Source organism: Aegilops tauschii, chromosome 1 (assembly GCF_002575655.3).
Source record: "Aegilops tauschii subsp. strangulata cultivar AL8/78 chromosome 1, Aet v6.0, whole genome shotgun sequence".
Classification (NCBI taxonomy): Eukaryota; Viridiplantae; Streptophyta; class Magnoliopsida; order Poales; family Poaceae; genus Aegilops; species Aegilops tauschii.
The window spans coordinates 375,124,265-375,196,197 of record NC_053035.3 but is presented as its reverse complement, the minus strand read 5'-3'; the positions used below and the strand labels follow the sequence as shown (position 1 = coordinate 375,196,197).

Sequence of the window (71,933 nt, the reverse complement as noted above, 5' to 3'; positions counted from 1 at the left end):
AGTAGTTGTTCACGTTTCATAGTCGTACGCACTTCGTAAATGTTCAGGGTCATGGCAAGGAACTTGATGTCCACCGGGTCTTCGCGGATCGACGGTAGTGGTACACGTTTCGTAGAGGAACTTGGCGTATCCAGGGTACTTGACGGGTCCGAGGTCTCCGGCCGTAGTGGTACTAGCTGTTACATGTAGCAGAACTTGAGGTGCTCCTGGCGTCGGACTTGCGGCGTTTGATAGAACCATGGCGAGGAGGTCCACGCGAGGCCGGCAGGGACATGAAGCGGGGCTCCCGGCGGGAGAGACTTGAGGCGCAGTGGTGGCGTGCTCGAGCAAAACCGACGGGGACAGGGCACCGGAGGAGGAACATCGACGGCTTGGCGAGGCGAAGCAGAGGGCCGCGGGTGCTGGGATTTGGCGATGCAGAAGACCACGGCAGCGGCGGCTATTGGCGCGGTGACGAGGAACATAAGGCGGCAGCGACGAGAGGAGGCAGGCGCAGCGACGGGGACATAGGGGAGGTGCTGGTCGCGGAGGTCGATGGAGAGGGGCTTGGCGCGGCGGGGACGAACTCGCTCCGGCGAGGGTGCAGAGGTCCAAGGCACGGCTTTCGTCGACGTGGACGAGGCGAGGAGGAGCTGCTGCCGTTGTCCCGGCGCTCGACAGGATGACGCAGGTGGGAATTGGCGGCGGGGGCTCGGCAGCAGGGAGGCGCGGCCAAGGCAGGGCCCACGGATCCGGACGGGGGCGGCGCTTGCCGGCGGAAGGCGACGCGAGGCAAAGGAGGAGCGGCAGCGGGGTCGCGAGGGGAGGAGGCTGCTGCGGGCGGCCGGTGCTCGAGGAACTCCTCTCCTCGGGCGCTCGGCGACAGGGGGTCTCGCTCCTCTCCTCTCTCTGGGTGGCGGTGCAAGGGAGAGGACGAGAGGAAGAGGGTGAGGGGATCGGGAGGATGAGACAGGGGAGGCTGGCGGCGCTGCAGGGGAGATGAGGGAGAGATCGAGAGGAGGAAGTGGCGGCGTAAGGGAGGAGAGCACGGTGCGGGCTAGGGTTAGAGCTGGTGGGGGCGCCGGCTGGGCTTTGGGCTTAGAGGCCAGCCCAGTGAAGAGGGAGGCTGTTGGGCTCTCCACTCCCTCTCTTCTTCAAAACTCTTCTAAAAACAGAAAAAGCAAAGAAAGAAAAGGAGAGAAAAGGAAAGAGTGGACAAGAATTTGGGCATGGGGATTATTTTCCCGGACTCACAAGAAAGTGCTTGTTCCGAGAAAATAGAAAAGGCCATGATTGAAAGATTTAAATTCAAACTCATTTGATTTAAATTCAAATGATTTGAATAGGAAGTGAGGGTAGGGAAGGTCCAAAATGTTCGGATTTTTGGTGGAGCTCCGGAATATGATGAAAGGATATATGGCAAGGTTGGAGACCAAGAATTAAGATAACAACGGCGTTGGGATAATTTGCAAGTGTGTTATGGTTAATTCCAAACTAATGGAATATTTATAATAGCTCCATAAATATTAGGAGGATATGTTATAAAGAGAAATCACCATGTGAATTCCCTCGATTTAAATAGATCAAAAGATCTATACAATTTATTTAGTTTAGTTGAGATGCAAAGATTAATGACATGATGGCATGATGACATGATGCAATGCAAAAATAAAAGAGCAAGCACCAAAAGAAACACGCGGCGATCAGGAAAAATAAGGAAGTCTTCTGAAGCGACGGTCTCGGGGCGTTACAGAAGGTGACTTCTTTCCTCTTCTGAACCGCCATTCTGCCCAGTTCCTTATTGGGTCCATCTGAGAACTCGGTGCGACGGTTTAAGTGAAAGAAATCCCTAAACAGTTCGACTGTAGGTTCCTCTTGCAGATAAACTTCACAGAATACTTGGAAGTGGCAGATGTTGGTAAAAGAGTTGGGACCGATGTCTTGAGGGCGCAGCTAAAAATTGGCTAGCACATCTCGGAAATATTTTGAACCGGGAGGGCTAAAACCTCGTCCGAGATGATCAGCAAACACGACTAGCTCTCCATCCTTGGGTGTAGGAGGATTTTCCGGGCCAGGGACCCTCAAGTGGATGACATCTTTCTTGGCTAAAGTGCCCATTTTAACGAGGTTGTTTAACTGCTCCTCGGTTACTCGAGAGGGAGCCCAATTGCACTCATAGACTTGTTTAGCCATGACAAGGAAAATCTGAAAAAGGATTATTACCGGTTTAAGATTTACAGTGGACAACTATACAGCGGTATGAGGATACAAGCATATTGGTAAACCGGATTTGGTTATTCGTAAACCAGAGTCTGACAATGGAACGGTATAATGCATTGACGGTTCAACAGGGGACTAATGGTATCTACCGGGTCATCATTTTTCTGTGAAGTTAAACCGGCCAATCTGGTATTCAAAGTGTGTAAGTGAAGGAAGAAACAAGTTTCACATCTTTCTATGGTAATTTCAGATCTACCGCGCGTAGGAAAACAAAATATATTCTAACCTAAATTCCAGCGTACTAAAAGTTCACCAAGTTCATATGAGTTGGATATCAAACAGGTGCTGAAACTACTACCGCGCGAGATCTATGTGGCTTAAACTACTACCACGCGAGATCTACGTGGTTTTTGGATCTAATCCATGGATATAAATAAGGAAAAAGAAGGGCGGCGATGAACACTGATGAACGACACAAACCCTAAAGTGCAGATCTATGGTAAGAGAAAGGGGAGACTTACGGATGCTGTTGAACAGCGGCGGCGCGTGGAGGAGCTCTGGTACGTTCAGGTTGATGCAGCGGCCAAGGTTGGTGCAGTAGTCGAAGGTTAATGGCGGCGGCCAAGGTCGAAGGGTCGGGCATCGCGAGGATGAAGATGAAGCGAACAGGCATGAGGGGGAAAATGGAAAGACCCCCTGGCCCTATTTATAAGGGAGATAAACGACAGATGCGAAAATCGAGGAGCCGGATTTTTTGATCTGAGGTGATGCTGTCGCCTCGATTATCGGAGGCTCGTTAATGACAGGTGACGTCACGGCGGTTTACCATGATCCTAGAAAATGATGTCATGGCGGTTTACAAGATTGTGTGAAGATGTTGAAGAAGAAATTTTCTTAAGTATTGAGGATTGACATGAACCAGTTCAAATCAATCTGGGGCCTAATGTTGGGGATATTACCACTGGGTGTAAACCGTCCAGGAGAGGCCGGGTTAACTTCATAAGTAGTTCATCTGTATCTGAAGCCCATGAAGACAGACGGTGACGCTTCATGAAGGCCCGGGGCCCAAAGCCGGTTTAAGGCCTGTAGGCACAAACCGGCATTGAGATGTAAACTTGTGTTGTAAGATAGAAGTAGCAGGGACCGAGCCGGACACGATTATGAGCCAGCCTCAGAGTTTGTAAACCGACGGGCGTCAACCCATGTATAAAAGGGGACGACCCGGCGGCGGTTCAAGGACAACAGACAACAACTCGAGACTCGGGAAAAGCGTATTCGCTCTCTGGTCATCGAAACCCCATCAATTCCATCACAACTAGATGTAGGCTTTTACCTTCATCGTAAGGGGCCGAACTAGTATAAAACTCTCTTGCGTCCCTTGTCCGCTTTAACCCCTTTAAGCTAACCCGTAGCGATGGCTCCACGACTAAGTCCTTTCTCTAGGACATCTGCCGTGACAAAACCACGACACTAGGCATGATGATTTCAATGATGCTCACATAAAAGATAAGAATTGAAACATAAAGAGAGCATCATGAAGAATATGGCTCGCGCATTTAAGTCTAACCCACTTCCTATGCATAGGGATTTTGTGAGCAAACAACTTATGGAAACAATAGTCAACTAGCATAGGAAGGCAAAACAAGCATAACTTCAACATTTTAAGCACATAGAGAGGAAGCTTGATATTATTGCAATTCCTACAAGCATATATTCCTCCCTCATAATAATTTTCAGTAGCACCATGAATGAATTCAACAATATAACCAGTACCTAAAGCATTCTTTTCATGATCTACAAGCATAGAAAATTTACTACTCTCCACATAAGCAAAATTCTTCTCATTCTGAATAGTGGGAGTATCATAAGAAACTCGAATACTATAAATTGTTTCCACATTAAAAGAGTAATGTTCAGAAAAAGGGTAATCATAATCATGACAAGTTTTATAAATATAATCATCACTACTTTTTATAGCATAAGTATTATCACAATAATCATCATAAGTAGCAACTTTGTTCTCATCATAATCAATTGAAACCTCTTCCGAAATAGTGGATTCATCACTAAATAAAGTCATGACCTCTCCAAATCCACTTTCATAATTATCACAATAAGATTCAACATCCTCCAAAATAGTGGGATCATTACTTCCTAAAGTTGACACTCTTCCAAACCCACTTTCATCAATATAATCATCATAAGTAGGAGGCATGCTATCATAACAAATTTGCATATCAAAACTTGGGAGGCTAATAACATCATCTTCATTAAACATAGCATCCCCAAGCTTGGGACAAACATTAATTTCAGCAAATATATTCTCAAACTTATCATTCTCATTAAACATAGCATCCCCAAGCTTGGGCCTTTTCATATCATAAGCATAATCACTCTCATCATTAATAGTATGGATAGCACCAATAGTATAGCAATTATCATCATCACAAAGAGTAATAGGAGCAACATCTTTTGGGAGGGATACCTTTCTACCTTTGCTTCTCCGTCTTTTCTTTTTCTTCTTCACCTCATGTGTGGGTTTAACCCTCTTTTTTGAGCTCCTTATTGATGAGATTGGTTGGATAGAGGGCTCCTCCTCGTTACCTGATTCATCATAAGAAATAATAGGAGGATATTGGGAAGCCTCTTCCCTTTCATTAGTATTCTCTTCATCCTCTATTTGTATTCTTTTATTTATGTAATTGGCAATATAAGGATTTTCAATGCAATTCACCGCACAATACATATAAATTTCCTCTAGATCAAAATCAAGAAGTTTATCATGGGCAAATTCTGGAAGATGCTTAGTTATACGTTTCATTTCTTCATAACCCATAAGCAACCTAAGTTCATTATGATGTGCAAGGGAAATCAAGTCATCACAATTTTTGGACACGATTAGATCATGAAACAATTTGCATCGGATAGTTAAATGACCACGTTCATTGCAAAGTTCACAAGTACGGCTAAGAAAATTTAAATTTTCAGCACAAACATCTAGCCTTTCTTGCAACCATTTAGTTTCCAAATACTTATGCCTCTTGCAAAATCTACCTTCCCTGTTTGGTATGTACTTGCAAGCTCTATGCACTCCACAAAAATCGACATGCTTATAAGAGATATTTTCATCATGACTAGTGCAATCATCATTAGTACTATGGATATTCAAAGAATTCATACTAACAACATTGCAATCATGCTCATCATACAAAGATTTAGTGCCAAACATTTTATAGATTTCTTCTTCTAGTACTTGAGCACAATTTTCCTTTCCATCATACTCACGAAAGATATTAAAAAGATGAAGCGTATGAGGCAGACTCAATTCCATTCTTTTTGTAGTTTTCATTTATAAACTAAACTAGTGATAAAACAAGAAACTAAAAGATTCGATTGCAAGATCTAAAGATATACCTTCAAGCACTAACCTCCCCGGCAACGGCGCCAGAAAAGAGCTTGATGTCTATTACGCAACCTTCTTCTTGTAGACGTTGTTGGGCCTCCAAGTGCAGAGGTTTGTAGGACAGTAGCAAATTTCCCTCAAGTGGATGACCTAAGGTTTATCAATCCGTGGGAGGCGTAGGTTGAAGATGGTCTCTCTCAAACAACCCTGCAACCAAATAACAAAAAGTCTCTTGTGTCCCCAACACATCCAATACAATGGTAAATTGTATAGGTGCACTAGTTCGGCGAAGAGATGGTGATACGAGTGCAATATGGATGGTAGATATAGGTTTTTGTAATCTGATAATATAAAAACAGCAAGGTAACAAGTGGTGAAAGTGAGCGTAAACGGTATTGCAATGCTAAGAAACAAGGCCTAGGGTTCATACTTTCACTAGTGCAAGTTCTCTCAACAATAATAACATAATTGGATCGTATAACTATCCCTCAACATGCAACAGAGAGTCACTCCAAAGTCACTAATAGCGGAGAACAAATGAAGAGATTATTGTAGGGTACGAAACCACCTCAAAGTTATTCTTTCTGATCGATCTATTCAAGAGTCCATAGTAAAATAACACGGAGCTATTCTTTCCGTTCGATCTATCATAGAGTTCGTACTAGAATAACACCTTAAGACACAAATCAACCAAAACCCTAATGTCACCTAGATACTCCAATGTCACCTCAAGTATCCGTGGGTATGATTATACGATATGCATCACACAATCTCAGATTCATCTATTCAAACCAACACAAAGTACTTCAAAGAGTGCCCCAAAGTTTCTACCGGAGAGTCAAGACGAAAACGTGTGCCAACCCCTATGCATAAGTTCACAAACGGAACCCGCAAGTTGATCACCAAAACATACATCAAGTAGATCACGTGAATATCCCATTGTCACCACAGATAAGCACATGCAAGACATACATCAAGTGTTCTCAAATCCTTAAAGACTCAATCCGATAAGATAACCTCAAAGGGAAAACTCAATCCATTACAAGAGACTAGAGGGGGAGAAACATCATAAGATCCAACTATAATAGCAAAGCTCGCGATACATCAAGATCGTGCCAAATCAAGAACACGAGAGAGAGAGAGAGAGAGAGAGAGAGAGAGAGAGAGAGAGAGATCAAACACATAGCTACTGGTACATACCCTCAGCCCCGAGGGCGAACTACTCCCTCCTCGTCATGGAGAGCGCCGGGATGATGAAGATGGCCACCGGTGAGGGATCCCCCCTCCGGCAAGGTGCGGAACAGGGTCCCGATTGGGTTTTTGTGGCTACAGAAGCTTGCGGCGGCGGAACTCCCGATCTATTCTGTTCCCCGATGTTTTTAGGGTATATGGATATATATATAGGCGAAAGAAGTCTGTCAGGGGAGCCACGAGGGGCCCACGAGGCTGGGGGTGCGCCCAGGGGGGCAGGTGCGCCTCCCTGCCTCGTGGCCACCTCGAAGCTTCCTTGACTTCAACTCCAAGTCTCCTGGATCACGTTCGTTCCAAAAATCACGCTCCCGAAGGTTTCATTCCGTTTGGACTCCGTTTGATATTCCTTTTTTGCGAAACACTGAAACAAGGGAAAAACAGAAACTGGCACTGGGCTCTGGGTTAATAGGTTAGTGCCAAAAATAATATAAAAGTGTTTAATAAAGCCCATAAACATCCAGAACAGATAATATAATAGCATGAATACTTCATAAATTATAGATACGTTGGAGACGTATCAAATATGTAGGAACCAATATGAGCATCCAGGTTCCGCTATTGGTTATAGACCGGAGAGGTGTCTCGGTCATGTCTACATAGTTCTCGAACCCGTAGGGTCCGCACGCTTAACGTTCGATGACGATTGGTATTATGAGTTTCTATGATTTGATGTACCGAAGGTTGTTCGGAGTCCCGGATGAGATCACGGACATGATGAGGAGTCTCGAAATGGTCGATACATGAAGATTGATATATTGGAAGGTTATATTCGGACACCGGAAGGGTTCCGAACTGTATCGGATATTTTTCGGAGTACCGGGAGGTTACCGGAACCTCCGGGGAGTCAATGGGCCTTAATGGGCCCTAGTGGAGATAGGAGGCAGCGGGCAAGTGGTGGGGCGCGCCCCCCTAGGCAAATTGGTTTAGGGTTTGGCGGGGGCGGCCCCCCTTTCCTTCTTCTCTCCTCCTCCTTCCTCCTTCTCCTAATAGGAATAGGAAAGGCGGAAGCCAAACCTACTTGGAGTAGGACTCCCCCCTTGGGCGCGCCACCCCTTTTCGGGCCTCCTCCTCCCTCCCTCCTTCATATATGTGGGAGGGGGGCGCCCCAAAGACACACAAGTTGATTGTTTAGCCGTGTGCGGTGCCCCCTCCACAGATTTCCACCTCGGTCATATCGATGTAGTGCTTAGACGAATCCCCGCGTCGGTAACTTCATCATCACCGTCATCATGCCGTCGTGCTGACAAAACTCTCCCTCAACCTCAGCTGGATCTAGAGTTCGTGGGACGTCACCGAGCTGAACATGTGCAGATCGCGGAGGTGCCGTATCTTCGTGCTAGGATCGGTCGGATCGTGGAGACGTACGACTACATCACCGCGTTGTCATAACGCTTCCACTTTTGGTCTACGAGGGTACGTAGACAACACTCTCCCCTCTCGTTGCTATGCATCACCTAGATAGATCTTGCGTGATCGTAGGAATTTTTTGGAAATTACTGCGTTCCCCAACAGTGGCATCCGAGCCAGGTCTATGCGTAGATGTTATATGCACGAGTAGAACACAAAGGGTTGTGGGCGATAATAGTCATACTGCTTACTAGCATGTCATACTTTGATTCGGCGGTATTGTTGGATGAAGCGGCCCAAACCGACATTACGCGTACGCTTACGCGAGACTAGTTCTATCGACGTGCTTCGCACACAGGTGGCTAGTGGGTGTCTGTTTCTCCAGCTTTAGTTGAATCGAGTGTTGCTACGCCTGGTCCTTGTTGAAGGTTAAAACAGCACACTTGACGAAAAATCGTTGTGGTTTTTGATGCGTAGGTAAGAACGGTTCTTGTTAAGCCCGTAGCCAGCCACGTAAAATTTGCAACAACAAAGTAGAGGACGTCTAACTTGTTTTGCAGGGCATGTTGTGATGTGATATGGTCAAGACGTGATGATATATAAATTGTTGTATGAGATGATCATGTTTTGTAACTGTTATCGACAACTGGCAGGAGCCATATGGTTGTCGCTTTATTGTATGAAATGCAATCGCCATGTAATTGCTTTACTTTATCACTAAGCGGTAGCGATAGTCGTAGAAGCAATAGTTGGCGAGATGACAACGATGCTTCGATGGAGATCAAGGTGTCAAGCCGGTGACGATGGTGATCATGACGGTGCTTTGGAGATGGAGATCAAAGGCACAAGATGGTGATGGCCATATCATATCACTTATATTGATTGCATGTGATGTTTATCCTTTATGCATCTTATTTTGCTTAGTTCGGCGGTAGCATTATAAGATGATCTCTCACTAAATTCCAAGGTATAAGTGGTCTCCCTGAGTATGCACCGTTGCGACAGTTCATCGTGCCGAGACACCACGTGATGATCGGGTGTGATAAGCTCTACGTTCACATACAACGGGTGCAAGCCAGTTTCGCACACGCAGAATACTCGGGTTAAACTTGACGAGCCTAGCATATGCAGATATGGCCTCGGAACACTGAGACCGAAAGGTCGAGCGTGAATCATATAGTAGATATGATCAACATAGTGATGTTCACCATTGAAAACTACTCCATCTCACGTGATGATCGGACATGGTTTAGTTGATTTGGATCACGTGATCACTTAGATGATTAGAGGGATGTCTATATAAGTGGGAGTTCTTAAGTAATATGATTAATTGAACTTTAATTTATCATGAACTTAGTCCTGGTAGTATTGGCATATCTATGTTGTAGATCAATAGCTCGCGATGTAGCTCCCCATTTATTTTTTATATGTTCCTAGAGAAATATGAGTTGAAAGATGATAGTAGCAAATGATGCGGACATGGTCCATGATCTGAGGATTTTCCTCATTGCTGCACAGAAGAATTATGTCCTTGATGCACCGCTAGGTGACAGACCTATTGCAGGAGCAGATGCAGACGTTATGAACGTTTTGACAAAAGCTCGGTATGATGACTACTTGATAGTTTAGTGCACCATGCTTTACGGCTTAGAACCGGGACTTCAAAAATGTTTTGAACGCCATAGAGCATATAAGATGTTCCAAGAGTTGAAATTGGTATTTCATACTCATGCCCATATCAAGAGGTATGAAACCTCTGACATTACTTTGCCTACAAGATGGAGGAGAATAGCTCAACCAGTGAGCATGTGCTCAGATTGTCTGGGTACTACAATTGCTTGAATCAAGTGGAAGTTAATCTTCCAGATAAGATAGTAATTGACAAAGTTCTCTAGTCACTATCTCCAAGTTACTAGAACTTCGTAATGAACTATAATATGCAAGGGATGACGAAAGTAATTCCCGAGCTCTTCGCGATACTGAAATCAACGAAGTTAGAAATCAAGAAAGAGCATCAAGTGTTGATGGTTAACAAGACCGCTAGTTTCAAGAAAAGGGCAAAGGGATAGAAGGGGAACTTCAAGAAGAACGGCAAGCAAGTTGCTACTCAAGTGAAGAAGCCCAAGTCTGGACCTAAGCCTGAGACTGAGTGCTTCTACTGCAATGGAAATGGTCACTGGAAGTGGAACTGCCTTAGATACTTGGCGGATAAGAAGGATGGCAAAGTGAACAAAGGTATATTTGATATACATGTTATTTATGTGTACTTTACTAGTGTTTATAGCAACCCGTTAGTATTTGATATTGGTTCAGTTGCTAAGAGTAGTAACACGAAAACGGGAGTTGCAAAATGAACAGAGACTAGTTAAGGGTGAAGTGACGATGTGTGTTGGAAGTGGTTCCAAGATTGATATGATCATCATCGCACACTCCCTATACTTTCGGGATTAGTGTTGAACCTAAATAAATGTTATTTGGCATTTGCGTTGAGCATGAATATGATTTGATCATGTTTATTGCAATACGATTATTCATTTAAAATCAGAGAATAATTGTTGTTCTGTTTACATGAATAAAACCTTCGATGGTCATACACCCAATGAAAATAGTTTGTTGGATCTCGATCGTAGTGATACATATATTCATAATATTGAAGCCAAAAGATGCAAAGTTAATAATGATAGTGCAACTTATTTGTGGCACTGCCGTTTAGATCATATCGGTATAAAGCGCATGAAGAAACTCCATGCTGATGGGCTTTTTGAATCACTTGATTATGAATCACTTGGTGCTTGCGAACCGTGCCTCATGGGCAAGATGACTAAAACTCCGTTCTTCGGAACAATGGAACGAGCTACTGACTTATTGGAAATAATACATATCGATGTATGTGGTCCAATGAGTATTGAGGCTCGTGGCGGGTATCGTTATTTTCTTACCTTCACAGATGATTCGAGCAAATATGGTTATATCTACTTAATGAAGCATAAGTTTGAAACATTTTAAAAGTTCAAAGAATTTCAGAGTGAAGTGGAAAATCATCATAACAAGAAAATAAAGTTTCTACGATCTGATCGTGCAGGTGAATATTTGAGTTACGAGTTTGGTCTTCATTTGAAACAATGTGGTATAGTTTCACAACTCACGCCACCTGGAACACCACAGCATAATTGTGTGTCTGAATGTCGTAACCGTACTTTATTGGATATGGTGCGATCTATGATGTCTCTTACCGATTTACCATTATCGTTTTTGGGGTTATGCATTAGAGACAACTGCATTCACGTTAAATAGGGCACCATCTAAATCCGTTGAGACGACACCGTATGAACTGTGGTTTGGCAAGAAACCTAAGCTGTCGTTTCTTAAAGTTTGGGGTTGTGATGCTTATGTGAAAAAGTTTCAACCTGATAAGCTCAAACCCAAATCAGAGAAATGCGTCTTCATAGGATACCCAAAGGAAAGTGTTGGGTACACCTTCTATCACAGATCCGAAGGCAAGATATTCGTTGCTAAGAATGGATCCTTTCTAGAGAAGAAGTTTCTATCGAAAGAAGTGAGTGGGAGGAATGTAGAACTTGATGAGGTAATTGTACCTTCTCCCGAATTGGAAAGTAGCTGATCACTGAAATTAGTTCCAGTGATGTCTACACGAATTAGTGAGGAAGTTAATGATGATGATCATGAAACTTCAGATCAAGTTACTACCGAACCTCGTAGGTCAACCAGAGTACGATCCACACCAGAGTGATACGGTAATCCTATTATGGAAGTCATGTTAATAGACCATGATGAACCTACGAACTATGAGGAAGCGATGATGAGCCCAGATTCCGCGAAATGGCTTGAGGCCATGGAATCTGAGATGGGATCCATGTATGAGAATAAAGTATGGACTTGGGTTGACTTGCCCGATGATCGGCAAGCAAAAGAGAATAAATGGATCTTCAAGAGGAAGAAGGACGCTGATAGTAGTGTTACTATCTACAAAGCTCGAATTGTCGCAAAAATGTTTTTGACAAGTTCAAGGTGTTGACTACGATGCGATTTTCTCACTTGTATCGATGCTTAAAAGTCTGTCCGAATCATGTTAGCAATTGCCGCATTTTATGAAATTTGGCAAATGAATGTCAAACCTGCATTCCTTAATGGATTTCTTAAAGAAGTGTTGTATGTGATGCAACTAGAAGGTTTTGTCGATCCTAAAGGTGCTGACAAAGTGTGCAAAGCTCCAGCGATCCATCTATGGACTGGTGCAAGCATCTCGGAGTTGGAATATACGTTTTGATAGTGTGATCAAAGCATATAGTTTTATGCAGACTTGCGGTGAAGCCTGTATTTACAAGAAAGTGAGTGGGAGCACTGCAGCCTTTCTGATAAGTATATGTGAGTGACATGTTGTTGATCAGAAATGATGTAGAATTTTCTGGAAAGCATAAAGGAGTGTTTGGAAGGAGTTTCTCAAAGAAAGACCTCGGTGAAGCTGCTTACACATTGAGCATCAAGATCTGTAGAGATAGATCAAGACGCTTGATAAGATTTTTCAATGAGTACATACCTTGACAAGATTTTGAAGTAGTTCAAAATGGAACAGTCAAAGAAGTTGTTCTTTCCTGTGTTGCAAGGAGTGAAGTTGAGTAAGACTCAAAACCCGACCACAGCAGAAAATAGAAAGAGAATGAAAAGTCATTCCCTATGCCTCAGTCATAGGTTCTATAAAGTATGCTATGCTGTGTACCAGACATATTGTGTACCTCGCCATGAGTTTGGCAAGAAGGTACAATAGTGATCCAGGAGTGGATCACTAGACATCGGTCAAAATTATCCTTAGTGGACTAAGGAAATGTTTCTCGGTCATGGAGGTGACAAAGAGTTCGTCGTAAAGAGTTACGTCAATGCAAGCTTTGACACCGATCTGGATGACTCTAAGTCTCGATCTAGATGCATATTGAAAGTGGGAGCAATTAGCTAGAGTAGCTCCATGCAGAGTATTGTAGACATAGAAATTTGCAAAAGACATACGGATCTGAATGTTGCAGACCCGTAGACTAAAAATTTCTCTCACAAGCAAAACATGATCATACCTTATTACTCTTGGGTGTTAATCACATACCGATGTGAACTAGATTATTGACTCTAGTAAACCTTTTGAGTGTTGGTCACATGGCGATGTGAACTATGGGTGTTAATCACATAAAGATGTGAACTATTGGTGTTAAATCACATGGCGATGTGAACTAGATTATTGACACTAGTGCAAGTGGGAGACTGAAGGAAATATGCCCTAGAGGCAATAATAAAGTTATTATTTATTTCCTTATTTCATGATAAATGTTTATTATTCATGCTAGAATTGTATTAACTGGAAACTTAGTACATGTGTGAATACATAGACAAACAGAGTGTCCCTAGTATGCCTCTACTTGACTAGCTCGTTAATCAAAGATAGTTAAGTTTCCTAGCCATAGACATGTGTTGTCATTTGATGAACGGGATCACATCATTAGAGAATGATGTGATGGACAAGACCCATTCGTTAGCTTAGCACTATGATTGTTTAGTTTGTTGCTATTGCTTTCTTCATAACTTATACATGTTCCTATGACTATGAGATTATGCAACTCCCGAATACCGGAGGAACACTTAGTGTGCTATCAAATGTCACAACGTAACTGGGTGATTATAAAGATGCTCTACAGGTGTTTCCGATGGTGTTTGTTGAGTTGGCATAGATCGAGATTAGGATTTGTCACTCCGTGTTTCGGAGAGGTATCTCTAGGCCCTCTCGGTAATGCACATCACTATAAGCCTTGCAAGCAATGTGACTAATGAGTTAATCACGGGATGATGCATTACAGAACGAGTAAAGAGACTTGCCGGTAACAAGATTGAACTAGGTATTGAGATACCGACGATCGAATCTCGGGCAAGTAACATACTGATGACAAAAGGAACAATGTATGTTGTTATGCGGTTTCACCGATAGAGATCTTCGTAGAATATGTAGGAACCAATATAAGCATCCAGTTTCCGCTATTGGTTATTGACCGGAGAGGTGCCTCGGTCATGTCTACATATTTCTCGAACCCGTAGGGTCCGCATGCTTAACATTTGATGACGATTGGTATTATGAGTTTATGTGATTTGATGTACCGAAGGTTTGTTCGGAGTCCCGGATGAGATCACGGACATGACGAGGAGTCTCGAAATGGTCGAGACATGAAGATTGATATATTGGAAGGTTATATTCGGACACCGGAAGGGTTCCGAACTGTATCGGATATTTTTCGGAGTACCGGGAGGTTACTGGAACCCCCCGGGGAGTCAATGGGACTTAATGGACCCTAGTGGAGATAGGAGGCAGCGGGCAAGTGGTGGCCCCCCCAGGCCCAAACCGAATTGGTTTAGGGTTTGGGGGGCCGGCCCCCCTTTCCTTCTTCTCTCCTCCTCCTTCCTCCTTCTCCTAATAGGAATAGGAAAGGGGGGAGCCAAACCTACTTGGAGTAGGACTCCCCCCCCCTTGGGCGCGCCACCCCTTGGCCGGCCTCCTCCTCCCTCCCTCCTTTATATACGTGGGAGGGGGCACCCCAAAGACACACAAGTTGATTGTTTAGCCGTGTGCGGTGCCCCCCTCCACAGATTTCCACCTCGGTCATATCGATGTAGTGCTTAGGCGAAGCCCTGCGTCGGTAACTTCATCATCACCGTCATCACGCCGTCGTGCTGACGAAACTCTCCCTCGACCTCAGGTGGATCTAGAGTTCGTGGGACGAAACTGAGCTGAACATGTGCAGATCACGAAGGTGCCGTATCTTCGGTGCTGGGATCGGTCGGATCGTGAAGACGTACGACTACATCAACCGCGTTGTCATAACGCTTCCGCTTTCGGTCTAGGAGGGTATATAGACAACACTCTCCCCTCTCGTTGCTATGCATCACCTAGATAGATCTATAATGATCGTAGGATTTTTTTTTGAAATTACTACGTTCCCCAACAACGTCTCCGTCGTATCTATAATTTTTTATTGTTTCATGCCAATATTATTCAACTTTTACATACTTTTGGCAACTTTTTATATGATTTATTGGACTAACCTATTGATCCAGTGCCAAGTGCCAGTCCCTGTTTTCTGCATGTTTTTTGTATCGCAGAGTATCCATATCAAACGAAGTCCAAAAGCAATAAAATTTCACGGAGAATTATTTTGGAATATATGTGATTTTTGGGAGTTGGAATCACCGCAAACGGAGGCCCACACAGCCCACAAGACACCAGGGCGCGCTAGAGGCCCCTGGCGTGCGGTGGTGGGTTGTGCCCACCTCGTACGTCGGCTGGAGCTCTACTTCGGGCGCAAGGAACCTTATATTTGGAAAAAAAATCGTGTTAAAATCTCAGCGCAATCGGAGTTACGGATCTCCGGGAATAAAAGAAACAGTTTTCGGCCAGATCTGGAGAGCGGGAAACAGAAGAGAACAGAGAGGGAGATCCAATCTCGGAGGGGCTCTTGCCCCTCCCATGCGATGGAAGCCAAGGACCAGAGGGGAAACCCTCCTCCCATCTAGGGGGGAGGCCAAGAAAGAAGAAGGAGGGGGGCTCTCTCCCCCTCGCTTCCGGTGGCGCCGGAGTGCCGCCGGGGGCAACGATCGGGACGGCGATCTACATCAACAATCTTGCTACCGTCAACACCGACTCTCTTCCCCTCTTTGCAGCGGTGTAACACCCCTTCTCCCCGCTGTAATATCTACTTAAACATGGTGCTCAACTCCATATATTATTTCCCAATGATCTATGGTTATCCTATGATGTTTGAGTAGATCATTTTTGTCCTGTGGGTTAATCATGATCTTGGTTGGTATGATTTTATATTTTATTTATGGTGTTGTCCTACGGTGCCCTCCATTCTCGCGGAAACGTGAGGGGGCCCCGCTGTAGGGTGTTGCAATATGTTCATGGTTCGCTTACGGTGGGTTGCGAGAGTGACAGAAACTTAAACCCGAATAGGTGGGGTATGACGTATGGGAGTAAAGAGGACTTGATACTTAATGTTATGATTGGGTTTCACGACCTTAATGATCTTTAGTAGTTGCAGATGCTTGCTAGAGTTCCAATCATAGGTGCATATGATCCAAGTAGAGAAAGTATGTTAGCTCAAGCCTCTCCCTCATATAAAATTACAAGAATGATTACCGGCACTTGTTATCGATTGCCTAGGGACAAATAACTTTCTTGTTGACAAAAGCTCTCTACTAAAATTAATTTAGTTGTGTCTTTAGCTAAACAGCCCCTAGATTTTGTTTACGTGCTCTTTATTATCTTGCAAACCTATCCTATCACACCTACAAAGAACTTCTAGTTTCATACTTGTTCTAGGTAAAGCGAACGTTAAGCGTACGTAGAGTTGTATCGGTGGTCGATAGAACTTGAGGGAATATTTGTTCTACCTTTAGCTCCTCGTTGGGTTCGACACTTATTTATCGAAGAAGGCTACAAACAATCCTCTATACTTGTGGGTTATCAAGACCTTTTTCTGGCACCGTTGCCGGGGAGCAATAGTGTGGGGTGAATATTCTCGTGTGTGCTTGTTTGCTTTATCACTAAGTAGTTTTTATTTCCTGTTCTAAGTTGTTCTCTATCTTTAGTTATGGATATGGAACACGAAACACCAAAAAAAATAGCGGTACCTGCTACTCATGGAGATGGGGAACCTCCTGAAACCCTCGATGCTCGTTATGTGAAAGATATTATGCACTACTTTGATAATCCTGAGAAAACCCCATTCAATTATATAATGGGAGTAACGTTGGATCAACGTGAATACTTTAGGGATTATCGCTTGACACAAAAAGGGAAACTTTTATGGGATCAAATTTCTATGTTGCATTGGTATGCTTGGGACTTATGCCAGAGATATGATTATACTTGTTGCTCTAGGATGAATGCTCCACATCTTCCCTTTTCATGTGAATTTAATGGTAATGAAACCTTAGCTTCTTATGCTAATGGTATATATGATTATTATGATGTGGAACGAATAGAAGAATTTGTTGCTTTTAAGGGTGCTTATGAAATTGAATGTCTGTTTCTAAAGTATGAAGATTGTGATGATGCTGTTTATAGGTCTCAAAATTTTGCTCTATTTGAATATTGCTATGAGAACTATGAAAATAATGCCGATATTGATGCATTTCTTGAGAAAGTCTCCGCTGTCCAAGAAGAGACTAATATTTTGCAGGAGTCTATGAAAGAAGAAATTAATGACATTGTGAGCTCATTGGATGAAAAAGATGAGGAGGAGAGCGAAGAACAAAAGGAGGAAGAGTGGATTGATCACCCGTTCCCACCTTCTAATGAGAGTAACCCCTCAACTCATACATTGTTTAATTTCCCTTCATGCTTACCGAAGGATGAATGCTATGATAATTGCTATGATCCCGTTGATTCTTTTGAAATATCCCTTTTTGATGATGCTTGCTATGCTTGTGGCCAAGATGCCAATATGAATTATGCTTATGGAGATGAACTTGCTATAGTTCCTTATGTTAAGAATGAAATTATTGCTATTGCACCCACACATGATAGTCCTATTATCTTTTTGAATTCTCCAAACTACACTATATTGGAGAAGTTTGCACTTATTAAGGATTACATTGATGGGTTGCATTTTACCATACACATGATGATTTTGATGAGTATAATATGCATGTGCTTGCTGCTCCTACTTGCAATTATTATGAGAGAGGAACTACATCTCCGCCTCTTTATGTTTCCAACACGATAAAATTGCAAGAAACTGCTTATGCTATGTATTGGCCTTTACTTGCTGTTCATGAATTGTTTTTGTATGACATGTGATGCATAGGAAGAGAGTTAGACTTCGTCATTGCTTGATATATGTTGCTTTGTGCTCACTACTAAATGCTAAATCATTGTTGATTCAAATTGGCTTTGATATACCTTGGGATCCGGGTGGATCCATTACTTGAGCACTTTATGCCTAGCTTAATGACTTTAAAGAAATTGCTGCCAGGGAGACAACCCAGAAGTTTTAGAGAGTCATTTATTTCTGTTGAGTGCTTTACTAAAGTTTAAAAAAATATAGAGGGGAACACAAAACTTTTCAAAAAGTAAAGTGAAAGTGAGAGAGACAAGCATTGTTGAAGTGGGGAAGCTCCTTGAACTTCGTTCATGCTCACGGAAACTTTGTGAATCTTAATTACATAAAATTTTCAACAAAAATAATTATCCCCTTGTACAATTCCATTGTATTATAAAAATAATGTGCCAAGGTTTGCCTTTAGGATGTTTAAATTGCTTGTTGGTTTGTGCAGTGCAAAACAGAAACTTTGGCTGTAGTGCTCGATTTTACATTTTTTTTACTGGAACGTCAAACGGTTCTGAAACTTTTTGCACTGTCTTGCTATACAAATTTTTTATTTTTACTAATTTTTCAGAATTTGTTGAGTTACAGAAGTATGGTGGATGTTCAAATCTTTACAGACTGTCCTATTTTCACAGATTGCTGTTATAGCTTCATTATTTGCGAATGTTTGAATTCTTGTTGAAGCCTCCTTGACTTGGGGCCATAGAATTGTGATAGCATACAGTGGGTAATGTTTGTTTATAATTATACAATAATGTTACAGCAGTACATGATGGGATTTCATTGCCATATTCACTAACCACACCACTAAAAGTTCGGTTAAGTTTTGTGTGGATGAAGTGTTCGAAGATCGAGGAGGTCTCAATGTGAGGAGAAGGAGGAGAGGCAAGAGCTCAAGCTTGGGGATGCCCAAGGCACCCCAAGTAAATATTCAAGGAGACTCAAGCGTCTAAGCTTGGGGATTCCCTGGAAGGCATCCCATCTTTCTTCAACAAGTATCGGTATGTTTTCGGATTCGTTTCGTTCATGCGATATGTGCAAATCTTGGAGCGTCTTTTGTGTTTAGTTTTCACTTTTCTTTTATGCACCATACTGGTATGAGATAGTTCATGGTTGATTTATAGAATGCTCATTGCACTTCACTTATATCTTTTGAGTATGGCTTTATAGAATGCTTCATGTGCTTCACTTATATTATTTGAAGTTTGGATTGTCTGTTTCTCTTCACATAGAAAACCGATGTTCGTAGAATGCTCTTTTGCTTCACTTATATTTGTTAGAGCATGATCTTTTGTAGAAAGAATTAACCTCTCATGCTTCACTTATATCTATTTAGAGAGACAAAAGGAATTGGTCAATTGCTGTTGGGTTACGTAGTAATTTCAAAATTTTCCTACGCACGCGCAAGATCATGGTGATGCATAGCAACGAGAGGGGAGAGTGTTGTCCACGTACCCTCGTAGACCGACAGCGGAAGCGTTATCACAACGCGGTTGATGTAGTCGAACGTCTTCACGATCCGACCGATCAAGTACCGAACGTACGGCACCTCCGAAGTTCTACACACGTTCAGCTCGATGACGTCCCTCGAACTCCGATCCAGCCGAGTGTTGAGGGAGAGTTTCGTCAGCACGACGGCGTGGTGACGATGATGATGTTCCACTGACGCAGGGCTTCGCCTAAGCTTCGCGACGGTATTATCGAGGTGTAATCTGGTGGAGGGGGGCACCGCACACGGCTAAAATATCGTATATCAAATGTGTCCCTGGGGTGCCCTCTGCCCCCGTATATAAAGGAGCAAGGGAGGAGGAGGCCGGCCCTAGGAGGGGCGCACCAAGTGTGGAGTCCTACTAGGACTCCCTAGTCCTAGTAGGATTCCACCTCCCATAAGGAATAGGAAAAGAGGAAGGGAAAAAGAGAAGGAAGGAAGGGGGCGCCCCCCTTTCCCTAGTCCAATTCGGACCAGACTAAGGGGAGGGGTGCGGCCACCCTTGAGGCCCTTTTTCTTCTTTCCCGTATGGCCCAATAAGGCCCAATACGTATTCCCGTAACTCTCCGGTACTCCGAAAAATACCCGAATCACTCGGAACCTTTCCGAAGTCCGAATATAGTCGTCCAATATATCGATCTTTACGTCTCGACCATTTCGAGACTCCTCGTCATGTCCCCGATCTCATCCGGGACTCCGAACTCCTTCGGTACATCAACATACATAAACTCATAATAAAACTGTCATCGTAACTTTAAGCGTGCGGACCCTTTGGGTTCGAGAACTATGTAGACATGACCGAGACACCTCTCCGGTCAATAACCAATAGCGGGACCTGGATGCCCATATTGGCTCCCACATATTCTACGAAGATCTTTATCGGTCAGACCGCATAACAACATACGTTGTTCCCTTTGTCATCGGTATGTTACTTGCCCGAGATTCGATCGTCGGTATATCGATACCTAGTTCAATCTCGTTACCGGCAAGTCTCTTTACTCGTTCCGTAATACATCATCCCGCAACTAACTCATTAGTCACAATGCTTGCAAGGCTTATAGTGATGTGCATTACCGAGTGGGCCCAGAGATACCTCTCCGACAATCGGAGTGACAAATCCTAATCTCGAAATACGCCAACCCAACAAGTACCTTTGGAGACACCTGTAGAGCACCTTTATAATCACCCAGTTACGTTGTGACGTTTGGTAGCACACAAAGTGTTCCTCCGGTAAACGGGAGTTGCATAATCTCATAGTCATAGGAACATGTATAAGTCATGAAGAAAGCAATAGCAACATACTAAACAATCGGATGCTAAGCTAACGGAATGGGTCATGTCAATCATGTCATTCTCCTAATGAGGTGATCCCGTTAATCAAATGACAACTCATGTCTATGGCTAGGAAACATAACCATCTTTGATTAACGAGCTAGTCAAGTAGAGGCATACTAGTGACACTCTGTTTGTCTATGTATTCACACATGTATTATGTTTCCGGGTAATACAATTCTAGCATGAATAATAAACATTTATCATGATATAAGGAAATATATAATACTTTATTATTGCCTCTAGGGCATATTTCCTTCAGTCTCCCACTTGCACTAGAGTCAATAATCTAGTTCACATCACCATGTGATTTAACATCAATAATTCACATCACCATGTGATTAACACCCATAGTTCACATCTCTATGTGACCAACACTCAAAGGGTTTACTAGAGTCAATAATCTAGTTCACATCGCTATGTGATTAACACCCAAAGAGTACTAAGGTGTGATCATGTTTTGATTGTGAGATAATTTTAGTCAACGGGTCTGTCACATCCAGATCTGTAAGTATTTTGCAAATTTCTATGTCTACAATGCTCTGCACGGAGCTACTCTAGCTAATTGCTCCCACTTTCAATATGTATCTAGACCGAGACTTAGAGTCATCTAGATTTAGTGTCAAAACTTGCATCGACGTAACCCTTTACGATGAACCTTTTGTCACTTCCATAATCGAGAAACATATCCTTATTCCACTAAGGATAATTTTGACCGCTGTCCAGTGATCTAATCCTAGATCACTATTGTACTCCTTTGCCAAAATCAATGTAGGGTATACAATAGATCTGGTACACAGCATGGCATACTTTATAGAACCTATGGCCAAGGCATAGGGAATGACTTTCATTCTCTTTCTATCTTCTGCCGTGGTCGGGCTTTGAGTCTTACTCAATTTCACACCTTGTAACACAGGCAAGAACTCTTTCTTTGACTGTTCTATTTTGAACTACTTCAAAATCTTGTTAAGGTATGTACTCATTGAAAAAACTTATCAAGCGTTTTGATCTATCTCTATAGATCTTGATGCTCAATATGTAAGCAGCTTCACCGAGGTCTATCTTTGAAAAACTTCTTTCAAACACTCCTTTATGCTTTGCAGAGTAATTCTACATTATTTCCGATCAACAATATGTCATTCACATATACTTATCAGAAATGCTGTAGTGCTCCCACTCACTTTCTTGTAAATACAGGCTTAACCGCAAGTCTGTATAACACTATATTCTTTGATAAACTTATCAAAGTGTATATTCCAACTCCGAGATGCTTGCACCAGTCCATAGATGGATCGGTGGAGCTTGCATATTTTGTTAGCTCCCTTTGGATCGACAAAACCTTCCGGTTGCATCATATACAACTCTTCTTCCAGAAATCCATTCAGGAACGCAGTTTTGACATCCATTTGCCAAATTTCATAATCATAAAATGCGGCAATTGCTAACATGATTCAGACAGACTTAAGCATAGATACGAGTGAGAAACTCTCATCGTAGTCAACATCTTGAACTTGTCGAAAACCTTTTTGCGACAATTCTAGCTTTGTAGATAGTGACACTACTATCAACATCCGTCTTCCTCTTGAAGATCCATTTATTCTCAATGACTCGCCGATCATTGGGCAAGTCAATCAAAGTCCATACTTTGTTCTTATACATGGATCTCATCTCATATTTCATGGCTTCAAGCCATTTTGCGGAATCTGGGCTCATCATCGCTTCCTCATAGTTCGTAGGTTCGACATGGTCTAGTAACATAACCTCCAGAAGAGGATTACCGTACCACTCTGGTGCGGATCTTACTCTGCTTTACCTACGAGGTTTGGTAGTAACTTGATCTTAAGTTACATGATCATCATCATTAACTTCCTCACTAATTGGTGTAGGAGTCACAGGAACAGATTTCTGTGATGAACTACTTTCCAATAAGGGAGCAGGTACAGTTACCTCATCAAGTTCTACTTTCCTCCCACTCACATCTTTCGAGAGAAACTCCTTCTCTAGAAAGGATCCATACTAAGCAACGAATGTCTTGCCTTCGGATCTGTGATAGAAGGTGTACCCAACTGTCTCCTTTGGGTATCCTATGAAGACACATTTCTCCGATTTAGGTTTGAGCTTATCAGGATGAAACTTTTTCACATAAGCATCGCAACCCCAAACTTTAAGAAACGACAACTTTGGTTTCTTGCCAAACCACAGTTCATAAGGCGGCGTCTCAACGGATTTTGATGGTGCCCTATTTAACGTGAATGTAGCTGTCTCTAATGCATAACCCCAAAACGATAGTGGTAAATTGGTAAGAGACATCATAGATTGCACTATATCCAATAAAGTACTGTTATGACGTTCGGACACACCATTATGCTGTGGTGTTCCAGGTGGCGTGAGTAGTGAAACTATTTCACATTGTTTTAACTGAAGGCCAAACTCGTAACTAAAATACTCTTCTCCACGATCAAATCGTAGAAACTTTATTTTCTTGTTACGATGATTTTCGCTTCACTCTGAAATTATATGAACTTTTCAAATGTTTCAGACTTCTGTTTCATTAAGTAGATATACCCATATCTGCTCAAATCATCTGTGAAGGTCAGAAAATAATGATACCTGCTACGAGCCTCAATATTCATCGGACCACATACATCCGTATGTATGATTTCCAACAAATCTGTTGCTCTCTCCATAGTTCCGGAGAACGGCATTTTAGTCATCTTGCCCATGAGGCACGGTTCGCAAGCATCAAGTGATTCATAATCAAGTGATTCCAAAATCCCATCAGTATGGAGTTTCTTCATGCGCTTTACACCAATATGACCTAAACGGCAGTGCCACAAATAGTTTGCACTATCATTATTAACTTTGCATCTTTTGGCTTTAATATTATGATTATATGTATCACTACGATCGAGATCCAACAAACCATTTTCGTTGGTGTGTATGACAATAGAAGGTTTTTATTCATGTAAACAGAACAACAATTGTTCTCTAACTTAAATGAATAACCGTATTGCAATAAACATGATCAAATCATATTCATGCTCAACGGAAACACCAAATAACACTTATTTAGTTTCAACACTAATCCCGAAAGTATAGGGAGTGTGCGATGATGATCATATCAAACTTGGAACTACTTCCAACACACATCGTCACCTCGCCTTTTACTAGTCTCTGTTTATTCTGCAACTCCGTTTTCGAGTTACTACTCTTTAGCAACTGAACCAGTATCAAATACTGAGGGGTTGCTATAAACACTAGTAAGTACACATCAATAACTTGTATATCCAATATACCTTTGTTCACTTTGCCATCCTTCTTATCCACCAAATACTTGGGGCAGTTCCGCCTCCAGTGACCAGTTCCTTTGCAGTAGAAGCACTTAGTCTCAGGCTTAGGACCAGACTTAGGCTTCTTCACTTGAGCAGCAACTTGCTTGCCGTTCTTCTTGAAGTTCCCCTTCTATCCCTTTGCCCTTTTCTTGAAACTAGTGGTCTTGTTAACCATCAACACTTGAAGTTTTTCTTGATTTCTACCTTCGTCGATTTCTGCATCACGAAGAGCTCGGGAATTACTTTCGTCATCCCTTGCATACTATAGTTCATCACGAAGTTCTACTAACTTGGTGATGGTGACTAGAGAATTCTGTCAATCACTATTTTATCTGGAAGATTAACTCCCACTTGATTCAAGCGATTGTAGTACCCAGACAATCTGAGCACATGCTCACTAGTTGAGCGATTCTCCTCCATCTTTTAGCTATAGAACTTGTTGGAGACTTCACATCTCTCAACTCGGGTATTTGCTTGAAATATTAACTTCAACTCCTGGAACATCTTATATGTTCCATGACGTTCAAAACGTCTTTGAAGTCCCGATTCTAAGCTGTTAAGCATGGTGCACTAAACTATCAAGTAGTCATCATATTGAGCTAGCCAAACGTTCATAACGTCTGCATCTGCTCCTGCAATAGGTCTGTCACCTAGCGGTGCATCAAGGACATAATTTTTCTGTGCAGCAATGAGGATAATCCTCAGATCATGGATCCAATCCGCATCATTGCTACTAACATCTTTCAACATAATTTTTCTCTAGGAACATATCAAAAATAAACAGGGAAGCAACAACGCGAGCTATTGATCTACAACATAATTTGCAAAATACTATCAGGACTAAGTTCATGATAAATTTAAGTTCAATTAATCATATTACTTAAGAACTCCCACTTAGATAGACATCCCTCTAATCATCTAAGTGATTACGTGATCCAAAGCAACTAAACCATGACCGATTAACACGTGAGATGGAGTAGTTTCAATGGTGAACATCACTATGTTGATCATATCTACTATATGATTCACGCTCGACCTCTCGGTCTCTGTGTTCCGAGGCCATATCTGTATATGCTAGGCTCGTCAAGTTTAACCCGAGTATTCCGCGTGTGCAACTGTTTTGCACCCGTTGTATTTGAACGTAGAGCCTATCACACCCGATTAACACGTGGTGTCTCAGCACGAAGAACTTTTGCAACGGTGCATACTCAGGGAGAACACTTTTATCTTGAAATTTTAGTGAGAGATCATCTTATAATGCTACCATCAATCAAAGCAAGATAAGATGCATAAAGGATTAACATCACATGCAATCAATATAAGTGATATGATATGGCCATCATCATCTTGTGCTTGTGATCTCCATCTCCGAAGCACCGTGCTTGTGATCTCCATCTCCGAAGCACCGTCATGATCGCCATCGTCACCGGCGCGACACCTTGATCTCCATCGTAGCATCGTTGTCGTCTCGCCAACTTATTACTTTTACGACTATCGCTACCGCTTAGTGATAAAGTAAAACTATTACATGGCGATTGCATCTCATACAATAAAGCGACAACCATATGGCTCCTGCCAGTTGCCGATAACTCGGTTACAAAACATGATCATCTCATACAACACATTATATCACATCATGTCTTGACCATATCACATCACAACATGCCCTGCAAAAACAAGTTAGACGTCCTCTACTTTGTTGTTGCAAGTTTTACGTGGCTGCTACGGGCTTAGCAAGAACCGTTCTTACCTACGCATCAAAACCACAACGATAGTTTGTCAAGTTGGTGCTGTTTTAACCTTCGCAAGGACCGGGCGTAGCCACACTCGGTTCAACTAAAGTGAGAGAGACAGACACCCGCCAGTCACCTTTAAGCAACGAGTGCTCCGAACGGTGAAACCAGTCTCGCGTAAGCGTACGCGTAATGTCGGTCCGGGCCGCTTCATCTCACAATACCGCTGAACCAAAGTATGACATGCTGGTAAGCAGTATGACTTATATCGCCCACAACTCACTTGTGTTCTACTCGTGCATAGCATCAACGCATAAAACCTGGCTCGGATGCCACTGTTGGGTTACGTAGTAATTTCAAAATTTTCCTACGCACGCGCAAGATCATGGTGATGCATAGCAACGAGAGGGGAGAGTGTTGTCCACGTACCCTCGTAGACCGACAGCGGAAGCGTTATCACAACGCGGTTGATGTAGTCGAACGTCTTCACGATCCGACCGATCAAGTACCGAACGTACGGCACCTCCGAAGTTCTACACACGTTCAGCTCGATGACGTCCCTCGAACTCCGATCCAGCCGAGTGTTGAGGGAGAGTTTCGTCAGCACGACGGCGTGGTGACGATGATGATGTTCCACTGACGCAGGGCTTCGCCTAAGCTTCGCGACGGTATTATCGAGGTGTAATCTGGTGGAGGGGGGCACCGCACACGGCTAAAATATCGTATATCAAGTGTGTCCCTGGGGTGCCCTCTGCCCCCGTATATAAAGGAGCAAGGGAGGAGGAGGCCGGCCCTAGGAGGGGCGCACCAAGTGTGGAGTCCTACTAGGACTCCCTAGTCCTAGTAGGATTCCACCTCCCATAAGGAATAGGAAAAGAGGAAGGGAAAAAGAGAAGGAAGGAAGGGGACGCCCCCCTTTCCCTAGTCCAATTCGGACCAGACTAAGGGGAGGGGTGCGGCCACCCTTGAGGCCCTTTTTCTTCTTTCCCGTATGGCCCAATAAGGCCCAATACGTATTCCCGTAACTCTCCGGTACTCCGAAAAATACCCGAATCACTCGGAACCTTTCCGAAGTCCGAATATAGTCGTCCAATATATCGATCTTTACGTCTCGACCATTTTGAGACTCCTCGTCATGTCCCCGATCTCATCCGGGACTCCGAACTCCTTCGGTACATCAACATACATAAACTCATAATAAAACTGTCATCGTAACTTTAAGCGTGCGGACCCTTTGGGTTCGAGAACTATGTAGACATGACCGAGACACCTCTCCGGTCAATAACCAATAGCGGGACCTGGATGCCCATATTGGCTCCCACATATTCTACGAAGATCTTTATCGGTCAGACCGCATAACAACATACGTTGTTCCCTTTGTCATCGGTATGTTACTTGCCCGAGATTCGATCGTCGGTATCTCGATACCTAGTTCAATCTCGTTACCGGCAAGTCTCTTTACTCGTTCCGTAATACATCATCCTGCAACTAACTCATTAGTCACAATGCTTGCAAGGCTTATAGTGATGTGCATTACCGAGTGGGCCCAGAGATACCTCTCCGACAATCGGAGTGACAAATCCTAATCTCGAAATACGCCAACCCAACAAGTACCTTTGGAGACACCTGTAGAGCACCTTTATAATCACCCAGTTACGTTGTGACGTTTGGTAGCACACAAAGTGTTCCTCCGATAAACGGGAGTTGCATAATCTCATAGTCATAGGAACATGTATAAGTCATGAAGAAAGCAATAGCAACATACTAAACGATCGGATGCTAAGCTAACGGAATGGGTCATGTCATTCTCCTAATGAGGTGATCCCGTTAATCAAATGACAACTCATGTCTATGGCTAGGAAACATAACCATCTTTGATTAACGAGCTAGTCAAGTAGAGGCATACTAGTGACACTCTGTTTGTCTATGTATTCACACATGTATTATGTTTCCGGTTAATACAATTCTAGCATGAATAATAAACATTTATCATGATATAAGGAAATATATAATACTTTATTATTGCCTCTAGGGCATATTTCCTTCAATTGCATGGTTAGTTATAAAATCCTACATAAAACTTGTGGATCACTGAATATGATATGTTTGATTCCTTGCAATAGTTTTGCAATATAGAGATGATAATATGTGGGAGGTACTAGTAAACGGTTGTGGTTATTAGGAATATTGGTGTTAAGGTTTGTGATTCCTGAAGCATGCACGTATAGTCTCTCATTATGCTATGAAAGTTGGAGCACAACTTATCCTTGATTGTCTACCTTTGTGTGAAGGTCGGGGGCGAGCGATGGTTAACTCCAACCAACCTCCCCCCTAGGAGCATGCGTAGTATTACTTTGTTTCGAGGGCTTATAAACTTTTGCAATAAGTATATGAGTTCTTTATGACTAATGTGAGTCCATGGATTATACGCACTCTTACCTTTCTGCAATTTGCTAGCCTCTACGGTACCGTGCATTGCCCTTTCTCACCTCGAGACATGGTGCAAACTTCGCCGGTGCATCCAAACCCCGTGATATGATACGCTCTATCACACATAAGCCTTATTATATCTTCCTCAAAACAGCCACCATACCTACCTATTATGGCTTTTCCATGGCCATTCCGAGATATATTGCCTGCTTCCATCGCTTCCGTTTGACTTGAGCATTCATTTTCACATTGCTTTGCATGATCATATAGCTGACATAGCATTTGTGGCTCATCCACCGTTCATCATTTTCATACATGTTATGCTAGATCATTGCCAGCGGCATTCATATAGAGTCATATTTTGTAGTATTGAGTTATAAGTAAATAGAAGTGTGATGATCATCATTATTCATTATTAGAGCATTGCCCCAGTGATGAAAGGATGATGGAGACCATGATTCCCCCACAAGTCGGGATGAGACTCCGGACAAAAAGGAAAGAAAAAAATGAAAAGAAAAGAAAAGGGGCATGCAAATACCACACTTGTGCTTCAAAGTAGCACCATGTTTTTCATATAGAGAGTCTCCTATGTTGTCACTTTTATATACTAGTGGGAATTTTTCATAGTAGAGTTTCATGCACACCCACTTAGTTTCATATTGAGCTTTCATACACTTATAGCTCTTAGTGCATCCATTGCATGGCAATCCCTACTCCTTGCATTGATATCAATTGATGGGCATCTCCATAGCCCGTTAGTTAGCCGCATCGATGTGAGACTTTCTTATTTTTTGTCTTCTCTATATTTACCCCTATCATCATACTCTATTCCACCGATAGTGCTATATCCATGGCTTGCGCTCATGTATTGCGTGGGGGTTGAAAATGTTGAAGCGCGTTAAAAAGTATGAACCAATTGCTTGGCTGACACCGGGGTAGTACATGATTTATACTTTGAGCTGAGAAGACAGAGCATGACAAGGCTATATGATTTTGTAGGGATAACGTTCTTTAGCATTTCATATTCTGAAAGACATGATTGTTTGTTGGGATGCCTGAGTATTGATGTCTTTATGTCAAATTATAGACTATTGCTTTGAATCACTTATGTCTTAATATTCATGCCATGATTAGATATATGATCAAGTTTATACTAGGTAGCATTCCACATCAAAAATTATCTTTTTTATCATTTACCTACTCGAGGACGAGCAGGAATTAAGCTTGGGGATGCTGATACGTCTCCGTCGTATCTATATTTTTGATTGTTTCATGCCAATATTATTCAACTTTTACACACTTTTGGCAACTTTTATATGATTTATTGGACTAACCTATTGATCCAGTGCCAGTTCCTGTTTTCTGCATGTTTTTTGTATCGCAGAGTATCCATATCAAACGAAGTCCAAAAGCAATAAAATTTCACGGAGAATTATTTTGGAATATATGTGATTTTTGGGAGTTGGAATCACCGCAAACGGAGGCCCACACAGCCCACAAGACACCAGGGCGCGCTAGAGGCCCCTGGCGCGCGGTGGTGGGTTGTGCCCACCTCGTACGTCGGCTGGAGCTCTACTTCGGGCGCAAGGAAGCTTATATTTGGAAAAAAATCGTGTTAAAATCTCAGCGCAATCGGAGTTACGGATCTCCGGGAATATAAGAAACGGTTTTCGGCCAGATCTGGAGAGCGGGAAACAGAAGAGGACATAGAGGGAGATCCAATCTCGGAGGGGCTCTTGCCCCTCCCATGCCATGGAAGCCAAGGACCAGAGGGGAAACCCTCCTCCCATCTAGGAGGGAGGCCAAGGAAGAAGAAGAAGGAGGGGGGCTCTCTCCCCCTCGCTTCCGGTGGCGCCGGAGTGCCGCCGGGGGCAACGATCGGGACGGCGATCTACATCGACAATCTTGCTACCGTCAACACCAACTCTCTCCCCCTCTTTGCAGCGGTGTAATACCCCTTCTCCCCGCTGTAATCTCTACTTAACATGGTTCTCAAGTCCATATATTATTTCCCAATGATCTATGGTTATCCTATGATGTTTGAGTAGATCCGTTTTGTCCTGTGGGTTAATCGTGATCTTGGTTGGTATGATTGTATATTTTATTTATGGTGTTGTCCTACGGTGCCCTCCGTTCTCGCGCAAACGTGAGGGGCCCCCGCTGTAGGGTGTTGCAATATGTTCATGGTTCACTTACGGTGGGTTGCGAGAGTGACAGAAACTTAAACCCGAGTAGGTGGGGTATGACGTATGGGAGTAAAGAGGACTTGATACTTAATGCTATGGTTGGGTTTCACGACCTTAATGATCTTTAGTAGTTGCGGATGCTTGCTAGAGTTCCAATCATAAGTGCATATGATCCAAGTAGAGAAAGTATGTTAGCTCATGCCTCTCCCTCATATAAAATTACAAGAATGATTACCGGTACTTGTTATCGATTGCCTAGGGACAAATAACTTTCTTGTTGACAAAAGCTCTCTACTAAAATTAATTTAGTTGTGTCTTTAGCTAAACAGCCCCTAGATTTTGTTTACGTGCTCTTTATTATCTTGCAAACCTATCCTATCACACCTACAAAGTACTTCTAGTTTCATACTTGTTCTAGGTAAAGCGACCGTCAAGCGTACGCAGAGTTGTATCGGTGGTCGATAGAACTTGAGGGAATATTTGTTCTACATTTAGCTCCTCATTGGGTTCGACACTCTTATTTATCGAAGAAGACTACAAACGATCCCCTATACTTGTGGGTTATCAGGGCACCGCACACGGCTAAGATTATATTCTCATGTGTTAGGCGCCCCCTCCCTCATATATATAGGTGGGGGAGGAGGGAGCAGCCAGGAGGGTGCCCCAAGTAGGCCGAATCCTACTTGGGGTCTCCTCCCAAGTGGCGCCCCCCTGCCATGTATAGGTGCGGGGGAAAGGCAGGGAGGGAGACGCCCCTCCCCCTTTTCCTTTCTCCCATGAGAAGGGAAAGGCAGGAGGGGCTAGCCCTCCCCCCTTTCCTTCCCTAGGGCTGGCCGGCCAGGGAGAGGGGCGCACCAGCCCCCTGTGGGCTGGTCTGCCCCCTCCTTGGCCCATTAAGCCCATACACCTACCGGGGGGTGTCCGGAACCCCTTTCGGTGACCCGGTGACTACCCGGTGCATTCCGAAACTCTTTCGGTGTCCGAATACCATCGTCGTGTATATCAATCTTTACCTCTCGATCATTTTGAGACTCCTCATCATGTCCGTGATCTCATCCAGAACTCCGAACAACATCCGGTCACCAAAACATATAACTCATATAACACTATATCGTCAACGAACGTTAAGCGTGCGGACCCTACGGGTTCGAGAACTATGTAGACATGACCGAGACACCTCTCCGGTCAATAACCAATATCGGAACCTGGATGCCCATATTGGCTCCTACATATTCTACGAAGATCTTTATCGGTCGAACCGTTATGACAATATACGTATTCTCTTTGTCCATCGGTATGTTACTTGCCCGAGATTCGATCGTCGGTATCTCTATACCTAGTTCAATCTCATTACCGGCAAGTCTCTTTACTCGTTTCGTAATACATCACCTCGTAACTAACTCCTTAGTCATTTGCTTGCAAGCTTATTATGTGTATTACCGAGAGGGCCCAGAGATACATCTTCGATACTCGGAGTGACAAATCCTAATCTCGATCTATGCCAACTCAACAAACACCTTCGGAGATACCTATAGAGCATCTTTATGATCACCCAGTTACATTGTAACATTTGATAGCACACAAGGTATTCCTCCGGTATCCGGGAGTTGCATAATCTCATAGTCGAAGAAATATGTATTTGACATGAAGAAACCAATAGCAATAAACCGAACGATCAATATGCTAAGTTAACGGATGGGTCTTGTCCATCACATCATTCTCCTAATGATGTGATCCCGTTATCAAATGACAACACATGTCTATGGTTAGGAAACCTTAACCATCTTTGATCAACGAGCTAGTCTAGTAGAGGCTTACTAGGGACACGGTATTTGTTTATGTATTCCCACATGTATTTAAGTTTCCGGTCAATACAATTCTAGCATGAATAATAAACCTTTATCATGAATAAAGAAATATAAAATAACAACTTTATTATTGCCTCTATGGCATATTTCCTTCACAGCCCACTTTGTCGCTTTGGTTTCTGAAGCTTGTCCTACGCTCTCTAGTGAGTTTTCCTTTTCCATTTTGCAGATCCCCAATAATAATTCTTAACCATTTTTGTTAGTTCATGACAAAGGGGGAGAGGAAGTTTGAAAACCTCAATAATATAAGTCGGCAGGGCCTGCGCTACAGACATTATAGGTACTTCTCTAGCCAGTTAGGATATTAAGTCGTCATCCCACAAGAGCATTCGTTTTGCTAGTCTAGCTTGGAAATTTTGAAACTTTCCAAGTGACATTCAGCCATCCGGGGTAGGCAAACCAAGGTACTTCTCTTCAAACTCTTCTGAAGTAACATCCAAAGCTGATTTGACCTCATTCTGGACACTAGTAGGGCATCCATTACCAAAAAGTATAGAGTACTTTGATGGATTAATAAACTAACAAGTGGCATGAGCATATGATTTCAAAACTTAACGTACTCGATGGGCTTTATTAAGTTCAGTTTTAAAGAATAACAAGGTATCATCTGCAAAAAATAAATGAGAAATGCCCGGAGCCATTCGACAAACTTTAGCTGGAGATAATTCATCTTTTTCAACTCCTTTAGTCAATAAAGCAGAAAGACCATCAGCTACAAAGAGGAGTATGTTTTTAACAACTTTTTCTCTGGATCAAAAGTTACCGTGTTATTTGAACTTGAGTTATCAGCTCTGTTCTGCGTATGTTACCATGTTATTTACACAGAAGTTACCAGAGTATGTTTGTCAACCACTTTTTTCCTGGGTCAAAGTTACCGTGGTGTTTTATGTAAGTTATCAGGTCTGCACTACATACATTACCATGATATTTGCACATAAGTTATCAGGGTATGTTTTCAATAAAAAAAATTCCTCAGGTCAAAAGTTAGCACGGTGTTTGATCATGAGCGGTTGTTGAAAATCGAGACGTGTCACAACTTATAAAATGGACCGATGAGGCTATCATTTCAGATTTTTACTAATCCAACCATTAGTTCTTTCTAGTCAAATCGCATTTAAGACAAAGATATAACACCATTAAGTTTCTACATGTACAGTGAATTACTCGGCTCGGGTTGGTTGTCACATACTCCCTCCGGTCTTTCTTACCCCGCATATAACATTTAACCATATTTATATGAAAAAATATCAACATCTACGATACTAAAGGTACACAATATAAAAATTAAATTCATTACACATCTAATCATATTTATTTTGTAGTATGAATGTTGATATTTTTTCCTATAAAGTCGGTCAAAACTTATGAAGTTTGACTTTAGAAAAAAAATATGCAAAGTAAAAAGGACTAGAGAGAGTAGGAGTTAATAGACCAATATAGAGCTGCTCGTGAGTTCGATTCTTTTGCGGAAAAAATGTGGTTTGGCAGATAACTTTCCCCAAATTGCCGATTCTTTGGCTGGCCTAGCGTGGGCAGCAAAGCAAACAGACTTGTAAAGACAAACATGTCTAGATACATCTATATTTTGACAAAAGGAAGGCAAGTATTGTGGAACGGAGGGAGTATTAAAAAAAAGTAAATTCGAGCTACGATTAGTACCATTAATTGTACTATTGTCCTGAACCCCCCAAAAAATGTACTAGTGTCCTTCCCCTGGATAAAAGCTGACCTGAAATCATTATTTGGGCAAAGTAGGGCCTTGCCTTTGAGGTACAGCCTCTCCACAGCCCACCACCATTGCTTGCAGAGAGGTAGTACGGTTACGACCAGGTCAAAACACTTGCCTTTAATCCCAAAGGTGGATTAGATCGCGATTAGGCGATTAGTACTAGTAGCAAGCACACTTTCTGTGAAAGGTGAATTGTACTAGTATATAAATACATCTAGATACATCCATTCCAATGACAAGTATTTCGAGATGGAGGGAGTATATTGTTAGGATCAAACTGGACAGCGGGATGAGAATCTTGCAGGGCCTATATTAATTCGAGCTTCAGACGAGAAGAGGCCTGCCCTGCATCTCTCGCACGACGGTAGGTGTGCACTGGGCACGGCTGAGCTGACTGATCCTTCACAGGCCTCTTGAAGTCCCGATCGCCTCTGCTTTCGCTCCTTTGGCGAAAAGAATCCATACTTTTCGATATCTTTTCCCGCGGCTCACATGGCCGTAGACGAAGCTGTACGTCGTCCATAGTAAACCGTACACAAAGTCGAACAAACGAGCCAGCATCATAATCGTGGCAGTACACTCTGTGCAGCTCGTGGCCGGTCTCAACCGAAGTAGCACGAGCTAGTCCAGAGCTGATGGTACCGGCCAAAAACGAGTTAAGAAACCACGAAATGGTCACTGCTCAGCCTTTTTTTTTTCTTCAAACATCTTCTTTATGTACCAGACGTACGTGCGTCGTAAAGGCTGCGGACCCTGTGCGGAGGGCGGTACGCACGCATGCACGCGTGCGTACGTGCAGCGGTGCGTCGCATTGCCCGTGTTGAGATGTGCACGGGTCCGTCGGGGCGGCAGGCCCCGGCACCACACGTCACGTCGCCTTGCTGCGGCGGTGTTTTCAGGAAACGGCAGGTTCCTCCTCTGCGTCCAGCGCTGCCACCATGCAGATGCCGTGCCGTGCCGCGCCGCGCTCTGCGATGGGCCGAGAATCTTCAGCGTCCAGTCCGGCCACCCTCGCTACGATCCAAACCATGATATATACAGGTGAGAGGTGACTGCCTTCTCCCTGTCTGTGTATATCTCCGTTTCCTCGCAGATACGCCAGCCTAATGTGGAAACTTTTGCCGTTATGGCCAGTGGTTATTACAACCACAGATGGTAAGCTGTGTGGTGAAGAAATCCGTGCAAAAGTCCTCCTGTGCCCGGACATGCACGGGTGCAGTCTAGTGCCGCGAAGTTCCAAAGTGTTGATGGCTTTGAATTGGTCGATCAGCCTGAATAAAAAGCGGCGCTTGTTCCTGTCCTCGAAAACACACGACGGGACGCCGTCGGTGCTCACGCGAAAATTGTAGAGTAGAGCGAGCATCCAGATTCCAGACAGTATTTATAGCTGTTAGAAGGTACAGAAGCCTACCCATAAAAAAACTAGACCACTCCTACCCAGCATTAGCGTTCTAACGAACAAATGTAACCGCAGCTGAACAAGTGTCGCCCGACAAAACAACCGAATTACCTTAGAAACATAAAGTTGCAGATACCTTCCAACTGTTGCACGTGTGGGATGTAATCTTTAGGAAGAAAAGGAAAATTAGAAAATGGTTCAGAGTTAGACACCAGTAAGTATCATGTCACTTCAAAATTGGTTGATTTACTTCGTTTACCAGGTAGCATGTGATGTTTTATAATCTGTCCACCGGAAGCATGAAGAAACATAAATCGTTGCAAAATCTGAGTAACTGTTTTTTTCTTGCCAGTGGTTTCAGTGACTTCAGTGCCCCTTTTTGTGTGTACACGTCAAGATCTCTAGCAAAAATAGATTGATATACTTACAGAGGGTGCCATATGAGAGCAAATCAAAGTTAAAAAAAATCAATGAAACAATGAATATATTCACAATGTTACCAGAATCAGTCAAATCTAGTAGCTGCATAACATTTTAGCACATCAAAAGAGAATGCATAGTACTGAAAAACACCAAAATTATTCTATGAAAATCAATAGTTAAATCACCATAAATATATTACAAGGAGGAGCGGGGAGTCAATGGAGGCGATGGTACCCACCTGGAAGTCAGGAACCCACCGCACCGGCAGCAACATCTGTCTCTCCGGCGGCAACCATGAGACCATGGCCTAGGAAGGAGCAGGAGGCGGCCCCGACTGGAACGGTCTGCTCAAGTGGAGACTCGTCCACTGGGGTTACGACACTAACCCGCCGCGCGCACTCAGGTCCATCCGCCCAGATCCGAACACCAGCGGCGGTTACCATGGTTACTGGACATCAGAGCACCGGAACGGGATGTACCTACAGGAGCCATGGACTAGGTGTTAGAAGCGTTACAGGAGCCATGGATTGGGTATTAGAAGTGTTGTACTGGAGAGAGAGGAGGGAGCCGTCTGTGCAAAAGAGCTCCAATCTATCCCCATCGATGCCTTCCCAACCTTCTCCAACCGTCTGCTGCGGTCACCTGGGCCGGTCCTACTATGGGAGAGAGAGACCGAGAAGGTAGGGGATAAAAAGGGCCGAGAAGGGGAAGAGACCGGGAAGGGGAGAAGATCGTGTATTCTTGGCGTCAGTTAAATATAAAAAGAAGTAAGTTGAATTAAAAAGATATGTATTTTTTTTTTCTAAGGGAGATGGTTGTTCATCTGGAGAGTGGCTGTTTGTAACAGAAAGCCTGACGTGGCATGTGTGAATGTGTGATGAGGTGGACAGCTTGCATGCTAAGATAAATATGTTAGTGGGGATGAATCTCTTAGGTATATAGGATACCAAATTTAAAAAATAACAAGAAAACTAAAAAAACTGGAATCTTGGGGTATCAAACCTAGGTGACCAATCTACTTCCGTGTTAAATTTCATGAAAAAACCAAGAAAAGAAAATACGGTCCGACACGATCCACCCTAATAGTTTCTTTTTTGTACATATGATTTTCTTTGTCTTTTTTACTTAGAGTACCACGAATGTAAATTTTGCGGAACTTTACGTGGGAGTAGATTGAGCACCCAGATTTGATATCCCCAAACCCTTTTTTTCAATTTTCCAGATATTTTTGAATTTGATGTTCGTGTACGATGGCGGAGCACCTAGGAGACAAAAATCCACGCCCATCGGCCGTGCTTCTATTGTTTTTCCTCGAAAGAGAGGGAAAGAAATCCGTGCTTGTCTCCAAACTTGCAAAAGCAAAAGTCCTCCTGTGCCCGGACATGCACGGGTACAATCTAGTGCCGCGAAGTTCCAAAGTGTTGATGGCTTTGAATTGATCGATCGGTCTGAATAAAAAGCGGCGCTTGTTCCTGTGCTCGAAAACACACGACGGGACGCCGTCGGTGCTCACGTGAAAAATGGTAGAGTGGCGCGACTGACTCGAGAATCCAGATTCCAGACAGTATTCATATTATTAGAAGGTACAGAAGCCTAACCATAGAAAAATTAGACCACTCCTAACCCATGCGGACCAGCATTAGCGTACTAACTACCAAATGTAACCGCAGCTAAACAAGTGTCGCCCGCCATAACAACCGAATTACCAGACCACCGTACCCAAAGTACACCAGCAACGACAAGCGTCTACTCACAAGACTACTAGTACTACGTGAAATCCTTCTTTGGACTTGCTAATGCCAGCAGAGCGGCCTACCAACGGCTAGGGCTTTGTAACCTCGAAAAGTTACCAATGTTTTTGGCTGGTAATTTGTGTTTTCACCCGTGTGCGCGACCTGTGTCCTTTTCCGAGTCCACCCTCACCTTATTATTACTCCCGCCAGCCAGCGCCTGTCTCCGCCCGCTTTAAAGCAGGAAACAAACGTTGCACACCACCGCGCACCAAAGCCCAGAGCACCGCGCCGCGCACTCGCACCGAGCCGACCGCCGCGCGCCGCAAGGCGGGGAGAGGGAGGGGATCGATGGGGAGCAGCGGGGGCAGCAGCGACTACTTCCTGCGCCAGCTGAGCTCCAGCGACGGCGGCAGCGCGCCGGCGCCGGCGCCGCGCCAGCCGGAGGAATGGGAGTGCGGCGGCGGCACCGGCAGGCGCGGGTCGAGGAGGTGGTCGAGGAAGAAGGCGAGGGCGAGAGGCCACCGGCGGGGCGGGGGCGGCGGGTTCTGCGGCGCCCCGGAGGAGGCCGCGGCGACGGGGAGGAAGCGGGTGATGGTGGTGGTGGACCAGAGCTCCGGGGCCAAGCACGCCATGATGTGGGCGCTCACCCACGTCGCCAACCGGGGGGACTTCCTCACGCTGCTCCACATCCTGCCTCGCGGCGGCGGCGCCCGCGGCGAGGACGCCGCCGCGCTTGCCAACTCCCTCGGCTCCCTCTGCAAGGCCTGCAAGCCCGAGGTGCGTGCCCGTGCTCTCTCCTGCCACCAGACCCGTTCTTCTTCTAACAAGAAGAAGATGAACTGGTCACTTGGTAGTAGTACTTCGCAGTACATTAGCTAGGATGTTTTGCGTCTCATTACGCTTGACGATGGCATCTCATTACTCTTAGGGACATCAGGTGGCACCGACAGGTGTGATTTGTTGTACTAGACTAGTTTGTTTTACAATTTGCATTATGCCCTGAAGCTTCATTAAAAAATGACCTTAAGCGCTGGATGTAGTATACAAAAAATGCTGCCTGCTTAACTAAAACTTGTTTCGGAGCGAACGAATGGGAAAGATGCTGGTTGTGGTAACTCTGTATTTTTGGGCCTCTCCAAGCATAAAGGACACTGCACTGCACTGACATTTCTCTACAGAGAAACCTGTGCTAGGCTAGTTGGGGCCGTGGCTTTTCTCAGATCAAGTGTTTTTGGGTGCCTTGGCCCACTTGGCGGCAATAGTTACGGTAGCTAGAGATGTAGATCAGATCAGAACATTCATGAAAAGGTAAAGCAAGGGAATCATCATAGCCAACCTTTTTATTCATGGATCATGGCAGGCCTAAAGCTAGAAAGGCCACCTCAACTTCATCAAATCGAGGTTGGAAAGGGAAAAAAATGTGTGGTTCCCGCCTAGATGCCCAGAATCGTACTCTCAAAATTTGTAGCCTAGTCTTGTACTGTAGTAACTATGTAGAAGAAACCTTTAAAAAATGAAAAAGAAATAGAATTTTTTTGTTACTGTCTTAAAAATAAGTAAAAAACTAGAATGCTTCGGAGTGTACTTGTGATTGTTAGCAGTGGATGCATTCAGTATTCGTCGTCGTCTAGCCCGTGAAATGGGAGGGACTCGCTCGTCCCTTCATATTCACAGTGCCCCATGCTGGCTACTACTACAGTGTTGTAATATATGGTTTGGGTGAGTGTGGTTAGGTGGAGGTGGAGGCGCTTGTGATCCAGGGGCCCATGCTGGCCACCGTCCTCAGCCAGGTGAAGAAGCTGGAGGCGTCCGTGCTCGTGCTCAGCCAAAGCAAGCCGTCCCCTTTCTGCTGGTAAGCATCCATCCATGCACCTCTCGTACCACCGCTACAGCACAAGATGCATATGCGTGCATGCACACCTGTATCCATTTGTCACGGAATCGTCCCGTAGAAAGTTAAAAAAGAGAGAATCTTATACTACATCGCTGGCCTGGCTTGGCCCATCACGCTGTAAAGCCCATTGTCCTTTGCAAACAAAGATCTGGAGAGCTTTGAGCCTTTCACCATGCAAAGATCTTTGTAAGAGCTTTGGGTCTTTCACCATACAAGCGGAGAAAGTTGAAAGCTGCCCGTGTGTGATAAGTTTTGGAAGGGGTTTTTAGGCTCAGCTTAAGTGAACTTTTTGTCAGCGAATAATAAGCTGTATTTTTTGGAAGAAAACTTAGAAGGGTCTTCAGAGTTCAGAGAGTAGAGCAGGAACGGGGGCTCTGCCTTTTACTGTATTGTTACACAAGAGCTAGTAGAGCCATGTGCCAGCCATAAATCAGGGGTGCCTTTCCCTGTCCTTTGAGCTTAAACTCTAGATGAATCGAGTACGAGCGAGAAACCATGATGGGAGGAGGTACTGTGGGGCTATTGTGCACAGACCATTGCAGCATTGCTGACTTGCTGCTGGTGCTGAAGTACTACTCACTCATGTAGTCATGTGGCGGTTTTAAACCCCCTACGAAACAGAAATGACAGCCTCTGAAAAGTTACCTTCTCACCATGCTAATTCATTCATCTGCCACGTTGAGCTGCTAGCATTATCGTAATCCCGTTGTTAAAGATGTTTTCTCTTGTGCTGGCAAACGCAGCTTCCTGCGGAGCCGCGGCGAGGTGCTGGCGGAGGAGTGCATCAGCAGGGCGGAGTGCCTGACGCTGGCGGTGCGGCGGCAGAGCAAGGGCGTCGGCGGCTACCTCGTCAGCACCCGGTGGCAGAAGAACTTCTGGCTCCTGGCTTGACGCTCGTTCACTCACACCAAGAGCCTCCCTGGATGATTTTACCGCCGATCGAGAGGCTAAAATAAGTGATCACTGCAACAATGACCCTCCGGTACTCCTTGTATGTTTGTTTCTGTGCGTGTGTTTTTCTCTCTTTCTCTGTGTGCGTGTGTTGTCATTCCTTGGTTAATTAATTAGCAATAACCCTCACTTCGCTGATGTAAAGCCAAAAGCTGACCCGCTTCATGTAACATATCTGTGCTCTGCGTGTATGTTTGTTTGTTTGTTGAGTTTGAGCAGCACAGACAGTGCATCAACTACCCATCTGTACTATTACTCCCACATGTTTCTTTGTGTGGTGAGTAGTATATCATCTGAAGTGTTTGACGGCAGATTGACTCCTCTCGCTCGCCCGTCCGTTCTTAACATGTCTCGTAGAGAGAAGGATTCAAACTTTGTTCGACCTCGTGCGTCCAGCCAAACTGGAGGATGAAAACCCCTACAAGAACACGGCACATCTGCAAGACAGGGAAGCTTCAGTAGAGACGTACATACATCTCGTGCGAACCATGTCCCACATTACATGGATCAAAGTTCACGCGTGCAAAGACTATACATCGGTTCAGGAACTTGAGGTTGCTACGCACGCGGCACGGTGTCCCCCGTCCTAGGGCCCCAAGGAGGACCGACGGATCGTCCTCCCATGAACGAACGGGAATCGACACAAGGCGACAGCTCCATTGGCCATGGCATGGCCCCCTTGAAACTTCTTGATCCCCAACGCAACGCAGAGATGGGAAGCCGGTGCGGTTTGTCAGAATCACAGCGGCGCTCCGCAGAGTTTTTGCCTGCCCGCCCGCCCGGTGCTATCATGACGTGTCATACTGTGCTTCCCTGCTAGCAGGGGGTGGCTATCCTACCCTATCCTATCCTCCTCCTAGCAGCACACGAGTCATAACTCGTTGGCTCGGGCGGGGGCAGGCTTTTGCCCCCACGGGCGCATGCAGGCCCATCATGAACCGTGGTATCATGATTCGTCTTCAAGGGCTGGCTCAAGCTCAACAACCTCCCCACTGTGGAGCCATTCAATCCGGCCTGATTTCCGGCTGTCTGGTTGGTACTACTACTAGTACTTGGTACTCTCTCGAGCACGAGTACGGTGGATGAGTAGACAGAGAGAGCGCGACCTGTGAGGATTCGTTCCTCACGTGCGTGCTTCATCATGTTCCGCCAAGGTCTGCTTCCGTTCGGACTCGCTCGCCGCTGATTCGGTGAGCGGAACGGCCGTGGAGTGCCTGTTGATTCAGCGGGTGGAACCACGGGCGCCGGCGGCTGATCCGACGCGCGGCGAGCTAACACACCGTGCGTCCTCGGCATCGGCTTGGCCCACGGCGGCTCGGCGCTGGCTGAAGAGCGAATCCCCCAAAGGTTGCCGTCCGGCCCATCAAGGCGGACCGAGGCCGTGGGTGCAACAGATTTGGCAACCTACGTCCAAATGGCCCATCCACTCAGAAAAAAAACACACGTGCAATTGGCTAAAATCAAAATCACTAATTGAGGAGTACTCGTTGCAAAGATCACTCCAATTCCCCTGGTTACGACAAGTGGCGTACATGCAGCGTGCCACTTGTCGCAACCTGTGAGTTTTCTCTTTTTCGTACATCCGTTTATTCAAAACGTTTTTATCTCTCAAACCGTGCGTCCAAATCTCGAACCGCTTTCATCGTTGGATTCCTCGCGTCGAGATCTTCAAAACTACTCCCTCCGTCCCATAATATAAGAATATTTTTCTAGCTATGTTAATTTGGAAAACGTTCTTATATTATGGGACGGAGGGAGTAGATCCCATGTTGATAAGTTTTGACGAACTTTTTTTTCACGAACCGGACAAAAAAACCGAACCAGAAGCACGGGTTTTTTCCTTTTCCGAAAGAGGCACGCCCGTGCCTCTCACAAAATCACAACCGTGCCTCTCGCGGAAGTAAAACCGTGACTCTCGCGGAAAAAAAGAGAGAAAACATGTTTATTTTCGTTTCCAAGGAGGCACGGCCGTGACTCTCGTGAAAGCACAACCGTGCATCTTGCGGAAGCAAAACTGTGACTCTCGCGAAAGGAAAAAAACAGAAAACGCGTTTTTCCCCTTTCCGAGAGGCACGGCGGTGACTCTCGCGAAAGAAAAAAAAACAAAAAACGTGTTTTTTTCCGTTTCCGAGAGGCACGGCCGTGACTCTCGCAAAAGCACACCCGTGCCTCTCGCGAAAGCAAAACTGTGACTCTCGCGAAAGCAAAAAAAACAGAAAACGCGTTTTTTTTTCTGTTTTCGCGAGGCACGGCCGTGACTCGCGAAAGCAAAACCGTGCCTCTCGCGGAAGCAAAAACCGTGACTCTCGCGAAAGAAAAAAATAAAAAGCGTTTTTTCGTGCAATTTTTTTTAAAAAAAACTTTTTTATTGAAAAGCTAAGGAAAATCGGTGAAAAACCAAAACGTCGAAAAACCCGAAAAAAACATTTAAAAAGCCGAAAACGTGTGCAGAAAATTAAAAAAATAAAATTTGGAGGGAGCGTCCAGAGCGCGACACGTGGCGAATGGCTGAGAGCGCGCCAAGTGGCATTGATCGTTGCGAGGCTCCCGAAGGAGCGCTCGTTAACTAGTTGCTCTCGGCTAAAATCGGCTTTGACAAGTGGTGCACTGTCCTTGAAATAGTGTACTTTTAATTTTGTTGGAAAGTCAAACTTTTTTATGCCTGACCGTATTTATACAATAATAGACCAACATTTACGCCATCAAATTAGTAGCATTAGATTCATAAATAAAATATATTTTCGTCATATACATATTTAGTTTTGCAAGCATTCTCCAACAAAGTTGAAAGTATACTCTTTCAAGGACGGAGGGAATAGATTCTTTTCTCAAAACATTTTATCTTTTGAACCATGCGTCCAAATATCGAATGGGTTTCATTGCTGGATTTCTTGCGTCGAGATCTTCGAAATTAGATTTCATGTTAACAGATATGTCCCTCCACGAGATGCAAATCTATACTTATCGTATAAGCAAAAAAATCGCCTAATTTAATATTTTTTTCCTTTCTGAGAAGCATATCGCGTATATAAATATGTGACTCCACGAGAAACAAATATGTGCTTGTGGAACCAAAAAAATGGCGCAAAAACCATAACTTTTTCCCTTTTCCCAGAAGCACATCGCATAAACAAATATGTGTTTCCACAAAAAACAAATTTGTGCTTCTCGTGAAAGAAAAAAATCACGCAAAACAAAATTCACGTTTTTTTCCTTTCCTGCTTCTCACGGAAGCAAATCCGTGCCTACACGAGTAGCAAATTTGTGCTTCTGGTGAAAAAAATAGCACAAAAGAATCAAGATTTTTTCCTTTTTTGAGAAGTATAGTTGTGCTCTTCGCAGAAACAAATTTGTGTCTTCATGAGAACAAATATGTGCTTCTCGTATAGTAAAGAAGAAATTGGCAAAAATAATTCATGATTTTTTTCTTTTTTTCGAGTGCTTCTTGTGGAAGCAAATATGTGCTTCTCGTGAAAGTAAATATTAAATCGTGCAAAAAAATCACGATTGCTTTCCTCTCCAAGAAGCACTCGCGGAAGAAAATCTGTCTCCACAAGAAGCAAATGTATACTTCTCGTGGAAGCAAAAAATAAATCACATAAAAAACAAATTCACAGTTTTTTCCCTTTCCAAGAAGCTCAATGCTTCTCACAGAGGCAAATCTATGCTTCTTGTGGAAGCACAACTTTTTCGCGTAAAAAGTAAAATTCAGGATTTTTTTTCTTCAAAACCTAGGAAAGGCGGTCGTAAACCGAAAAACAGAAAACCCGAAAAAACCTATCTAAAACTAAAACATATGTACAGAAAAAAGAACGAAAACCAGAGGGAGCCTCAGCACACGACACGTGGCGGCGGTCAGGCATACCTTTTGATGGGCCTTTAGCCCACTAAAATGACCCCCTTGAGGCCCCAACAAGGGGGTACCCTTTAGTTAGTTGCTTTGCCTAAAAAAAGTTAGTTGCTCTCATAGCCCTAAAAAAACTTGCTCTCATAATTGGCCATTTTTCTCAAAAAGGAAAAAGAATGTACAAGTGGACCGCCATCTCTTAAGGCATGTACAATGGTGGCATATAGATACAGATGCCACACGACAAAAAGTAGTTTGAGACATCTACATTGATTTTTTCTTCCCAATGCAAAGCTACCACTAGTGGGCCGCATCAATGAATAGAAAATAAAGACTTCCACCACACATGCTTCTTTACTCTTTACTTCAACTTTTTCAGCTTTATGCACCGGATCACAATTTTTTCCCAAGTACCCGCCTCTTGCAGAGGATCCCGCTGCTTCATCCGAATCTACTTTTTCTAACATCTCATCCTATATGACATGCGGGGCATCATCCTGAGGCTATGCATTGACCATGCCCTTATGAATCATGCATGTTCTGGACGTGCTCACGAGGTGCTTCTATACAACGTCTTATGTGAGAGCTCCTAGTCATCGGTCCCTGTGTCAGGTAGCTAAGACAATGCCCGCGTGCCCCCTTGGGTGCGCAACTTAGGAACGTGAGCGAGTAGCTCACTCGTCAAAGCGCAAGCGCCTATCGCTCTCTGTGGTTAACCTTGTCGACCATTGACTTTTGAGGAAAAAAATATGTGCTTATTTTTTTTAATTCAGAAAAAGTCATGGATTTGGAAAAAAGTTCAAGACTAAAAAAAATTAGCGAATTTGAAAAAAGTTCACCGATTTGAAAACTATCTACAGCTTTGAAATTGTTCACGAATTGAAATGCTCATGGATTTTAACAAAAAAAATTATTAACTAAAAACTGTTCACAAAATTTAAAAAATCACACATTTAAATAGGCTCATAAATTCAAAAATATGTTTACAAACTTGAAAAAAGTGCTTGAATTTGAAATAATGTTCATGAATATTAAAAAGTTCATGGATTTGAACAAAAATTCATGAATTTGAAAAAAGTTTATGCACTTGAAAAAAAGTACACAGATTTAAAAAAAGTTCACGAATTTGGAAAAAAGTTCATGGATTTGAAAAGTTCACAAACGTCAAGAAAACTTCACAGATTTGAAGAAGTTCACGAATTATGAAAAGTTCAACAGTTTGAATTTTCTTAAAAGAATGAAAATAAAAGAGAAGAAAAGGTAAAAACAAAAATAAAACCCCAAAAGTGGATATAATAAATAAAAATTCAAACACAAATCGGTTGAAAAACCCATAGAAAAAAACGTGGAAAGAAACTAAACTTATAGAAAACCTACGTACGATGGGGTGTATAAGCGATGGGCCGGCCCACTTAGAAAACCTACGTACGCTAATGTGTGCGCCATCTACCATTTAGCGAGCCCTTTGTATCCCTTTGAATCTTGCTTCGAATTAATTAAAGTGTGCGTATCCCTTAAAAAAATAAATTAGCCAGCCCTAAAAAAATCTACCCTTTAGCCTATAAATGGCGTACCATAGACCTATAAGAGTTGGCGGGCCACTTGTATGGACCTTCTCTATTATCAAGAGAGTTGGCCCAGAAAGGCATCCGCGTCGCTCCCGGGAGACACAGATCTGCACCCTTTCCAGATCTTTGCTCGTCCGGGTTTCTAATCAGCTCCGCACCACCTCTTGCCGTCTCTTGCTTCTCACCCGGCCAACAAAGCCTGCTCACCTTGGTGCCCTGTGCACCCTTTCGCCTAAATCGTAGCTCCCACCTCCGGCGGTGTCCGGTGCCTCCTCAGTGGCAGGCGTATGTCGGTGTTCTGGGAACGGGGGTACCCAGACTTGCCTGCCCGCGGCCCACGGCGTGGCTCTGCGAGCGGGCCCGTACGGCCCATCTTCACCAACAAGTTTTCAAGACCCTGGCGAGGGACCAAGCCTCGCGAGGCGGACGACACAAGACCTTCTCGGGAGCGGCCTCGCCAGGCTGGCTTGCGAGGGGCGGAGAGATCAAGGCAGGGCAAACCTCGCGAGGTTTTCGTAACGTGAGCCATGACGATCGAGACTAGGCGGACGCCAGACGGGCGCCAGCGCGTACAGTGTCCTTGTTTCCTCTTTGGTGTTAAGGAGGCAAGCGCAGGCGAGGAGTACCGAGACGTCAAGCAAAGGTTTTCTTATCGGTGCAACAAGACCAAGATCAGCAGGACGGTAGGACGGAGGTCACCGTGGAGCCCAAGACGACGTCATCACCAGAGCCTTTGGCAGGCGAAGACTACTTTTGTCAGGATAAGCTGTACTAGTTGTCCCCTTTCAAATTGGTCGTCGTGGGATCCCTTCCCGCTCGATATTTGGGAAGAGGACCGGGGCCTCTATAAATAGGACTAGCCACCACCATAGGAGGACGGATTCCGATCATCCTCACTCACACCAGTTCACCAAGCACAAGAACACCTCTCCTCAGGAGGCTGTTCTTCCCCTTGTACTGTTCATCCTCAGCCCAAGAGGCAGTCCACCACCACCACACTGGAGTAGGGTATTACACCACAATGGTGGCCCGAACCAGTATAAATCTTGTGTCCCTTGTGTTGTGAGTTCGTCGAGCTAGCCCAGAGATCGCGAAGCGTGAGAGGGCGTGATCTGCGAGGGGGGGATCTTCGCGCGCACCCCAGAGTTCGAACCTTAAGGGTTTTGCCGGAACCTGAGATCCGACATTTGGCACGCCAGGTAGGGGTGCGCCGGAGTTTTTCTTCCGTCGATCCGCGTCCCATCGCTTCGTCGCATCGATGGTGGACGCTCGCCGAGCTCGCGCTGAGCGCCGGACTGCCCTCGCCACCCGCGTCGCCCAGACGGCTCCCGTCGGTGGGCCACCTCGTCGTTCTCCGTCGCCTGCCGCCAACGCCGCCACCGGCCTGGCGGGAAACAAGCAGCAAGCCTCCTCGCTACACCCCTCGGTGCGGCGGGACGGCCGCACCGCCACTCCATCGCTGACCCCGGCCGGCTCGTCGTCTCACGCCCGTCGCGCTTCCATGGACGCGCAGGTTGCGCTATGCATGGCGCGCGAACTCCTGCGCTACCGCCCCATCGACGACCTCTACGAGGACTGGCTGGACCGCATCGCCGAGCTTGTCAGCGCCGCAGGGGGCTCCCCCGCACCGTCCCTCTCGCTGCCTCGTCCACCGCCAGCTACGGGCGACGTAGCTCACGGAGCACCTCCACCACCTCTGCACCAAGACGGCGCCCTGGCGCCAAGGCGCGCGGCTCCGCGGCGCGACCCACCGCGTCCGGCGCCCGTGCGCGAAGAAGGAAGCTGCCAAGAAGTCCCTCGTCCGCAAGAGAATGCTCCACCGCTCCCCGCACCGCCGCGTCAGGATCGCTTGCTGCAGCAGGGCCCCTCGCCGCTTGCCATGGCGGCGCGCGGGCGCCAAGACCAAGCTCCACCTCCAAGACGGGCCCCGGTGAGCACAGCCAGTTGCCGCACCTTCACCCCCGAGTTGCGTAGCGTCGCCTGGCCAAGCAAGTTCAAGCCAGACCTGCCTCCGCACTACGACGGCACCCCCGACCCCGCGGAGTTCCTGCAGCTCTACAAGCTGAGCATCGAGGCGGCCAACGGCGACGAGAAAGTTATGGCGAACTGGTTCCCCATGGCACTCAAAGACGGCGCTCGTTCGTGGCTCCTGAACCTGCCTCCAGGCTCGATCTCCTCCTGGGACGAGATGCGCGACCGCTTTGTCGCCAACTTCCAGGACACTCGCGACCGCCTCCTGGCCTCGGGTGATCTGCGCCGCGTCAAGCAACAACCAGGAGAGACCCTCCAGAAGTACATCCAGCGCTTCAACAATGTTCGTCTCAAGATCCCCAAGGTGACGGACGATGCCATCATCTCGGCGTTCTCCGATGGCGTCCGCGACGTCAAAATGAAGGAGGAGCTCGCCATCCACGAGGAGCTGTGCACATCCCTGGAGCTGTTCAACCTGGCGACCAAGTGCGCGAGGGCTGAGGAAGGGCGCCTTTCCCTTCTCAAGCTCCCAGCTGCCGACCTGGAGGAGAAGAAAGCCAAGGCCAAGGAAGTGAAGCGCAAGGGAGCAGCCGTGCTCGCGGCAGAGCCGGACTCGAAGCGCGGCAGGGACCAGCCCGAGTCATCCAAGAGCAGCCGACCATTCTGCGCCTTCCACAACGTGCACAGCCACAACACCAACGATTGTCAGGAGCTCAGGGCCATTCGCGATGGACGCTTCGGTCGACGCCCCGAGCGCAACGACCGGGGCTACGGCCGAGGAGGAGGACGTGGCGGAGGACACTGGGATGACCGTGGCTCATGCCAGGAGTGGCGCGACCGGCCACGTGAGGACCGCTGGCAGGATCAGCCTCGCGAGGGTGCCTGGAGGGATCAACCTCGCGAGGACCGTCCTCAGGGCAATGCTGGGCTTCCTCCGCTGCCGCCACCACCAAGAAGGAACGATGACCACCATCAAGACGAGGGGGCTGGGGGCTTCCAGGAGCCGCGTGCTATCGCCTGCATCTAGGGCGGGGCTCAAGCCCCAGCCTCACAGCGGATCTTCAAGCAGTTTGCCCGCGAGGTGAACGCAGTCCTCCCCAAGCTCGAGGCCACACGCCCGCTCAGGTGGTCCAAGTGCGCCATCACTTTCAGTTCGGCAGATCAGCTTAAGTGTGCGGCCACTGCTGGTGTCCTCCCGATGCTTTGTTCGCCCGTCATCAACAACTTACAAGTCACCAAGACCCTCATCGACGGCGGCGCGGGACTCAACGTCTTGTCCGTCGACACGTTCGTCAACCTTCAAGTGCCCTACGATCAGCTTCAGCCTACCAAGCCTTTCTCAAGAGTGACCGACGGTTCCACCACACCGATAGGGCAGGTCCGCCTCTCTGTCACCTTCGGAGAACGCAACAACTACTGCACCGAGCTCATCGACTTCGATGTCGCACACATCCGTCTGCCGTACAATGCCATCCTCGGGTATCTAGCCCTGGCCAAGTTCATGGGGGTGACGCACCACGGTTACAACATCCTCAAGATGCCAGGGAGCGGCGGGATCATCACAGTCCCCTGCGAAGAAAGAGATGCGGTGTGCTCCCTCGAGCGCGCCTTCCAAGCAGCGTCGATCGAAGACCCCGACAACAGTGCAGCTCGATACTCTCCTGAGGTTGTCCCCAAGAAGAAGAGGCAGCTACTACGTGCAGGACCTCAGGAGGGTGGCGTCGCGAAAGGTACCTCGTCAGGATCAGCGCCCGCACCTAGGGCGCCTCCCTCCCTCGCATAGGAAGGCGCGCCCGGCGTCCTCCTTGGGCAGGGCTCGGGGGCTCTCTTCCGGAGGGCCTCAGACCTTTCCAACGTCACGAGGGAGGCGCTCGGGCACCACTTGGAGGCGTGCTTCGCGGCACGTCTTCCTCGGGAGGATACAGGGCGAGGGGCGCCCAACACTCAGGAGTTCATCGCCAAGACCACTCAGGAACTGCAGGACGCGAGAGCCATGCGCGGCGACCGCCGCTCACCGGGCGCAGCTCCCCATCCAGGCGAGGATGCCGGGCTGCGCGTCTGCGTCGACATCCCAGGGCTCAACCGGGCCGCATCTCAGGAGCTTTTCTGGCCTTCGCGCGTGGGACGCTGCGAGGGCCCACCGCACAACTACGTTCGCATGCCTTTTGGCCCGCCGAGCGTGGCATTCACCTATCAGCGCAACCTGCGGCGTGTCCTGGCATCTCAGGAGGTCAGGCACCACGCCGTCCTGACAGAGATGGAGACGGTCCTTAAGGAACCGCCTGGACCCCCAGAGCCTCCCGAGGCTCAGGGCCCCGGTGGCTCGTGAGGAGCAACCCCTTCGCCGCGTACCTTCAGCTGCCCCAACATCCCTTCATCAACAGAACCAGGTGACATTTTCCAAGTTTATTTAGCTGGGAGCGTCCTCAGGGCCACATCATTCCCAGGTCGCGTGGGTCCGTCCCTGCGGCTGTATCCCTTTCCTATGTCTTTAGCTTACCTTGTTGGGGCGCCCCTCGGGCTGCATCATCCCCAAGCCGCTCGGGCCTGACCCAGTGGCAGGTATTTCCCCTGCGTTTACTTAAGCCAGTTTGCTTTCCATGCTTAATCTATCTATGACTATCACCTGCTCGATTGTCACCCACCACGGGAGCTGCTCACGCTGGCACGGCGCTTGTGCTCGGGTCCATCCCGGCAACGTCGAGAAACCTGAGCAGTCGAGCTCTGGCTCGCGGCATGCCCCGCGCACGTCACCTCATCGGGCCCTCAGTGCCTTCATCTCCTCGCGAAGCAACCGGTGGCAGACCGGCAACCGTAATGGCAAGCCGTGTTTCTCCTTGTGCTGGCTTGTAGAAATCCCCTGAGGATGACGGAGGCGGCACCGCGAGCTCCCTCTTCTCCCATGCGATTCGCTTGCGTGTTAAAAGGGAGGCTCCTAAGCATCATGACTCAGGAGCTCTTACTGGCTCTCCAGCTCTCACCCCCTGGCCTTGACCACGGTATCGCGACCTGGCATACCAGTGGCGGTTGAGCTCGCTCGAGGGCCGGGACCTGAGGACGTAGGGCACAAAGGAGAGCGTGGGAGGAGAGGAAGACTTGTACGGGCCCGACCTGGCTAAGCTACGACCGCCTGCGCACAAGCCCGCGCTTCGCGAGGAATCGACTCCGGACCGTCAAGATAAGTCTCGCGCCCGGGTTGGCTAAAACCGCTAAGGCCTAGGAACCACACTAGCCGTAGCCCTGCTGCGGCAACGTCACCCCCCTTTCTTACCTCCCGACGGCTGCTTGAGCGCTAAAGGGGACCTCCTGACCATCGCGCCTCAGGAACTCTTACTGGACCTCGAGCCGCTCACCTCCTAGCCTTGACCACGGCACGCGACCTGGCATACCAGCGACGGCTGCAGCCTGCCTGGGGACCGGGACCTGTCAGCGTAGAGCACCAAGTCGTCGCGAGGATAGAAAGGGGAGACCAAGCTGAAGCAGGACTCGCGCCCGCGCAAGTTCATAACAAGGATAATATTGACAAAAGACATTACGGACCCTTTACACGCCCCCACGGGGTACCTCTCGACTCTTCGCAGGAAACAAAAGGGAAAAGCCTCAAGGAGTCCTATCTACACACGCCCATGCGGCTGACGCCATCATCAACAGTGGGCCACCAGAGGCCGGCGCCAACCCGATCCAGATCAGCGGCGGCGGCCGGACGCTGCGGCCCTGCTCCGGGCTCGGCGGGAGCTTGGGGGCACGTAGCTGTCGTCACTCGTCTCCGGAGTCTCGTAGAGCTCGGGAGAATCGCTGGACTCCCAAGCGTCGATGCGGCTTCCAGAGGAGCCGCTGGTGACGCGGACAACAGGCCCTGCCCCTGCTGCGGCGTCAACCTGATGACCCCTCCCGGAGCAACACTCCAGGCGGCGGCCTTCTGCGTCGAAAACCTTGAAGAACAGCGTGGAGGCGCCGTCATACTCGAAGTGGATCGCAAGGGCGCCCTCCGCACGGCACACTCGGGCGATCTCACCCCAGCCTCGGGTCATGAAGATCTTGCCCGAGGAGACGGCTTCAACCTCCGCTCCAGTCGCCGGCGCGTCGCAGTCGGCGTGCTGCAGCCAAAGCTCGAGGGGTCCCCTCGGCGGCATCACGTCAGAGAAGAACCGTGGGAAGCAAATCTAGGAGCGTGGAGGCATCGCCGCCCACAGCACCAGTTCGCGCGAGGAGTCCACGACATGGACTCCTGGGGCGACGGAGCGCATCACCGCGGCCTGGCTGCCGCGACCATGGCGAGGGCGACGCCGCTCGCCGCTTCTCCCACCTAAACCCTCGGCTTGGGCGTACAAGGGCAACGGGTACCCAGGAGGAGGCCGCTCGCACCAAGGCCTCGTCACCACCTGCATCGCAGCCGCGTCGCTACGGTGGACCGGCCTCTTCTTCGGCGGGAGCGGCCCCGGCCCGTCGAGGGGGGTCTTTCCTTCGCAGCAGAAAACCTTCAGATGGACGCCATTGGTGGCGGCAATGGAGCAAAGGGAGAGAAGCGAGCGGAATGTGAAGAGATGGGCGACGGGGGCTCTGCCCCCCTCCCCATTTATAGCAGGAGAAGGCCAACCAGCGCCCCCCATGATCACAGGTAATGATGGTTTTTCCTTGCATGTCGCAGGGACTTGTCAAGTCGGGCAGTTGCCGAGGCAGCGTGGGGAAGCGGAGACGCCCACGTCCAATCAACCGCCACGCGTCGACCAAGGCCGCATGCTATTGGGGCCCACGGCGCTCCGCACTTGCCCTTTGGCTTCGCCTCGTAGCCAAGCCCGAGCGCACCTTGGGCCCGGGGGCTACTGTCGGCGTTCTGGGAACGGGGGTCCCCAGACTTGCCTGCCTGCGGCCCACGGCGTGGCTCTGCGAGCGGGCCCGTACGGCCCATCTTCACCAACAAGCTTTCAAGACCCTCGCGAGGGGCCAAGCCTCGCGAGGCGGACGACACAAGACCTCCTCGGGAGCGGCCTCGCCAGGCTGGCTCGCGAGGGGCGGAGAGATCAAGGCAGGGCAAACCTCGCGAGGTTCTCGTGAAGTGAGCCATGACGATCGAGACCAGGCGGGCGCCAGCGCGTACAGTGTCCTTGTTTCCTCTTTGGTGCTACGGAGGCAAGCGCAGGCGAGGAGTACCGAGGCATGAAGCAAAGGTTTCCTTATCGGTGCAACAAGACCAAGACCAGCAGGACGGTAGGACCGAGGTCACCATGGAGCCCAAGACGACGTCACCACCAGAGCCTTTGGCAGACGAAGACTACTTTTGTCAGGATAAGCTGTACTAGCTGTCCCCTTTCAAATTGGCCGTTGTGGGATCCCTTCCCGGTCGATATTTGGGAAGAGGACCGGGGCCTCTATAAATAGGACTAGCCACCACCATAGGAGGACGGATTCCGATCATCCTCACTCACACTAGTTCACCAAGCACAAGAACACCTGTCCTCAGGAGGCTGTTCTTCCCCTTTACTGTTCATCCTCAGCCCAAGAGGCAATCCACCACCACCACACTGGAGTAGGGTATTACTGTTGGTGAACGTAGCAGAAATTCAAAATTTTCTACGCATCACCAAGATCAATCTATGGAGTAATCTAGCAACGAGGGGAAGGGGACTGCATCTACATACCCTTGTAGATCGCGAGCGGAAGCGTTCAAGAGAACGGGGTTGATGGAGTCGTACTCGTCGTGATCCAAATCACCGATGATCCTAGCGCCGAACGGACGGCGCCTCCGCGTTCAACACACGTACGGAGCAGCAACGTCTCCTCCTTCTTGATCTAGCAAGGGGGGAGGAGAGGTTGATGGAGATGCAGTAGCACGACAGCGTGGTGGTGGAAGTAGCGGGATCCCGGCAGGGCTTCGCCAAGCGCAAGCGGGGAGGAAGAGGTGTCACGGGAGGGAGAGGGAGGCGCCAGGGGCTAGGATATTGCTGCCCTCCCTTCCCCCCACTATATATAGGGCCAAGGGAGAGGGGGGGCGCAGCCTTGGCCCTTCCTCCAAGGAAGGGTGCGGCCAGGGAGGAGTCCTTCCCCCCCAAGGCACCTCGGAGGTGCCTTCCCCCTTTAGGACTCTCCGTTTATCTTATCTGTTGGCGCATGGGCCTCTTGGGGCTGGTTCCCTTGGCCCATATAGGCCAAGGCGCACCCCCCACAGCCCATGTGGCCCCCCCGGGGCTGGTGGACCCCCGGACCCCTTTCGGCACTCCCGGTACAATACCGATAAAGTGCGAAACTTTTCCGGCGACCAAAATAAGACTTCCCATATATAAATCTTTACCTCCGGACCATTCCGGAACTCCTCGTGACGTCCGGGATCTCATCCGGGACTCCAAACAACTTTCGGGTTACCGCATACTAATATCTCTATAACCCTAGCGTCACCGAACCTTAAGTGTGTAGACCCTACGGGTTCGGGAGACACGCAGACATGACCGAGACGACTCTCCGGTCAATAACCAACAGCGGGATCTGGATACCCATGTTGGCTCCCACATGCTCCTCGATGATCTCATCGGATGAACCACGATGTCGAGGATTCAATCAATCCCGTATACAATTCCCTTTGTCAATCGATATGTTACTTGCCCGAGATTCGATCGTCGGTATCCCTATACCTTGTTCAATCTCGTTACCGGCAAGTCTCTTTACTCGTTCCGTAACTCACATCATCCCGTGATCAACTCCTTGGTCACACTGTGCACATTATGATGATGTCCTACCGAGTGGGCCCAGAGATACCTCTCCGTTTACACGGAGTGACAAATCCCAGTCTCGATTCGTGCCAACCCAACAGACACTTTTGGAGATACCTGTAGTGCACCGTTATAGCCACCCAGTTACGTTGTGACGTTTGGTACACCCAAAGCATTCCTACGGTATCCGGGAGTTGCACAATCTCATGGTCTAAGGAACTGATACTTGACATTAGAAAAGCTCTGAGCAAACGAACTACACGATCTTGTGCTAGGCTTAGGATTGGGTCTTGTCCATCACATCATTCTCCTAATGATGTGATCCCGTTATCAACGACATCCAATGTCCATGGTCAGGAAACCGTAACCATCTATTGATCAACGAGCTAGTCTCCTAGAGGCTTGCTAGGGACATGGTGTTGTCTATGTATCCACACATGCATCTGAGTTTCCTATCAATACAATCCTAGCATGGATAATAAACGATTATCATGAACAAGGAAATATAATAATAACCTATTTATTATTGCCTCTAGGGCATATTTCCAACAGTCTCCCACTTGCACTAGAGTCAATAATCTAGTTCACATCGCCATGTGATTAACACTCATAGGTCACATCACCATGTGACCAACATCCAAAGAGTTTACTAGAGTCAACAATCTAGTTCACATCTCTGTGATTAACACTCAATGAGTTCTGGTTTGATCATGTTATGCTTGTGAGAGAGGTTATTAGTCAACGGGTCTGAACCTTTCAGATCCGTGTGTGCTTTACGAATATCTATGTCATCTTGTGGATGCTACCACGCGCTATTTGGAGCCATTTCAAATAATTGCTCTACTATACGAATCCGGTTTACTACTCAAAGTCATCCGGATTAGTGTCAAAGTTCGCATCGACGTAACCCTTTACGACGAACTCCTTTTCACCTCCATAATCGAGAAAATTCCTTAGTCCACTAGATACTAAGGATAAGTTCGACCGCTGTCATGTGATCCATTCCCGGATCACTATTGTACCCCTTGACCAACCCATGGCAAGGCACACTCCATGTGCGGTACACAGCATAGCATATTGTAGAGCCTACGTCTAAAACATAGGGGACGACCTTCGTCCTTTCTCTCTCTTCTGCTGTGGTCAGGTCTTGAGTCTTACTCAATACTCACACCTTGTAACACAGCCAAGAACTCCTTCTTTGCTGATCTATTTTGAACTCTTTCAAAATCATGTCAAGGTGTGCGTTCTTTGAAAGTATTATCAGGCGTCTTGATCTATCTCTATAGATCTTGATGCCCAATATGTAAGCAGCTTTTATCCAGGTCTTCCTTTGAAAAACTCCTTTCAAACAACCCTTTATGCTTTTCAGAAATTTTACATCATTTCGGATCAACAATATGTCATTCACATATACTTATCAGAAATGTTGTAGCGCTCCCACTCACTTTATTGTAAATACAAGTTTCTAACAAACTTTGTATAAACCCAAAAACTTTGATCACTCCATCAAAGCGTATATTCTGACTCCGAGATGCTTGCTCTAGTCCATGGAAGGATCGCTGGAGCTAGCATACCTTTTAGCATCCTTAGGATCGACAAAACCTTTCTGATTGTATCACATACAACCTTTCCTTACGAAAACTGGTAAGGAAACTTGTTTTGACATCCATCTGCCAGATTTCATAAATGCAGCTAATGCTAACATGATTCCGACGGAATTAAGCATCGCTACGGATGGGAAAATCTCATCGTAGTCAACTCCTTGAACTTGTGGAAATACTCTTTGCCACAAGTCGAGCTTCATAGACGTTAACATTACCGTCCACGTCCGTCTTCTTCTCAAAGTTCCATTTATCTCGGATTTCATGGCTTCTAACCATTTGTCGGAATATGGGCCCACCATCGCTTCTCCATAGCTCGTAGGTTCAGTATTGTCCAACAACATGATATCTCAGACAGGATCACGTACCACTCTGAAGTAGCACGCATCCTCGTCGTCCTACGAGGTTTGGTAGTGACTTGATCCGAAGTCTCATGATCACTATCATAAGCTTCCACTCCAATTGGTGTAGGTGCCACAGGAACAACTTCCTGTGCCCTGCTACACACTAGTTGAAGTGACGGTTTAATAACCCTATCAAGTCTCCACCATCCTCCCACTCAATTCTTTCGAGAGAAACTTTTCCTCGAGAAAGGACTCGTTTCTAGAAGCAATTACTTTTGCTTCCAGATCTGAAATAGGAGGTATGCCCAACTGTTTTGGGTATTCTATGAAGATGCATTTATCCGCTTTGGGTTCGAGCTTATCAGCCTGAAACTTTTTCACATAAGCATCGCAGCCCCAAACTTTTAAGAAACGACAACTTAGGTTTCTCTAAACGGTGTCGTCTCAACGGAATTGCGTGGTGCCCCTTTAAAGTGAATGCGGTTGTCTCTAATGCCTAACCCATAAACGATAGTGGTAATTTGATAAGAGACATCATGGTATGCACCATATCCAATAGGGTGCAGCTATGATGTCCGGACACACCATCACACTATGGTGTTCCAGGCGGTATTAATTGTGAAACACTTTCCACAATGTCTTAATTGTGTGCCAAACTCGTAACTCAGATACTGATCTCTATGATCATATCACAGACATTTTATCCTCTTGTCACGACGATCTTCAACTTCACTCTGAAATTACTTGAACCTTTCAATAATTCAGACTTGTGTTTCATCAAGTAAATACACTCAGCATCTACTCAAATCATCTGTGAAGTAAGAACATAACGATATCCACTGCATGCCTCAGCACTCATTGGACTGCATACATCAAAATGTATTTCTTCCAATAAGTTGCTCTCTTGTTCCATCTTACTGAAAACGAGGACTTTCAGTCATCTTGCCCATGTGGTATGATTTGCATGTCTCAAGTGATTCAAATTCAAGTGAGTCCAAACGATCCATCTGCATGGAGTTTCTTCATGCATATATACCAATAGACATGGTTCGCATGTCTCAATCTTTTCAAAAACGAGTGAGTCCAAAGATCCATCTACATGGAGCTTCTTCATGCGTTCTATACCAATATGACTCAAATGGCAGTGCCACAAGTATGTGGAACTATCATTACTATTTTATATCTTTTGGCACGAACATGTGTATCACTACGACCGAGATTCATTTTAGGTGCAAGACCATTGAAGGTATTATTCAAATAAACAGAGTAACCATTATTGTCCTTAAATGAATAACCGTATTGCGATAAACATAATCCAATCATGCTCAACGCAAACACCAAATCTCGATGGTAGAGGGAGCATGCGATGCTTGATCACATCAACCTTGGAAACACTTCCAACACATATCGTCATCTCACCTTTAGCTAGTCTCCGTTTATTCCGCAGCTTTTATTTCGAGTTACTAACACTTAGCAACCGAACTGGTATCTAATACCCTGGTGCTGCTAGGAGTACTAGTAAAGTACACATTCATATAATGTATATCCAATATACTTCTGTCGACCTTGCCTGCCTTCTCATCTACCAAGTATCTAGGGTAGTTCTGCTTCAGTGACCGTTCCCCTCATTACAGAAGCACTTAGTCTCGGGTTTGGGTTCGACCTTGGGTTTCTTCACTAGAGCAGCAAATGATTTGTTGTTTCATGAAGTATCCCTTTTGCCCTTGCCCTTCTAGAAGCTAGTGGTTTTACTAACCATCAACAATTGATGCTCCTTCTTGATTTCTACTTTCGCGGTGTCAAACATCGCGAGTTGCTCAAGGATCATCATGTCTATCCCTGATATGTTATAGTTCATCACGAAGCTCTAATAGCTTGGTGGCGGTGACTATGGAGAACCATCACTATCTCATCTGGAAGATTAACTCCCACTCGATTCAAGTGATTGTAGTACTCAGACAATCTGAGCACATGCTCAACGATTGAGTTTTTCTCCCTTAGTTTGCAGGCTTAAGAAATTTGTCAGAGGTCTCATACCTCTTGACGTGGGCACTAGTCTGAAATCTCAATTTCAGTCTTCGGAACATCTCATACGTTCTGCGACGTTTCAAAAACGTCTTTGGTGCCACAATTCTAAACCGTTAGCATTACGCACTAAACTATCACGTAGTCATCAAAACGTGTATGTCAGATGTTTCGCAACATCTACAGACGACGCTGAGGTTCAGCACACCGAGCGGTGCATTAAGGACATAAGCCTTCTGTGCAGCAATGAGGACACTCCTCAGTTTACGGACCCAGTCCGCATAATTGCTACTATTAACTTTCAACTAAATTTTCTCTAGGAACATATCTTAAACAGTAGAACTAAAGCACAAGCTATGACATAATTTGCAAAGACCTTTTGACTATGTTCATGATAATTAAGTTCATCTGATTAATGAACTCCCACTCAGATAGACATCCCTCTAGTCATCTAAGTGATACATGATCCGAGTCAAAGTAGGTCGTGTCCGATCATCACGTGAGACGGACTAGTCATCATCGGTGAACATCTCCATGTTGATCGTATCTACTATACGACTCATGTTCGACCTTTCGGTCTCTTGTGTTCCGAGGCCATGTCTGTACATGCTAGGCTCGTCAAGTCAACCTAAGTGTTTTGCATGTGTTCCGAGGCCATGTCTGTACATGTTAGGCTCGTCAACACCCGTTGTATTCGAACGTTAGAATCTATCACACCCGATCATCACGTGGTGCTTCGAAACAATGAACCTTCGCAACGGTGCACAGTTAGGGGGAACACGTCTCTTGAAATTTTAGTGAGGGGTCATCTTATTTATGCTACCGTCGTTCTAAGCAAATAAGGTGCATAACATGATAAACATCACATGCAATCAAATAGTGACATGATATGGCCAATATCATTTTGCTCCTTTGATCTCCATCTTCGGGGCACCATGATCATCTTTGTCACCGGCATGACACCATGATCTCCATCATCATGATCTCCATCATTGTGTCTTCATGAAGTTGTCACGCCAACGATTACTTCTACTTCTATGGCTAACGCGTTTAGCAATAAAGTAAAGTAATTTACATGGCGTTATTCAATGACACGCAGGTCATACAAAAATAAAGACAACTCCTATGGCTCCTGCCGGTTGTCATACTCATCGACATGCAAGTCGTGATTCCTATTACAAGAATATGATCAATCTCATACATCACATATATCATTCATCACATCTTCTGGCCATATCACATCACAAGGCACATGCTGCAAAAACAAGTTAGACATCCTCTAATTGTTGTTGCAAGTTTTTACGTGGCTTGTATAGGTTTCTAGCAAGAACGTTTCTTACCTACGTAAGACCACAACGTGATATGCCAATTTCTATTTACCCTTCATAAGGACCCTTTTCATCGAATCCGTTCCGACTAAAGTGGGAGGGACAGACACCCGCTAGCCACCTTATGCATCTAGTGCATGTCAGTCGGTGGAACCTGTCTCACGTAAGCGTACGTGTAAGGTCGGTCCGGGCCGCTTCATCCCACAATGCCGCCGAAACAAGATAAGACTAGTAACGGCAAGAAGAATTGACAACATCGACGCCCACAACTACTTTGTGTTCTACTCGTGCATAGAAACTACGCATAGACCTAGCTCATGATGCCACTGTTGGTGAACGTAGCAGAAATTCAAAATTTTCTACGCATCACCAAGATCAATCTATGGAGTAATCTAGCAACGAGGGGAAGGGGGGTGCATCTACATACCCTTGTAGATCGCGAGCGGAAGCGTTCAAGAGAACGGGGTTGATGGAGTCGTACTCGTCGTGATCCAAATCACCGATGATCCTAGCGCCGAACGGACGGCGCCTCCGCGTTCAACACACGTACGGAGCAGCGACGTCTCCTCCTTCTTGATCCAGCAAGGGGGGAGGAGAGGTTGATGGAGATCCAGCAGCACGACGGCGTGGTGGTGGAAGTAGCGGGATCCCGGCAGGGCTTCGCCAAGCGCAAGCGGGGAGGAAGAGGTGTCACGGGAGGGAGAGGGAGGCGCCAGGGGCTAGGATATTGCTGCCCTCCCTTCCCCCCACTATATATAGGGCCAAGGGAGAGGGGGGCGCAGCCTTGGCCCTTCCTCCAAGGAAGGGTGCGGCCAGGGAGGAGTCCTTCCCCCCCAAGGCACCTCGGAGGTGCCTTCCCCCTTTAGGACTCTCCGTTTATCTTATCTGTTGGCGCATGGGCCTCTTGGGGCTGGTTCCCTTGGCCCATATAGGCCAAGGCGCACCCCCCACAGCCCATGTGCCCCCCCGGGGCTGGTGGACCCCTTGGTGGACCCCTGGACCCCTTTCGGCACTCCCGGTACAATACCGATAAAGTGCGAAACTTTTCCGGCGACCAAAATAAGACTCCCCATATATAAATCTTTACCTCCGGACCATTCCGGAACTCCTCGTGACGTCCGGGATCTCATCCGGGACTCCGAACAACTTTCGGGTTACCGCATACTAATATCTCTATAACCCTAGCGTCACCGAACCTTAAGTGTGTAGACCCTACGAGTTCGGGAGACACGCAGACATGACCGAGACGGCTCTCCGGTCAATAACCAACAGCGGGATCTGGATACCCATGTTGGCTCCCACATGCTCCTCGATGATCTCATCGGATGAACCACGATGTCGAGGATTCAATCAATCCCGTATACAATTCCCTTTGTCAATCGATATGTTACTTGCCCGAGATTCGATCGTCGGTATCCCTATACCTTGTTCAATCTCGTTACCGGCAAGTCTCTTTACTCGTTCCGTAACTCACATCATCCCGTGATCAACTCCTTGGTCACACCGTGCACATTATGATGATGTCCTACCGAGTGGGCCCAGAGATACCTCTCCGTTTACACGGAGTGACAAATCCCAGTCTCGATTCGTGCCAACCCAACAGACACTTTCGGAGATACCTGTAGTGCACCTTTATAGCCACCCAGTTACGTTGTGACGTTTGGTACACCCAAAGCATTCCTACGGTATCCGGGAGTTGCACAATCTCATGGTCTAAGGAACTGATACTTGACATTAGAAAAGCTCTGAGCAAACGAACTACACGATCTTGTGCTAGGCTTAGGATTGGGTCTTGTCCATCACATCATTCTCCTAATGATGTGATCCCGTTATCAACGACATCCAATGTCCATGGTCAGGAAACCGTAACCATCTATTGATCAACGAGCTAGTCTCCTAGAGGCTTGCTAGGGACATGGTGTTGTCTATGTATCCACACATGCATCTGAGTTTCCTATCAATACAATCCTAGCATGGATAATAAACGATTATCATGAACAAGGAAATATAATAATAACCTATTTATTATTGCCTCTAGGGCATATTTCCAACAATTACACCACAACGGTGGCCCGAACCAGTATAAATCTTGTGTCCCTTGTGTTGTGAGTTCGTCGAGCTAGCCTAGAGATCGCGAAGCGTGAGAGGGCGTGATCTGCGAGGGGGAGATCTTCGCGCGCACCCCAGAGTTCGAACCTTAAGGGTTTTGCCGGAACCCGAGATCCGACAAGCTCCCATTCCTGCGGTGATGGTTCTGGCCTGCAACCTACCTTCCTCATCTCCAACTCTGGCTCCGGCAGCTTGGGATTGCTCAAAACTTTGGCCAAGGCGAAATCCTTGCTCGACCAGCGTAGACACCCGCGGGTTCCGTCCCCTTCTTGGAGGCGCTACCATGGCCGTTAACTGTGTCCCTTTTCGAGCATCAGGGAAAACATTAGGTCCGGTTTTTTTCGGATCAGGCGGTGACGGCGTCTCGGCGTCGTTCTCCTTCGTGAAGGTGCTGTCTTGTTTGCTCGCGGCATTCTCGGCGGTGGATCTGGAGAAGTTGGTCGTCATGGTTTCTTTTGGTTCGGGCTGCTTCCCTAGGAGGTGAGCTTTGTCGTGTTGTTTTCTCTATTTTGAGCCGAGCATCCCTTATTTCTCCGCTCCTGTCACCATGTTCACGCCTTCTGCATTCATGACATGTGTTTTGTAGCACCTCTTGTGCTCACTCTTAACTTCTTCTATAATGGAATGATACGCAAAGCTTTACATATTCGTGAAAAAAGAAGATATTCCGGCTAAATTGTGCGGCCCACCGAATGGCTTGCGAACTTGCGGTTCCACACCGATCACACAAAAGCAAGATAAACATGACAAACATGAGCACCTTGCGTGCACATTTGGAGCTACATTACGCAGCTTGTCACGTACCGTTCTCTGCTCTGCGCTGCCGCTGCCTCGTTGTCGTTGGAGGACCCCCCCACCCCCAAGTCTTGCTTGAACGGAAAGGGCATGACACGGCACAACTCTCATCTCCACCATCATTGATCAATGATGGTCACTGGAAAAAGGTTTTCCTTTTATTGTGGCAAGGCGGACACATGTCCGAACTGAAAGTTGGATTAATGTGCGTGGCGACCTACTGTCCTGGTAAGCCAGTAGTTCATTTGCTGGCAAAAACTTGCATGGTAATTAAACTTTGATCTATCTATGCACTAGTCGATGCGTGCTATGCACGCTGTACTACTGGATGCAAGTCGGAAATAATGGGACTGTGAACTGTAACATACGGCATCGGTTTTTCTGGAAAGCACTGATCAATGGGGTGAAGGTCGGTACCTGCAGGGATCCTGGACCATGTGAAACGCTAAAACCATGGAAAGTGATCACACCTTTTCAGTTCACCAAACCCTTCCGCATGCGTCTAGTGCCCTACTACCACTGCTCCTCATCAAAATGTGGCAAGCAACCCATGAATCCATGACGTTTTGCCCCAAGAAACAAGCAAAGAGAGGCCAAGCAAGGCAACAGCAGGAGATAGCTTGTCTTCCTTGCCATCCCATGCACTATATACACTCTCTCGGGTCCTGAGCGTTTTGCCTGGCTAAGAGAGCTGATACTGCAAGGGCAGAGATATGTACAGGGTCGATGCGGCGGTCGCCGTGGCGCTCATCGTGCTGACAGCGTGCGCGTCGTCGGCGGCGGCAGGAGACGGGCGGCGGGTGGAGGAGGGAGGAGGAGGAGAGGTCACCAACGACGGCAGGGCTCTGGTCGTGAACGGCACGAGGAGGATGCTCTTCTCCGGGGAGATGCACTACACCAGAAGCACGCCCGAGGTAACCACTTCCTTCTGCATTCTGATGCCGTTTCTGCTCTGCGTTTTTGTTTACCTTCTTGACTGAGTTTTAGCAATCAATTTAGCATAGGATCGCCTACCTGGTTCTGGTTGCCAATCAATCCACGCCACCTTGTGCTAATGCGACGCCTAGCTGGTAATGCCATGCTCGGGCATGGTGGCCTATGGCTATGGGGCGGTGTAACCAGTGAAAACACTTGTCCAAACGACGGTGTATGCTCCGTTGCGTCTTCCGGCAACTGCCAAGGAAGAGCGGCTACAGGCGGCTGACATTGATTGGTGATCACCGCAAAGTGGGAAACTGATGAACATTCCTTGGTCGTAAATTCGTGCAGCGGTGACCTGCTCCCTCCTTGGTCACCGCCTTATTCATTTCCAACACGAATGGCTTGCCAGTACTATTTTGGTCCGGTACTGATAACAAACAATGCTCATCGTTTGCGGAGTTTTGATTGGTGCGTGCACCGTTAATATACTGGTGCATGCATCCAGTAGTTGCGTCGCCGTCGTGTACGTAACTGATGACGCATGCGGTTTCCGTAATTCCATGGACGAATTAACTGAACGCCTCATACGAATACACGCTGATGCGCGGCATGCACAGCCAGCCAGCCATGGAGTAGATCATTTTTTTTTAGGGACTGTTAGATCATTTTTATGCGTATAGGAGCATGTCGGCCATCAACCTGACAACCTCTCTGCTCAAAAGCTTTACTACGAACGCATCAACCTCTCTACAAGTAATTCTACACCACTTGGTTTCTTCCTCTCCAATCTTGTAGAAGCTGTCGTTCAACAATAATCTTGTAGAATCTGTCCTTCTGAAACAATGACCATTAATGTCTTTAACAAAAAAAAACTTAGATTGGATTCTTGAAAATCATGCAAGATTTTTTTCTTGAATAGTATTTTCCTAGTACACGATTCTATTTCATTTAATAAATATAATGTGACAGGAATTAATTGTCAAAATCACGTTTCCAAGATCATTCTGATGCCCAAAACAACAAATTCGAGAGGACCGAATAAAGCAATTTATGTTTCACCTCAATTAATCCTGATCGTGTGGGATTTTCGCAGAAACTATACAGACCATGCATCCATTTCTTTGGAGTAGAATTATGAGCATGCATTAACTCAGTACGAGAGAAATCTATTGAAGAGATTTTACTCGTGCATGGGTATTTCTAAAAGCAATTAAGCCTTCATTACCGATTTACTATACTCCAAAGAGACCAGCAAAAAGACAAGCCAAACTTTACTACCGGGCGTGCATAGCAGCCCATGGCCAGCACACGTTTCCTTTTTCAACTACCTGCGCAAATACTTGCCAAGCATGCACATGTCGCCTCCATAAATATATATCGTAACTAAGTTGAGGAGAACCCTCAAGGAAAATTAGCCAACTATCAGCCAGCGGTCGACGACGTCGTGAGTCATGACCATCGCGATGGTGGTCGCCATGCTGATGGCGTGCGTGGGTACTGCGGCGGTGGCGGGAGGCCGGCAGGGAGGGGAGGGAGGAGGCGGGGCGGGAAAGGAGGTGAGGTATGATGGCAGGGCTTTGGTGCTGAATGGCACAAGGAGGGTTCTGTTCTCCGGTGAGATGCACTACACTAGAAGCACCCCTGAGGTAACTGTCCAGCAGGGCTTTGGGTACATTTAGCAAAGCTTCCACCCTCCTGATTTGGTCATGGTGTAGTTATTCAATGGTAACGGAAGTCCAATTGTCTAGCGTGTGTTTTTTACGGTACTCCTGACATAAAGAAATATAAGAGCGTTTAGATCACTAGGAGTACTTCGGTTGTCTAGTTTTTGTTTGACCGATATGGAGGCCATGAGGGAATTGCATCTCTTTTCAGTTTTTTAAGGGAAATTTTCTTTTTTGTTTTGTTCAGAGAGGATCAGCTCTCGTTTGTGATCTGTCTCCTATAGAATTTGAACCCCTGGTTTTTTGTTTTTTGAGCAAAGAATTTGAACCCCTGGTTTTTTGTTTTTTGAGCAAAGAATTTGAACCCCTGGTTTTTTTAGCATCTTTTGAACCCCTGGTGCACGCTGCACGCAGGTCAGTAGCCTAAGTACGATGGGCCTAAAGCCCATCTCGGTTCAGAGTTAGGATTTCTTCTCATCGGCTTGCCTTTCTTGGGCACATACGGCTTACATGGCCCAGCATAAACACCACGAGGACCTTCTCCCACTGTCCTGCCCCGCGCACGTCATCAGGAGTTTCAGGATCATGACACTTTTCTGAAAGAAGCTACTCCCGGTTGAAAATGGACCAATATTTTGGCAGCTAGAGAATTAAGATGCCCACAATTACCAAGTACTTCCATCCAACTATGACATACTGCAATATTTGTTTTACCTGTGTGATTAGTAATACCTCCGGCTGTCATTTCATCTATCTCTGACATCCTCAGCAAAACATTACTCGCTTTACATGTAATAATTCCCCTTGGTAAACCAATATCAAACTTGCACGGCTAAAAAGTCACTGGTAAAATTTTGAGGCATACCTCATAGTTCAGGGGTGCTAGGCAATAAATGGACCGCAGAATTGCACAAGTAGAGGGAGGGAGACAACTCTTCAAAGTATCTATCGAGTAGAAAAAATGTGGATCCTCTTCCGGAGATGAGACAAAGGTCAAATATTAGGCAACGTTTGAACTGAACTTCCATACTGCTTCCTAGCTTGTTGGCATTCTCTAATGAGCTACTTCTTCTGATTCATCACCAAATCAGTTTTTGCGTATTTCAATTGACAGATGTGGCCAAAACTCATAGCGAACGCCAGGAAGGGTGGCCTCGATGTCATACAAACATACGTCTTTTGGAATGTTCACGAGCCTGTCCAGGGCCAGGTAGGTGTCTTTTTCAATTCAAAACATGCATAAATATGTCTGTCAAAGGGAAACATATTTAGTAAATGAGTTGTTCATTACTGATATACTGTATGTTTCAATTGTATCATCGCATCAGTATAACTTTGAGGGAAGATACGATCTCGTGAAGTTCATCAGAGAAATTCAGGCTCAAGGGCTCTATGTAAGCCTCAGGATTGGACCCTTTATAGAGGCAGAATGGAAATACGGGTATGGATACATATTTTATATCTATATCTATACTACTTATAGAGATACGGGTTAAGCTGGGATACCTTCATCTGACTGTCCATAGATGTTTATTCAATTTTATAAACCTGAATCCAATGGCTGTTTGCAGAAGTGACTCTCACTCCTAATCACTTCTATGTTAACTTCCCCTTGATTACTCCCCAATTTTCAATATCGTTACCTCCTAGTTGCAAATTTATGGATCACAATTTAGCGCATGCTTAATACTAGTACCTTTTTCTGTCAAGAGATAAATGTGCATTCCACGCGTGCAGTAGTTACCATAGATAAGCATCTTCCTATTTGAAATGTTCCAAGGAATACAACTCTCTACACAGAACTGTTTCATACGAGTGCACATACCTAATTGGATAAAAAGTAGTACCTGAACAAATGCTGGGTATCTTGTGTTCATGCAGAGGGTTTCCATTTTGGCTACATGATGTTCCAAACATCACCTTCCGAACAGACAATGAACCCTTCAAGGTAAATAATCTTTGAGATGGCATTCTAAGAGTCTGTAAAACATGAAAAACTCTGAACTGTGACTGGTGATTTCAGAGTTTTCGTTTTGCAGAATCCTACAGAAACACTACTAACATGATTTCAGGCTGGTTATCTTTAACATGGTAAAATTATATGTTTTTGTCCGCGCAGCAACATATGCAACGATTTGTCACACAGATAGTAAGCATGATGAAACAGGAAGGGCTGTATTACCCACAAGGAGGCCCAATAATTATTTCTCAGGTTAGGAAAATTAACTTGAAGTAGTGGTTGTGTTAAGTTCTTCATTATGTAACTAAATAAGTTGAAGCACAGGTTGAGAATGAGTACCAGATGGTTGAGCCTGCATTTGGCTCAGGTGGCCCGCGTTATGTCCGTTGGGCAGCTGAAATGGCTGTAGGTCTCCAGACAGGTGTTCCATGGATGATGTGCAAGCAAAACGATGCCCCAGACCCAATTGTTAGTGTTCATTATTACATTGTTTCACCTGATTGCACCTCATTAGCCAATAATTCATATCAGTTTGACAGTAAGTTCATGACTAGATTAATACCTGCAACGGGCTCATCTGTGGAGAAACATTTGTAGGACCAAACTCACCTAGCAAGCCTGCATTGTGGACAGAAAATTGGACAACTCGGTATGTTGCAATCTCACAGCTCACTTGGTTTTGGATCTTCTCATCCTGATGGAAAGAAAAGTCTGATGGTCAATTCTTAATGTATTCAGCTACCCTATATATGGTAATGATACAAAGTTGAGATCTACAGAAGATATTGCCTTTGCAGTTGCACTTTTCATAGCAAGAAAGAAAGGAAGCTTTGTGAGCTACTACATGGTACGAACTTCATAAAAACACTTCAAAAGTTTCCCAGCATAATCACTTCTAAATTCTCTCTTGTTGGTTATGACACAGTACCATGGAGGAACAAACTTTGGTAGGTTTGCCTCTTCATATGTAACAACAAGTTACTATGATGGAGCTCCTCTAGATGAATACGGTAAATATTTCAAAGAGAGTCAAGGTATGCTAGAAGGATTTACATATAACAGCAACTAACAAACTTAGTTTTACTGTATCCAGGTCTAATATGGCGACCTACATGGGGCCATCTCAGGGAACTGCATGCTGCAGTAAATCTATCTTCAGAACCATTACTGTTCGGAACATACTCCAATTTTTCATTAGGTCAAGAACAAGAGGTAAAATAACACAGCGCAAAACAATATCAGTTTATTCAATATATTCTAGCAACATAAGCATGATTTATGACGTACTCCAGGCACATATATTCGAAACAGAATTGAAGTGTGTGGCTTTCTTGGTCAACTTTGATAAGCATCAGTCACCAACAGTAGTATTCCGTAATATACCTTTCCAACTGGCACCCAAATCCATCAGTATTCTATCAGAGTGCAGGACAGTGGTATTTGAAACAGCCAAGGTATGTGACCTATTGGCATATATTCCTTCAGGACCCAGCCGTTTTCATCAAAGGCAAATGGCATAACCTCTTGTTATGATATTTCACTATTAATTTCTATCACAGGTAAATGCTCAGTATGGGTCAAGAACAGCCAAAGTAGTAGAGTCTCTTAACGATATTCATACATGGAAGGCATTTAAAGAACCAATTCCTGAAGATATAAGCAAGGCTGTGTACACTGGAAACCAACTCTTTGAACATCTCTCAATGACTAAAGATGAGACAGATTATCTCTGGTACATTGTCAGGTAAGAAAATTTCCTCAAAGGTGTTTTTGTTCATCATTCGTGTTTACTTATTTAATTATTTCGATTCACTATGCTAACTGTATTGCTTAAATGCAGCTATGAATATAGACCAAGCGATGATGGCCAGCTTGTGCTTCTTAATGCTGAGTCACGAGCACATGTATTGCATGCTTTTGTCAACACTGAATACGTAGGTCAGTATCCTATTAGATAAATTATGATTTTATCAAGCTTCTTCATATATAATTTTGAAGAAAGCAACAACAAATGCACAATATCCATGATATACACTATTCAGATTATGCTATCTTATAAATCAATCTACAACTGATGAGTTATGTTATTGCTAATCGCACTTCACTCATGTCTATCAGGGTGTGTGCATGGGAGTCATGATGGACCTGGCAACATAATTCTCAACACGAATATTTCTCTAAAGGAGGGGCAGAACACCATATCATTGCTAAGTGTAATGGTTGGATCACCGGTATAGTTCCTATGAGCTGCCCCGGTAATATTTTTTTTATATAAAAGAAATTAATAGAGGGGAACCAAGATTTCCTAAAAATGGGTCCTTTTATCACAATATGGTCCCGAACTGCCAATGTACCAGGAATATGCTTATTCTTTTGGTTGCAACAACGTAAAGGAGCAAATGTGTTAAGCGTAGTTATACTGGAGCTTGAGTACAACAAATTTCAAGCAGACATAGTTCTAGAAGTGTATAAACTAGCCATTTTATCATAATTGCACGCTTTTAATTGGAAGGACTCCGGCGCTCACATGGAAAGAAGAAGCTTTGGAATTCGTAAAGTGAGCATACAGCAAGGACAACAACCACTACATCTCCTCAACAACGAACTATGGGGGTACCAGGTAAATCCAAGTCAACTAATTTCTAATTTGGAATGTGAGATAGAGATGAATATAAAGCTCTTTAATCTGATCTGACAGAATAATCGCAGGTTGGTTTATATGGAGAAGGGAAACGAATCTACACGCAAGAAGAATCAAGCAGTGTTGAATGGACAGAGATAAACAGTTTGACATATCATCCACTTACTTGGTACAAGGTACATAAAACCAGCTAGTTCATTATCTTGTGCCAAATGTCCACACTTTACAACAGTATACTATACATTGCACCATTTGTTGTGTGACCCAGACAACATTCGCCGCACCAGTGGGCAACGATGCGGTGGCACTGAACCTCACTAGTATGGGCAAGGGAGAAGTATGGGTCAACGGGGAGAGCATTGGACGGTACTGGGTCTCCTTTAAGGCCCCAAGTGGACAGCCCTCTCAATCCCTGTAAGCCCAGCTAGCTCCAACTCTCAGCCTCTTTTCTCAAACTCTCATCTCCCCTGTGACCAACCGTACAAGCAATATCTCACTGGCATTGCATTTCTGAACCATGAAGGTATCACATTCCACAGCACTTCCTGAAACCTACAGACAACCTCCTTGTTCTTGTTGAGGAAATCGGAGGCAATCCGCTGGAGATAACGGTGAACACAGTGTCCATCACAACAGTGTGTGGCAGCGTGAATGAGCTCTCGTCGCCGGCTCTCCATACGCAAGGGAAGGATCCAGAAGTACGTCTACGGTGCCAAAGGGGCAAACACATCTCGGCAATTGAGTTCGCGAGTTATGGGAATCCTGCAGGCGACTGCACAACATTTTCAACTGGAAGTTGCCATGCCGCGCTGTCGGAATCTGTTGTAAAACAGGTAATATCTATAACCAATATGATGAACTAATGTTACAATCTGCTCCCTTATTAACAACATCCAACTATTTATTCTGTTCTTTCAGGCTTGCATAGGTAAAAGGGGTTGCTCTATTCCGGTATCTCCTGCCAGGTTTGGTGGTGATCCGTGCCCTGGGATCCAAAAATCCCTTCTAGTTGTTGCGAATTGCAGATGATACCATACATACACACATTAAAGGAAGTAAGGTTAATGGCCGCTAAATCAGCAGAAAGCAAGAATTGGACAGATTGAGGTTAGGTTATACAGATCCGTTGCTTTTAATCCAAAAAATCCGATAGATGTATATGTAATTCACTCCAAACCAACAGATACATCATTCTTCTGTGAATGGAAAATATACAGGATCCCTTGCATTTCGAGCGTATCTCATGTTCGCTTTTGTACCGTCCCATCGCTACGACAATGTGGGTGAAACGATGATTGGAACAGAATGCAGAAACATAGACTGGTGCTAGGGCGTTGTACTACGGAGAGGGTTTGAACTTACAGAAATCGTTCGGAAATGTGCCCGGATTCGCGATGTAGCCTGTTGCCCCGACCACCTGCCACGATGGCCGCGGCGGGTCGAAGATGGCCGCCGCAATCTTCGCCGCAGCCTCATCCTCCGCTGACGACCCTCCCTTCAGAGATCTCCCAACTCCCAACCCTAAAGCAAACTCCGGCGAGTTCTCCGGTGAGGCCTCCTGTCCCATAAGGCCATAACGAAACAGAGGAAAGAGAGAATGCAACTTCCGGTCATGGGCTTGGGCTTAACCGCTTAAGCATGGGCAAGCGAGCTGTTAGAAGCAGTCAAAAACCTAGCCCGCGATTGGCCGGAATGGTCCGGCGTGGGCTATACGGCCAGGCACGGCACGGCCCACTCAGCCACGCCAAACTACATGGTTGGTCTGTAGGCAGATCCTACAAAATCACTATTTTTTTTGCGAACATCGCAAATCACTAATTAAGAAGTACTTCTCTCAAAGATTAGTCTCATCTTATTAGATTGTGAAAAGTGACG

At 46.0% G+C, this 71,933-nt stretch overlaps 2 protein-coding genes and 2 long non-coding RNA genes across 7 annotated transcripts in view; 2 read left to right on the top strand and 2 right to left on the bottom strand.

Moving 5' to 3' along the window:
• Nucleotides 1-36,157: 36,157 nt before the first annotated feature.
• LOC120963009 (uncharacterized) lies at nt 36,158-37,729 on the bottom strand. Its single transcript, XR_005754573.2, has 2 exons — nt 36,552-37,729; nt 36,158-36,481 (listed from the first exon to the last, which is right to left on the bottom strand). It is a non-coding gene; the product is annotated as an uncharacterized lncRNA (long non-coding RNA).
• A 274-nt stretch (nt 37,730-38,003) lies between these two features.
• LOC109777313 (uncharacterized) lies at nt 38,004-40,789 on the top strand. Its single transcript, XM_020335965.4, has 3 exons — nt 38,004-38,512; nt 39,469-39,587; nt 40,373-40,789. Exons 1-3 carry the CDS (start codon nt 38,084-38,086, stop codon nt 40,518-40,520), a joined length of 696 nt encoding a protein of 231 aa, XP_020191554.1. The 5' UTR covers nt 38,004-38,083; the 3' UTR covers nt 40,521-40,789.
• A 22,661-nt stretch (nt 40,790-63,450) lies between these two features.
• LOC109773911 (beta-galactosidase 7) lies at nt 63,451-71,297 on the top strand. Of its 2 annotated transcripts, none has more exons than XM_020332641.3 (19): nt 63,451-63,786; nt 66,572-66,667; nt 66,786-66,898; nt 67,339-67,405; nt 67,577-67,669; nt 67,742-67,885; nt 67,972-68,066; nt 68,156-68,264; nt 68,343-68,427; nt 68,511-68,629; nt 68,710-68,871; nt 68,977-69,161; nt 69,258-69,355; nt 69,536-69,648; nt 69,930-70,037; nt 70,127-70,234; nt 70,327-70,472; nt 70,582-70,891; nt 70,977-71,297. In XM_020332641.3, exons 1-19 carry the CDS (start codon nt 63,586-63,588, stop codon nt 71,085-71,087), a joined length of 2,463 nt encoding a protein of 820 aa, XP_020188230.1. In that variant the 5' UTR covers nt 63,451-63,585; the 3' UTR covers nt 71,088-71,297. The 2 variants fall into 2 exon arrangements, with proteins under 2 accessions (XP_020188230.1, XP_040243201.1); XM_040387267.3 differs by lacking the exon at nt 63,451-63,786 and adding an exon at nt 64,691-65,439.
• LOC109773920 (uncharacterized) overlaps nt 64,422-71,933 on the bottom strand; it is an 8,467-nt gene continuing 955 nt past the window's right edge. The window contains exons 1-5 of one of the 3 annotated variants that reach the window (XR_006662473.2): nt 71,421-71,933; nt 68,027-68,111; nt 67,757-67,913; nt 67,305-67,398; nt 64,422-64,627 (exon numbers count right to left, since the gene is read on the bottom strand). The exon at nt 71,421-71,933 is cut by the window's right edge and continues 948 nt beyond it. This is a non-coding gene — a long non-coding RNA (uncharacterized lncRNA). Of the gene's footprint in view, nt 64,628-65,682; nt 66,707-67,304; nt 67,399-67,756; nt 67,914-67,979; nt 68,112-71,420 lie in introns of those variants that run through there. The other 2 variants (XR_006662474.2, XR_002235452.4) reach the window with 2 other exon arrangements.

Coding starts and splice junctions, on each gene's coding strand:
- LOC109777313 (XM_020335965.4), top strand. CDS start 38,084: ATGGGGAGCAGCGGGGGCAGCAGCGACTACTTCCTGCGCCAGCTGAGC. Junction 38,513..39,468: donor GCAAGGCCTGCAAGCCCGAG/GTGCGTGCCCGT, acceptor GAGTGTGGTTAG/GTGGAGGTGGAGGCGCTTGT. Junction 39,588..40,372: donor AAGCCGTCCCCTTTCTGCTG/GTAAGCATCCAT, acceptor TGGCAAACGCAG/CTTCCTGCGGAGCCGCGGCG.
- LOC109773911 (XM_020332641.3), top strand. CDS start 63,586: ATGTACAGGGTCGATGCGGCGGTCGCCGTGGCGCTCATCGTGCTGACA. Junction 63,787..66,571: donor ACACCAGAAGCACGCCCGAG/GTAACCACTTCC, acceptor TTCAATTGACAG/ATGTGGCCAAAACTCATAGC. Junction 68,265..68,342: donor GCTTTGTGAGCTACTACATG/GTACGAACTTCA, acceptor GTTATGACACAG/TACCATGGAGGAACAAACTT.